The sequence below is a fragment of the Somniosus microcephalus genome, unplaced genomic scaffold, assembly GCF_052327205.1.
Source record: "Somniosus microcephalus isolate GS21.2 unplaced genomic scaffold, FLI_Smic_1.0 scaffold106, whole genome shotgun sequence".
In the NCBI taxonomy this organism is placed as follows: Eukaryota; Metazoa; Chordata; class Chondrichthyes; order Squaliformes; family Somniosidae; genus Somniosus; species Somniosus microcephalus.
The window spans coordinates 583,375-655,463 of record NW_028225293.1 but is presented as its reverse complement, the minus strand read 5'-3'; the positions used below and the strand labels follow the sequence as shown (position 1 = coordinate 655,463).

At 47.3% G+C, this 72,089-nt stretch overlaps 1 protein-coding gene and 1 pseudogene across 1 annotated transcript; one reads left to right on the top strand and one right to left on the bottom strand.

The window, feature by feature from the left end:
• Positions 1 to 18,712: 18,712 nt before the first annotated feature.
• Positions 18,713 to 31,638, bottom strand: LOC147083066 (uncharacterized; annotated as a pseudogene).
• A 5,745-nt stretch (positions 31,639 to 37,383) lies between these two features.
• On the top strand, positions 37,384 to 56,067 carry LOC147083065 (uncharacterized). The gene is made up of 2 exons (XM_085980301.1): positions 37,384 to 37,434; positions 54,878 to 56,067. Exons 1-2 carry the CDS (start codon positions 37,384 to 37,386, stop codon positions 55,820 to 55,822), a joined length of 996 nt encoding a protein of 331 aa, XP_085836427.1. The 3' UTR covers positions 55,823 to 56,067.
• The last annotated feature ends 16,022 nt before the right edge of the window (positions 56,068 to 72,089 follow it).

The window sequence follows — 72,089 nt, the reverse complement described above, 5'->3', positions numbered from 1 at the left end:
GTGGGGGAGGGGGAGCTCCATAAGGGGGCGCATTCTGTCGGGGTCGGGCCCGATGACTCCGTTCTCCACTACGCAGCCGAGAATGGCAAGGCGTTTGGTGCGAAACATACATTTCTCCTTATTGTACGTTAGGTTCAGCTGCTGGGCCGTACGGAGGAATTTTTCTAGATTAACGTCATGGTCCTGCTGGTTGTGGCCGCAGATGGTGACGTTATCCAGGTAGGGAAAGGTGGCCTGCAGCGCGTTCTGGTCAACCATCCGGTCCATCTCCCTTTGGAAGACCGAAACCCCGTTGGTGACGCCGAAGGGAACCCTAAGGAAGTGGTAGAGGCGGCCGTTCGCCTCGAAGGCAGTATACTGGCGGTCCTCATGGCGGATGGGGAGTTGGTGGTATGCTGACTTAAGGTCAATGGTGGAGAATACTCTGTATTGCGCAATCTGATTGACCATATCAGATATGCGAGGAAGGGGGTATGCGTCCAGCTGAGTGTACCGGTTCATGGTTTGGCTGTAGTCAATGACCAGGCGGCGTTTATCGGTGGTTTTAACGACTACAACCTGGGCTCGCCAGGGGCTGGTGCTCCCTTCGATAATGCCCTCCTTCAGGAGCCGCTCCACCTCAGAGATAATAAAAGCTCTGTCCCCGGCGCTGTACCGCCTGCTCTTGGTAGCGATGGGTTTACAGTCGCGGGTGAGGTTAGCGAACAAGGGAGGGGGGGAACTTAGAGTGTGGAAAGGCTGCAAGTGGTGTGCGGCGGGTGATTTAAAAGGTGTTGGTTGCAGACTGTGAGTGGGGGGAGGGGTCCACCGTATGCTAATGTGACACTTTTAAGGTGGCACTGAAAATCCAACCCTAGCAGCACGGCAGCGCAAAGACGGGGCAGGACAAGAAGTTTAAAATTTTTATATTCTGTGCCCCTAACCGAAAGGGTCACCACACAGTAGCCGCCGACATCCATTGAATGGGACTTAGACGCCATAGAAATCCGATGGCGCATTGGCAGGACCATGAGGGAGTGGCTACGTACCGTGTCGGGGTGAATAAAACTCTCTGTGCTCCCGCTGTCAAATAGGCAAGTGGTGGCGCGGCCGTTTACCGTGATGTCCATCATGGACCTGGACAGATGATGAGGCAGGGCTTGATCCAGCGTAACGGAGGCCAGTGTATGGCTTAGTGAGTCGATATGGTCGTCCGACGAGACGGTGGTCGAGTCCGGAGACAAAATGGCGGTTGAGTGCGGCGGACAAAATGGTGGCCGCCATGATTCAGGTCCCCACACGGCCGGAGGTGCACAAAATGGTGGATAAGATGGCTGCCCCCACGGTTCGCACGCGGCGCTGCTGGCGTTCGCGGGTTTCCCCCTGCAGGCATTGGCGCAATGGCCTTTCTTCCCGCAGCCAGAGCAGGTAGCGGTCTTAGCCGGGCAGCGCGCTCTAGGGTGTTTTAACTGGCCACAGAAATAGCATTTTTGGGCCTGGTTACGGGGCATCGCTGCACTTGGTACCGGGGGCGGCGGTCCCGGTTGATTTCGGGACATCGCTGCAGCAGTTGGTACCCTGGGCGGCGGTCCCATGTCCCACGGTCGCGATGGCCATGGCGCGGCGCCGTTACGTGAGTATGCTTCGAGGTTTCGGTGGGCCGCATCTAACGAGAGCGCAAGGGCTACGGCCGACTTCAGGTCAAGCTCCTTGCTTTCGAGCAGTCTCTGCCGGGAGTAGTCGGACTGGTGGCCCCTAACGAAGGCATCACAGGTAAGTCCCTCCGTGTGCCCCGCAGCCGTTACCTCCTTACAGTCGCAGTCCCTGCAGAGTGCCTGTAACGCCCATAAAAATGCCTCTACCGATTCCCCCAGTTGCTGCCTGCGGGATCCCAAGAGGTGTCTGGCGTAAATCGTGTTCACTGGGCGCGTGTATTGCCCTTTTAGTAGTTCGAGGGCCGCCGTGTATGTAGTAGCGTCCCGGATGAGTGTATATACTTGAGGGCTCACCTGGGCGGTCAAAACTTTTAGTTTGTTCTCCTCCGATGTCACGGCGGAGGCTTCTAGGAAGGATGCAAAGCAGCTCAGCCAGTGTTCGAAATTGGTCGATGAACCCGCTGCTTGAGGGTCGAGGTCCAGGCATGCTGGTCTGAGGGCTCGCAGCAACGCCTGCTGTTGTTGCTGTTCAGGTGTCGACATTTTACTTTTAGTTAATAAAATTGATACGCTTATCAATTACTCCATAAAAGGCGATGAATTAGGAAAGTAATGAAGAGGTTTTTATTAACTAAAGAACAGAGCATGCCTCTCGTGGCCAACTGGTTCCAAGAAGGAAGTGGGTTGCCGAAACACCCACCTTTATACCTGGTCAGGTGGGCGGAGCCAGCTGAGGCATGCATTGGTACACAGCGCCAACCAGAGGTAACAATATGCAATAACGATAACAGTAGGATACAATAACAGTGGTTTACCACACACAATCTCTCCTCATACGTCATTCCTGCTGTCCCAGGCATCAGTCTGGTCAATCTTCGCTGCACTCCTTCCATGGCAAGAACATCCTTCCTCAGGTAAGGTGACCGAAACTGCACACAATACTCAAGCTGCGGTCTCACCAAGGCCCTGTACAACTGTAGCAAGACATCCTTGTTCCTGTACTCGAACCCTCTTGCTACGAAGGCCAACATACCATTTGCCTTCTTAACCGCCTGCTGCACCTGCATGCTTACCTTCAGCGACTGGTACACAAGAACACCCAGGTCTCTTTGCACTTCCCCTTCTCCCAATCTATTGCCATTCAAATAATAATCTGCCTTCCTGTTGTTGCCACCAAACTGGATAACCTCACATTTATCCACATTATAGTGCATTTGCCATGTTTCTGCCCAATCACCCAATCTGTCCAAATCGTACTGGAGTTTCACGACATCCTCCTCACAGCATACCCTCCCACCCAGCTTTGTGTCGTCTGCAAATTTGGAGATATTACATCCAATTCCCTCGTCCAGATCATTAATATATATTGTGAATAGCTGGGGTCCTAGGACCGATCCTTGCGGTACCCCACTAGTCACTGCCTGCCACTCGGAAAACGACCCGTTTATTCCAACTCTTTGCTTTCTGTCTGCCAACCAGTTCTCTATCCAAGTCAATACCTTGCCCCCAATCCCATGTGCCTTAATTTTGCACGCTAATCTCTTATGTGGGACCTTATCGAAAGCCTTCTGAAAGTCCAAATACACCACATCCACTGGTTCTCCCTTATCTATTTTACCAGTTACATTCTCAAAAAATTCCAGTAGATTACTCAAGCATGATTTACCTTTTGTAAATCCATGTTGACTTTGTCCGATCCTGTCACTGCTTTCGAAGTGCTCTGCTATTATATCTTTTATAACGGAATCTAGCATTTTCCCCACTACCGATGTCAGACTTACCAGCCTATAATTCACTGCTTTTTCTCTACCACCTTTTTTGAATAGTGGGGTAACATTAGCTACCCTCCAATCCATGGGTACTGTTCCAGAATCTCTCGACTTCTGGAAGATGACCAGCAATGCATCTACTATTTCTAGGGCCACTTCCTTAAGTACCCTGGGATGTAGATTATCAGGCCCTGGGGATTTATCAGCCTTCAGTCCCATCAATTTTCCTAACACCATTTCCCTACAAATACTGATTTCTTTCAGTTCCACCCTTTCATCAGACCCTATGTTCCCCGGCATCTCTGGGAGGTTATTTGTGTCCTCCTTTGTGAAGACAGAACCAAAATATGTATTTAGTTGGTCAGCCATTTCTTTGTTCCCCATTATAAATTCCCCTGATTCTGACTGTAAGGGACCTACGCTTGACATCACCAATCTTTTTCTCTTCACATATCTATAAAAGCTTTTACAGTCAGTTTTTATGTTCCCCGCAAGCTTACTCTCATATTCTATTTCCCCCCTCTTAATTAATCCCTTTGTCCTCCTTTGCTGAATCCTAAACTGCTCCCAATCCTCAGGTTTACTGCTTTTTCTGGCCAATTTATATGTCCTCTCCTTGGATCTTATGCTATCCCCAATTTCCCTTGTTAGCCACGGTTGAGTCACCTTTTTTGTTTTATTTTTATGCCAAACTGGGATGAACAAATTCTGTAGCTCATCCATTCGGCCTTTGAATGTTTGCCATTGCCTATCCACCGTCAACCCTTTGAGTGCCATTCCCCAATCAATCCTACCCAACTCGCTCCTCAGACCATCGTAGTTTCCTTTATTTAAATTCAGGACCCTAGTCTCTGAGTCAACTACTTCATTCTCCAGGAAACCATCCCGTAAACACTCCAGGAATTCCTCCTCCACAGTATTGTTACTAATTTGGTTGGCCCAATCTATATGTAGATTAAAGTCACCCATGATAACTGCTGTGCCCTTATTGCACGCTTCTTTAATTTCCCTTTTAAAGCCATCCCCAACCTCCGTCTTACTGTTTGGAGGTCAATATACCACTCCCACTAACGTTTTTTTCCCCTTAGTATTTCTCAATTCTACCCATACAGATTCCACATCATCAGAGCTAATATCCTTCATTACAATTGTGTTAATCCCTTCTTTAACCAGTCATGCTACCCCACCTCCCTTTCCTTTTTGCCTATCTTTCCTGAATATCGAATACCCCTGGATGTTGAGCTCCCAGCCTTGGCCATCCTTGAGCCACGTTTCCGTAATCCCAATCATATCATATTCCTTTACCTCTATTTACACAGCTAATTCATCCATCTTATTACAAATGCTTCTCGCATTAAGACACAAAGCCTTCAGGCTTGTTTTTTTAACGCTCTTAGACCTATTAGAATTATTATTTACTGTGGCCACGTTTGATTTAAACCCTTGATTTCTCTGACTGCCACTTTTGTTTTTCTCCTTCCTATCTTTTGCTTTTATCCTTGTTTCCCTTTCCTCTGTCCCCCTGCTCGGGTTCCCAACCCCCTGCCATTTTAGTTTAAACCCTCCCCCACAGCACCAGCAAACACTCCCCCTAGGACATCGGTTCCAGCCCTGCCCAGGTGCAAACCATCCGGTTTGAACTGGTCCCACCTGCCCCAGAACCAGTTCCAATGTCCCAGGAACTTGAATCCCTCCCCCGGCACTATTCCTCTAGCCACGTATTCATCTGAAGTATCCTTCTATTTCTACTCTGACTAGCACGTGGCACTGGTAGCAATCCTGAGATTACTACCTTTGAGGTCCTGTTTTTTAATTTATCTCCTAACTCCCTATATTCCACTTTTAGGACCTCATCCCGCTTTTTACCTATATCGTTGGTGCCTATATGCACCATGACAACTGGCTGTTCACCCTCCCCTTCCAAGATGTTCTGCAGCCGCTCGGAGACATCCTTGACCCTTGCAACAGGGAGGCAACACACCATCCTGGAGTCTCGTTTGTGGCCGCAGAAATGCCTATCGATTCCCTTTACAATAGAATCCCCTATTACTATAGCTCTACCCTTTTTCCTCCCGTGCTGTGCAGCAGAGCCACCCCTGGTGCCAGGAAGTTGGCTGCTGCTGCCTTCCTCTGATAAGCCATCCCCCCCAACAGTACTCAATGTGGTGTATCTGTTTGAGAGGGGCATGTCCACAGGGAACCCCTGCACTACCTGCCTGTGCCTAGTACTCTGTCTGTTGGTCACCCAGTCCCTTTCTGCCTGTCCAACATTTGCCTGCGGTGTGACCAACTGATCAAACCTGCTAGTCACGACGTCCTCAGCATTGTGAATGGTCCAGTGTGCATCCAATCACCACTCCAGCGCCGCAATGCGGTCTGCCAGTAGCTGCAGCTGGATACACTTCCTGCACACATGGTTGTCAGGGACACAGGAAGTGTCCCTGAGTTCCCACATATTGCAGGAGGAGCATACCACGGCACCGGGCTGTCCTGCCATGACTTACCCTTTAGTTAATTGCAATTAAATCAAATCAATCCCACCAATTACACTGCAGTTAAATGGGATATTTAAGGGCCCTGGTTTTACAAACAGTCCCCGCTACACCACAGAGAGGTTAGAAACTATAAACCACAGAGTTAAAATTCAAAAAGAGAGAAATACTCACCAACCAATCACTTACCTGCTTTCTGGTGACGTCACACTTCGATTACTTTTTACTTCTCTCCCTCTCTGTGAGATTGGAGATTAGTAAACCTACCTGGTCTCTGGGACCTTTTATAGCCCCGCTGCTGCTGCTGAGATTCCCGCCGACGCTCTGAGGCCTACCTGGTCTGTTGGAGCCTTTTATAGCCCCGCTGCCGCCGCTGCAATTCCCGCCGACACACTGAGGCCTACCTGGTCTCTTGGAGCCTTTTATAGTCATGCTGCCGCCGCTGAGTTTCCCACCGACACTGTGAGGCCTACCTGGTCTCTGGGGGCCTTTTATAGCCCCGCTGCCGCCGCTGAGTATCCCACCAATGCTGTGAGGCCTTACCTGGTCTCCTGGAGCCTTTTATAGACCCGCTGCCGCCGCTGAGTATCCCGCCGACGCTTTGAGGCCTACCTGGTCTCTGCAGCCTTTTATAGCCCCGCTGCTGCCGCTGAAATTCCCGCCGACGCTCTGAGGCCTACTTGGTCTCTGGGGCCTTTTATAGCCCTGCTGCCACCGCTGAGATTCCCGCCGACGCTCTGAGGCCTTACCTGGTCTCTTGGAGCCTTTTATAGCCCCGCTGCTGCCGCTGAGATTCCCACTGACGCTCTGAGGCCTACTTGGTCTCTGGAGCCTTTTATAGCCCCGCTGCTGCCGCTGAAATTCCCACCGACGCTCTGAGGCCTACCTGGTCTCTTGGAGCCTTTTATAGCCCCGCTGCTGCCGCTGAAATTCCCGCCGACGCTCTGAGGCCTTACCTGGTCTCTTGGAGCCTTTTATAGCCCCGCTGCTGCCGTTGAAATTCCCGCCAACGCTCTGAGGCCTACCTGGTCTCTTGGAGCCTTTTATAGCCCCGCTGCTGCCGCTGAGATTCCCACCGACGCTCTGAGGCCCACCTGGTCTCTTGGGCCTTTTGTAGCCCCGCTGCTGCCGCTGAAATTCCCGCCGACGCTCTGAGGCCTACCTGGTCTCTGGGGCCTTTTATAGCCCCGCTGCTGCCGCTGAAATTCCTGCGTACTCCTGCTCCTATCTTCTATGTTTCTATGTGCCTTCAGTTGCCTGGGCCCTAAGCTCTGGAATTCCTTCCCTAAACCTCGCCATCTCTCTACCTCTCTCTCCTCCTTTAAGATGCTCCTTAAAACCGACCTTTGACCTTTTCTAACGCTCCTGTGAAGAGCCGTGGGACGTTTCACTACATTAAAGGTGCTTTATAAATACAAGTGGTTGTTGTTGTTTCCTGAAACTAATAACAAATTCCCCAGAGGGAAAAAAATTGTACTTTTACTCCCAAATATTAAAAAGTTTGTCCTACAGTAGCCCGGGGTTTATCTGCTTTTATTCATGAATTTAAAAAGTCTGTATTGCAATCTGAGCCCGTGGGTTGTGAGCCAAAGAGCCTTGTGTCCAATGAGGGGAATAAAGGCCCACAGCCTCCCCTGGCCCCGGGCCCTGAACAAGGGACTGGAGAAACTCGCTGCCCTGCGGATCAGACAATCTGCCGGTGCAAGTCCCGCCCCTCAGGCTCCCCGATTGGTTGGAGGACCTGCCACCGGCTCGCTCCTCCAGCCCCGCCCCGCTCGCTCCCTATTGGTCGGAAGCTCCCGTCACTCAGGCCCTGGGCCCGGATCACGTGTCTCTCACCGACTTTACAAAGAAAGCCCCACGCGGTCGCCGGGCGGAGCTGCTGGTTGGCGGGACCGGGGTCGGGAGATTAATAAACTGCGGGTAGGCCGTGCTGCAGGGTTTATAAAGTTGGAGAACAGCCTCAGGCCCGAATGAGATCCCGCGGCCCGGCCTATGTTCCACCGGGCGGCAGCTGTGAGGCTTTTTCTCGGTGACATGCCTGGGTTACGCGCCGCCATCTTGGTGGAGGAAAGACAGACCGGCTCCACCTGCAGCACGGCACATGCGTGGCCATCTTGGTACAGGAACAAAGTGGGCGGGGCTTCAGGGTCCCCGTGACCAGGAGAGACAATAATTGACTCATTGATTTTATTCTCACTCTGCAGACAGCGAGTGTAGAACTGAACCCAACCAGAGTAGAGGGAGGGGGAAAACTGGGAGTGGAGGAAAGAAATGTTGGAGATGGTGCGATGGGTTTGGATTTCAGCACAGGGAGGAGGGAGAGTGTGTGGGACGGGGATTTACAGCTTTGGGGAAACAAGAGAGGAAACAGAAGATAGGAGCAGGAGTAGGCCATTTGGCCCCTCGAGCCTGCTCCGCCATTCAATGAGATCATGGCTGAGAATGTTTTACAGAAACTAGAATTGTCTGTTCTGGATTTCTATCCTGTACTTACAGTGATGACTTTGTAAACTCCTTTTACAGGGTGTTAGAAGGGCAGGATTTGCAGACGGGAAACTCAAACCAAACATCACCTCAACATCTGACAGAGTCACTCCATTCATCAGGACCTGAATATCATCAGCCTTTGAATGTGGAAGGAGAAATGTTTGTCTGTTCTGTCTGTGGGAAAAGATTTCAAACATCAGTGTGACTGGAAAAGCACCGAGACACACACACCCGAGTGAGAGTGTTCCAGTGCACTGACTGGAAAGAGCTTTAACCAGTTACACAGCCTCAAAAAAACATCGCACCATCCACAGCGGGGAGAAACCGTACATGTGTTCTGTGTGTGGGCGAGGCTTCAACTGATTGTCCAACCTGGAGAGACACAAGGACACCCGCACCATGGAGAAACATGAGGACTGTAAATGTGGGGACTGTGGGAAAGGATTCAATTACCCATCAGATCTGGAAAAACATCGACGCAGTCACACCGGGGAGAGGCCGTTCACCTGCTCCGTGTGTGGAGAGGGATTCACTCAGAGATGCAACCTTCTCAGACACCAGCGAGTTCACACTGGGGAGAGGCCATTCACCTGCTCTGTCTGTCAGGAGCGATTCATTCAGTCATCCGACCTTCTGACACACCAGCGAGTTCACACTGGCGAGAGACCGTTCACCTGCTCCGTGTGTGGGAAAGGATTCACTCAGTCATCCAACCTTCTGAAATACCAGCGAGTTCACACTGGGGAGAAGCCGTTCACCTGCTCCGCGTGTGGGAAGGCATTCACTCATTCATCCAACATGTTGAAACACCAGCGAGTTCACAAGTGACTGCAGGGGTTGGATTCTGCTGTTAATGCTGCTGTTAATCACATCTGGGACTGAATCATGTTCATTCTGACAGTTGGGGATTGTTTCTGCTGATGTTAATAACCCTATAACTGTCTGGAGTTTAATATTCTGGATGTATAGCTGATTGACTTGTTGGGGCTGCAGTGTCCCTTTAAGAACCACAGTCTGTGATCATTCCCCTTAATTCAGGGACTCTCGTCAGAAATTTGTTTGTAATAAATTTATTAACTTTTACTTCAATCCTAAATTGATCTTTGGTACAAAATCTACAATTCACTGAAAGATTCCGCTGATTAACATCTCCAGGTAGAAAGTGCTGATTAATCCTTGCTGACAATTCTTACTGACTTGTACATTACACACAGTGGCACCTCCATTATCCACCAGAAAGAAGGGGAATGGGAATTGGTGGAGAATCCCCAAATGTTGCCCCTCCCGCCTGGCACAGCAATCCCCTCAGCACAGGAATGGAGACACGTCCAATCCAAGTAACGGGCTGAGTTTAATCTTTCTGGGTCTGTGGGGTTGGTTTATATCAGACAGGAGGAGATTGGTGTCAGTGACTGGGGCTGGTTTATATCAGACAGGAGGAGATTGGTGTCAGTGACTGTGGGGGGGTTTATATCAGACGAGGAGATTGGTGTCAGTGACTGTGGGGGGGTTTATATCAGACAGGAGGAGATTGGTGTCAGTGACTGTGGGGTTGGTTTATATCAGACAGGAGGAGATTGGTGTCAGTGACTGTGGGGTTGGTTTATATCAGACAGGAGGAGATTGGTGTCAGTGACTGTGGGGTTGGTTTATATCAGACAGGAGGAGATTGGTGTCAGTGACTGGGGTTGGTTTATATCAGACAGGAGGAGATTGGTGTCAGTGACTGTGGGGTTGGTTTATATCAGATAGGAGGAGATTGGTGTCAGTGACTGTGGGGTTGGTTTATATCAGACAGGAGGAGATTGGTGTCAGTGACTGTGGGGTTGGTTTATATCGGACAGGAGGAGATTGGTGTCACTGACTGTGGGGCTGGTTTATGTTAGATCCGTGTATCTTAATGTTGTGCCCTTCAATAATCAGACAACAGACTGCAGGGAACGATTCAACAGGTGTTTACTGAATGGGGGTTACTCTAGAACTAACTTTACAGATCACTACTCAGGGTTTATATACAGGTGTGGTCACTGCCGGTACTACAGTATACAGGAGCTGTAAAAAGTAGTTCTCCCCTTAAAGGTACATACATTACAATTCCTCCCCTTTTAGATTAACAGTAGCATAACACTCATTTAACAATTAAATATCAACTAATTACAATTAACACTTTTAACATACAACATTAGCTGAAAATAGTCGGGGAGTCTTCCTGATCCTTTCTGGATAGCGCCTTTCCCGAGTGTCTTGCTCTTGGTGCGGAGGCGATTCTGGCCCCCTGTCGTCGGTTGGTTCATCAGCTTCTGATGCTACTGTTTCTGGGATAGATGCTACCTGTACGTCGGGTTCATCACCAGGTACGTATGGGCGAGGCATGGGGTTGACTTGTTCCTGTGACTCTAGGATCTGGTCAGCATGGCGTCTCACGATGCTCTCCCCAACGTCCACTGTGTACATTAGTTGGCCCTGCCGTGTGCATATCGTTCCTGGCTGCCATTTTTCTGTTCGGTAGTCGCGGGCCAAGACTGGTTGCCCTACATTGAAGCTCCTTGTTGGCTTCTCATGGATGTGCTGGAATTGCTTACTCTCAACATCTCTTCATACGTTTGGTCTGAGCAAATCCAGGCGAGATCTTAACCTTCGGTTAAAGAACATCATGGCTGGGGCCTGGTTGGTGACTACATGTGTCGCATTCCGGTAGGCGAACAGGAAATTGTCCACCTTGTGCTGCAGCGGAATGTTGTCATTGTACATAGCCTTTATTGCCTTCTTTAAAGGTTTGTACGAACCTCTCAGCCAATCCATTTGTGGCTGGATGATACGGGGCGGATGTGTAATGACATACCCCATTCCTTTTCATAAATCTTCAAAACTCTTTGGACACAAACTGTGGTCCGTTATCAGAGCAAATCTGCTCTGGCAAGCCGTTCCTGGCAAAAATGGTCCGTAGGACTGCAATAGTTTTCTCCGTGGTGGTGGAGGACATTTTGATCACCTCAGGCCATTTCGAGTGCACATCCACGGCTATTAAAAACATTGAGTCCATGAATGGACCAGCAAAATCAATATGCACCCGTTGCCATGGAGATGAGGGCCACTCCCATGGGTGTAGAGGGGCATGTGGTGGTGCATTTTGGACCTTCTGGCATCCTGAGCAGCTCTTTGTCAGGTCCTCGATTTGCTGATCGATCCCCGGCCACCACACATAAGCCCTAGCAAGGCTATTCATTTTCACCCCTCCCAGATGACCTTCGTGAAGCTCATTGAGCACTCTCTCCCTTAACTTGGGTGGAATTACCACTCGGGATCCACACATCAAGGTCCCCTGGCATACTGACAGCTGTTCTCTTCTCGATGAGAATGCTGGCAACAGTGAGTCGCCATGTGCTGGCCATCCCTTCACCGTCAAATCATATACCCGAGACAGTGTCGGGTCATTTCGGGTCTCCAGCGTTAGTTACTGGCAAGCATTCAATTATAGTCGAATGAAATATTTCGACAGGATCCACTGCTGGTGCTTCCTCCGCAGTAGGCAGTGGCAGGCATGATAGCCCATCAGCGTTTCCATGCTGTTTCGTGCCCTTATACTCGATTTCATATTGGTGCGCCCCTAGAAAAAGGGACCATCTTTGTAGCCATTGCACAGTCATCACCGGAACGCCCTTCTTTGGATTAAAGATGGAGACAAGTGGTTGGTGGTCAGTCAGCAAGGTGAACTTCTGCCCGTGCAGATAGTGATTGAACTTTTTCACTCCCCACACTAGGCTGAGGGCCTCCCTGTCAAACTGGGCGTAGTTACGCTCGGCTGAGGTTAGTGGTCGTGACGCAAAGGCTATTGGCCTCTCTGAGCCGTCCAAGAATTTGTGCGACAGCACCGCTCCAATGCCGTAGGGTGACGCATCACATGCCAACCGAATTGGTAATGCCGGGTTGTAATGGGCCAATACCTCTTTCGATGTGATTAGTGTTTTGCTCTTCTGGAAAGCTCGTCTACATTCGTCACTCCACTTCCATGGCACCCCAGTTTGCAGTAGGGTGTTCAGTGGGTGTAGTATTGCAGACAAATTTGGCAAGAACTTATGGTAGTAGTTTACCAGCCCGAGGAACGACCTCAGTTGTGACACATTTTCCGGTGCTGGAGCCTTGACTACTGCCTCAATCTTCTCTGGGGACTTATGTAACCCCTCTTCATCGATAACGTGGCCACAATACGAGATCTGTTTTCTAAAAAACTCGCATTTGGGGCGGTTAGCTCGGAGCCCATATTCCTGCAATCTAGTGAGCACCTGCTCCAGGTTGGCAAGGTGATCACTGTCATTTTCGCCCATAACCAGGATGTCGTCCAAATAACACTGTGTCCCTGGGATCCCTTGCAGGACTTGTTCCATTGCCCTCTGCCAAATAGCCGGAGCTGATGCTACCCTGAATACCAGCCAGTTGTATTGGTAGAGACCTTTATGGGTGTTGATTGTGGGGTATTTTTTTGATGCTTCTTCTACCTCCATTTGCAGATACGCCTGGGCCAGATCAATCTTAGTGAAGCGTTTCCCTCCAAATAGCGAGGCGAAAATATCTTCAATCCGCGGAAGTGGATATTGTACGGTGTGAAGGACCAGGTTCACTGTTACCTTGAAGTCCCCACAGATGCGAACCTTCCTTGGTTCCCCAGGCGTGCTGCTCAATGACTTTTTCATCACAGGGACGATGGGTGTAGCCCACTCGCTCCAGTCTACCTTGGACAGTACACCTGAATGTTCCAGACTCTCCAGCTCTGCTTCAACGGCTGGGCGGATCGCATAAGGTACCGGTCTGGCCTTAAAAAATATTGGGCTTGCGTTTTCTTCCATTTTAATCATCGCTGTCATGCCTTTTAGTGTTCCGAGTCCTTGCTGGAACACTTCTTTTGCGTCAGTTAGGATCTTTGACAGTCGCCCAGGTGTGACGTCATCATCCTTTTTGTCAGCCACAGTCAGTGCCTGTATGGAATGCCAATCTAGCTGTATCTTCCGGATCCATTCACTTCCTAGTAGTGGTGGTCCTCCATCTGGCAATACATATAGGTCCATTTTTGGTGTCTCCTTGCCGTTATATATAACGTTCACCCTTATTTTTCCTTTGGGGTAGACTTTTTGCCCCGTGTATGTCTTCAAGACAATCTTTGTATCTCTCAAGGGTATATGTGAGAATAGCTGCTTGTAGTCCCTTCGGTTTATGACTGTTAGGGCTGATCCTGTGTCCAATTCCATTTTCACTTGGACTCCTGCTATCTTGAGCGTGACCCAGATAGTTTGGTGATCCTCCGTTTTGATCACATTATGTAGTTTCAGACAACCCAGCTCCTTGCTTCCGGAGTCTGTATCACTCTTCTGTTCATCTGAACTACTCTCCGTCACCTTATGTACCTTCTTGTACTTCTCCTGTGGAGATTTCTTGCTGCTGGTTTTCTTTCCCGACCTGCAGACTCTTGCTATGTGTCCTACTTTTCCACACTGTCTGCACACTTTGTCCTTGAACCAGCAATCATTATGGTCGTGTGTTGTTCTGCCACAGCGATAGCACTTCACTGTTCCGTATGACATTTCATTTGTGCCATATTCTTGCGGTCTCCGTTGTATCTCTGCAGCGCCCCGTGCTGCTGCTTCATGTGATACTGCCATGCTGAAAGCCTTGTCCAGCGTAAGATCCTTTTCTGATAGAAGCCGTTTCTGGGTTCCTTCACTTTGAAGCCCACACACAAACTTGTCCCTTAAAGTATCTGCTAGTCCCGTTCCAAACTGGCAGTGTTTCGATAGCTTGCGCAGTTCCGTTAAATACTCAGCATTACTTTCGTCTTTATGCTGGTTCCTTTTATGAAACTTAAATCTTTCTGCTATCAGCAGCGGTGTGAGGTTTAAGTGGTCCTGTAGGATTGACACTATGTTTTCAAAATCCTTTTCTACTGGCTTCTCTGGGGTTACTAGGTTTCGTAGTAAGCCATACGTTTTTGCACCCATTGAATTCAACAATACCAGTGCTTTAAGAACATAAGAACATAAGAAATAGGAGCAGGAGTAGGTCAATCAGCCCCTCGAGCCTGCTCCGCCATTCAATAAGATCATGGCTCATCTGATCCTAACCGCCAATCTACTATCACAGAACCATCTCCTGAATCTAACAGAATTAGACACATGAAATAGGAGCAGGATCAGGCTACATGGCCCCTGGGCCCGCTCCGCTACCCACAGGGCCATGTCCGATCCGAACCTAGACTCATGTATACTTCTATGCGTTCGACATATGTCGTCCAATCTTCGACTTCATTGTCGAACGCTGTGATACTGCCACTCTTCGGCATTTTTGGGTGTGGTTAGACTGGCTTAAAATGGCGTCTCCCGTGCTTTCCTTTCTTCCCCGCTGCGGCTTAAAATGGCGTCTCCCGCGCTTTCCTTTCTTCCCCGCTGTGGCTTAAAATGGCGTCTCCCGCGCTGCTGCCAACGCCGCTCTCGGCGGTCCTCGTATCAAATGGCGATGCCCTGTGGGTTTCGTGCACTGCTCCCGCACTGCTGCCAACGCCGCTCTCTGCGGTTCTTGTGGCAATGGCAGCGCCTCGCATTTTCCTGCACACCTCTCTCCCCCGTTGATGCTGCTTGGCCCTTGAACACCGGCTGCACTCTGCTCTCTCATCTCTCTCTCCCGTTGACGCCGCTCGGCCCTGAACACCGGCTGCGCCCTGTGCGCTCTGCCCTCTCTCTCTCCCCGTCGATGCTGCTCGGCCTTTCTCTGTGCCGCTCGGTCGGGCTCTAGCCCGTCACTGTCTGGGAAGGGTCTGCGCAGTACCTGTTGCCAGCCTGTTTCGCTGGACCACCGTGACTGGAAAGCCAAGCCTGGCTCTCGACAGCCTCCCCTGCGATGCTCAAATCTCCGCTGGATGACTGGGCGGTTGCCCATGGTCGACGCCCGTGCTTCTGGACTCAATCTTCTTCCACTGTTCTCCAGGAGCGAATCCCTGGGAGGTGATGCAGAGTTGCAGGTAGGTTCGAATCTACCTCGTCGCCAATGTTAGATCCGTGTATCTTAATGTTGTGTCCTTCAATAATCAGACAACAGACTGCAGGGAACGATTCAACAGGTGTTTACTGACTGAGGGTTACTCTAGAACTAACTCTACAGATCACTACTCAGGGTTTATATACAGGTGTGGTCACTGCCGGTACTACAGTATACAGGAGCTGTAAAAAGTAGTTCTCCCCTTAAAGGTACATACATTACAGTTTATATCAGACAGGAGGAGATTGGTGTCAGTGACTGTGGGGTTGGTTTATATCAGATAGGAGGAGATTGGTGTCCGTGACTGTGGGGTTGGTTTATATCAGACAGGAGGAGATTGGTGTCAGTGACTGGGGTTGGTTTATATCAGACAGGAGGAGATTGGTGTCATTGACTGGGGTTGGTTTATATCAGACAGGAGGAGATTGGTGTCATTGACTGGGGTTGGTTTATATGAGATAGGGGGAGATTGGTGTCCGTGACTTTGGGATTGGTGCCCTTGAGAAGGTGGTGGTGAGCCGCCTTCTTGAACTGCTGCAGTCTGTGTGGTGAAGGTACTCCCACAGTGCTGTTAGAGAGGAAGTTCCAGGATTTTGACCCAGTGACGATGAAGGAATGGCGATATATGTCCATGTCGGAATGGTGTGTGTCTTGGAGGGGAGCTTGGAGGTGGTGGTGTTCCCCTGCGCCTGCTGCCCTCGTCCCTCTAGGTGGTGGAGGTGGCGGGTTTGGGAGGTGCTGCTGAAGAAGCCTTGGCGAGTTACTGCAGCGCCTCTTGTCGATCAGAGGTTCTCAACCAGGGTCTGTGAGAAGGTTTCAAGGGGGGGCCCAGAAACACTTTCCCTCTTTCATTCTTTCTCTGACAAGCAGCCCTCACACCGGGCGCCGGCTCAGTTCCCATTGAGCAGCCGCAGGGGAAGCGATGTTGGGCACGATGGAGCAAAGGCTGCGGAAGCCGCCCCTCGCTCGCTGCCAATTGGGTTGATCCAGATTCCCAGCATCTCCATCCAGCCTGTTGCCCCCATCTCCCCCCTTCCCCCCTACAAATCCAGGCTAGGGTTTATTGGAGGTTGGGGCCATTCCCAATTCCAGGAGCCCAGCCCGCTGAACACCTTCTCCCACTGGAACAGGAGCAGTGCGCAGGCGCAGTTTGTGGGACCCGCAGCTCCAGCTGCCGCTCACCCTCACACCAGGCGGCGCCACTGAGCAGGACAGCCCACGGCCTCGGGGATTGGTCCCGTCAACCGTCAATCAAAGGCCAGCAGCCAATCCGCTTGGCCCAAGTCCCGCCTCCAACCGCCGTCCATTGTTGGGGCGAATTTCAAAGCGCCGCGAGCAGGAGCTCAAACTGTCAATCAAAGGTCAGCCCCGCCCACTGCACGCTGCTCACTCTCCGATTGGTGGCTGCTGGGGTGGGCGGGGCGATAAAGGACCAATCAGTGCACTCCCCGCCTCCGCCTGGGAGCTGGGCTTTGCTCAGGTGAGCAGATCACGTGGACTGGAAGGAAGGCGGCCACAAGGCAGCTTGTGAGGTGACTGGGCCCCTTGTATTGGAGAATCAAGGAGGAGGGAGTTTAAAACATACTATTACCGCACTTAATCGCCAAATAACTATTTATTTCAAAAAATGAAGCACAGTGATTTGAAATGGAAAGGCTTGCATTTATAGAGAGGCTTGTGTGATCTCAGGATGTCCCAAAGCGCTGTACAGCCAATGAATACTTGTGTTGTGTTACAGGGGGTCCGGGGAATTATTATAACACAGGAGGGGCCTCAGAGAACCCTGATCTGCACTGTCCCATCAAACACTCCCAGGGCAGGTACAGCACGGGTTAGATACAGAGTAAAGCTCCCTCTACACTGTCCCATCAAACACTCCCAGGGCAGGTACAGCACGGGTTAGATACAGAGTAAAGCTCCCTCTACACTGTCCCATCAAACACTCCCAGGGCAGATACAGCACAGGGTTAGATACAGAGTAAAGCTCCCTCTACACTGTCCCATCAAACACTCCCAGGGCAGATACAGCACGGGTTAGATACAGAGTAAAGCTCCCTCTACACTGTCCCATCAAACACTCCCAGGGCAGGTACAGCACGGGTTAGATACAGAGTAAAGCTCCCTCTACACTGTCCCATCAAACACTCACAGGGCAGGTACAGGGGCGTGTTAGCGATACCTTCCCTGGATACCAAGGCCAGGAGAGGCACCCTGGATGGTATGGAGAGCTGGGACTTCTCCATGACTGAAGGTATGAGAACTGAAGTAATCTAGAGTAATGATCGGGTGTTAGTTGTGGCTCAGTGGCAGCACACTCTCTCTCTCTCTCTCTCTCTCACTCTCACTCTCACTCTCACTCTCACTCTCTCTCTCATCTCTGAGTCAGGAGGTTGTGGGATCAAGTCCACCTCCAGAGACTTGAGAACACAATCTAGGCCGACACTCCAATGCAGTACTGAGGGATCGCGGCACTGTCAGAGGTGCTGTCTTTCAGACGAGACGTTCAAGCGAGGCTCCCTCTGCCCTCACAACGGGACATAAAAGATTGGATACAAAAGCAAAATACTGCGGATGCTGGAAATCTGAAAAAGAAACAGAAAATGCTGGAAATACTCAGCAGTTCAGGCAGCATCTGTGAAGAGAGAAACAGAGATAACGTTTCAGGTCGATGACCTTTCATCAGAACTGGGGTCATCGACCTGAAACGTTATCTCTGTTTCTCTCCCCACAGATGCTGCCTGACCCGCTGAGTATTTCCAGCATTTTCTGTTTTTATAAAAGATCCCATGATGTTAATCCGAAGAGCAGGGGAGTTCTCCCTGGAGTCCTGGCCAACATTTCTCCCTGAACCAACGTCACTAAAACAGATCATCTGGTCATTATCACAGAGCTGTTTGTGGGACCTTGCTGTGCGCAAATTGGCTGCTGCATTTCCTACATTACAACAGTGACTGCTCTTCAAAAGTACTTCATTGGCTGTAAAGTGCTTTGGGATGTCCTGAAGTTGTGAAAGGTGCTTTATGAATACAAGTCTTTCTTTAACAAAGGAGAAAAGGCCCAGAATGGAACAGTCAGTAACAGGACATCAATTAGTCTCCTTTTATCTTAGAGACGTCAAGGACTCAATACAAAGTGTGTTTGGAACAAAGCAGATTTATTTGACTTATTTCCAGAATATTTAACTCCAGCCCAATTAGAGGTGTTATTGACATCAGCAGAAACAAACTCCAACTGTCAGAATGAACATGGTTCAGTTCTGGATGTGTTTAACAGCAGCAATAACAGCAGAATCCAACCCCTGCAGTCACTTGTGAACTTGCTGGTGTCTCAGCAGGTTGGATCAACGAGTGAATCCTGTCCCACACACGGAGCAGGTGAACGACCTCTCCCCAGTATGAACTCGCTGGTGTCTCAGCAGGTTGGATGAGTGAGTGAATCCCTTCCCACACACGGAGCAGGTGAACGGCCTCTCCCCGGTGTGAACTCGCTCGTGAGTGAACAGGTTGGATGAGTGAGTGAATCCCTTCCCACGCACGGAGCAGGTGAATGGACTCTCCCCAGTGTGAGCTCGCTGGTGTCTCAGCAGGTGGGAGCTGTACAGAGCTCTGGTTAGAACCCATCTGGAGTATTGCGTTCAGATCTGGGCACCGCACCTCAGGAAGATGGTTGTGGCGCAGATTCACCAGAATAATATCGGTGTAAAAGGGTTACATTTCTTCAAAAAACTCAAGCTGGTTTGTTGGTCGAGGCCATCCTTTCCAGAAGCGGTGTGAGTCTCTCTAATTGCCCCTTCTCCTCTGCAGTGATCAGAAACAGCATCTCTTAGGATTCCCTTCAAGCATCTTCCCTGTGGTGGAGGTCACACTGATGGGCCTGTAGTTCCCCGGCTCTGATGGGAACTCCATGAGCTGCCTTCCAATCTCAGGGAACAATCCCTGACTCTGTTGAGCTGTTGATGATACGGGCAAGGACAGCGGTGGCAAAATACGGCCCATGGGCCAGTTCTAGCCAGCCAATAGATTCAATCCAGCCCGCCAAGGCCTGGCTTCAAGGCTGAACATACGCCGCACCCGACCCCAGCCTGACCCCAGCCCACGTAATGCCAGGAGGCGGGTCATTGTCTCCGAGGCAGCAGGGGAGTCACAACCACAAACAGAGGCAGGAAAATGGAATCTGCCATTTGCTGCATCAATGTGTCTGGCTCTGTTCCATGGAGGAGCCGCCAGATTTCCAGTTTCACCCACCCCTGCCCTCCAATCTGCAAGCTCCCTGACAGCCCTGGTTTAGCGGTTGGAGCTGGATATTGCACAGATGAGGCCCGGCCAGCAAAATGGCTGGGTCCTCTCACCAAGGACATTGGACAGGCAGCACCATTGCACCGCTCACCCGATGTCCACCCAGAGTGAAAATCAGCCCCAAGAAGTCTAAGCTCAGCAATCTCAGCAACATCAAACACATCCAAGATCCCCGATCAGCTGCAAGAGAAGGATCGACATTCCATTCTTGACCATGTGCCAGTTGCAATTGAGCCTTTCTTTGAAAATGAGCCTGACTGAATGATCTGATCTGTGGTGTTTAATGGACTTGGGAAGCCAATCCTTGTTGGAAATATGAAACTGAACCCCGTATTTATTGAAAATATCAAATCTACCTTATTCAGCTGAATGATGCATCTCAATGGCAAGAGCATTGCGATAATAAAGGTTTGCAAATCAGAGCTGAATTTGATATTTCCAAAAAAATCAACCTCAATGTTTCACAAATCCGAGATGTTCCAAGAGTTTTCAATGCGGAGGACCAGACTGGATAATGGTAAATATTTGGACATCTCCAAGCACACTGCCTGACACTGGATTGTCCTTCACATTACAAGCTGTCTTATCCTCTTCAGCCATGCACATCTTCAAATGAGAGAAAAGGTCGTCACGTGTCTGGGTTTCTTCCTGCACAATGGACCTCCAGTTTGTTCCCATTTGCTCACTGCATGTGAAGAGATCACTGCTTTGCTGTCAGATCACAGGCCAAATGTCAGAATTAAAGCAATTGTGGTGATAAGAGTAGCTGGAACATTATTAAGGATCAGAACCAAACTATTGTCAGGAGAAATTTGCTTGGGTTGTGTTTGGAAATAGCAGGGAGTGATTTTAATCTCATGCACCCGACGGGAAACTAATGCGATCAGATCGGCCGCTTGTTTTTCACCCCGCCCGATTTCACTTTCAACTGAAATCATTGGAGAGCAAAATCAGGGAAGGTGTAAAACGGGCAGGAAATTCAATCCCGTCAGGTGGGGGAGGTTCAAATTACCCCCAGTACATCTGAACTAGAAGGACAACTACTAAAAATGGCCAAAAGGACCATAAAATAATTATGGAAACAGCCTGAGCAGTTCCGCAGCAACACAAATCCCCAAATGGGAAACTTTCTGCTTTCTAAACTCGTACACTATTTATCTACAAAGTACATCTCTACTTATCATCAACAGCAAGCTGCAATATCACTTATTGGAATATGATTGTTTGACTAAGTAAGAGTTTAGCCAAAGAACTACCTGCAGTTATTTTACAAATATAGTATTTTCTTACTTTAAGCAAACCCTTTGAATTTTCTTTTGCCTTTTATTTTTTGTTGTGTGTTTTTTTCTCTTTAGGTCCCTGCACACAACCAAAGCATTCTCAGCTGAGGGAACAGGTAGGCAGCTTGCTTTGACCCTGCCATTCTACTGTGACCCATGGGGTCTCATCCTCCAAATGGACTTCCTTGTGGGGACACGCTCACTTTCTGTTGACCCCCTCTTTCTTCCCGACAGTCCAGTGGAGATTAAGGATTTGCAGTGTGAGGGAGAATGGGCATAAACCCACATCCCACCATTCTTTGGTGCCATTTGTTGAGCTGGCATGCTGTGCCCATCTCCGTTAATGACTTCTGATTTCTTCAGTTTTTTGAAGCAGAAACAGTGTCCACAAAGAGCTACTTGTACTTCAAAAGACTCGAGCCACTCGGCCAAACAGCCACGTGGACTTTCAGTCCAACATATACTCCATCGATCGATCGAGCACTCATTTCATTCATTTAGTAACGGCAGATTTTACTATCTTACACCACATTCTGTGTATTTAAGATAGTATCTGACGACTATCTGAATTTATGTTGATAAATTATTGGGAGGGTAGAAGTGGTGCGATGCTCAACATTAAGAGTCGGACTGTTTCCGATTCACCAATTGAACACTTTGCTCTCACCAACGTGCACGGTCCCTTTAAATATGCTGCGTGGTTTCTCTCCCAGCGGCAGGAGCTGGTGAGCGGCCTGCACAGAGCCTTGCCATTGCTGCGCCACCGTGCAACCGCGCACCTTAGGGGCAACATTGGTGTGCGGCCCTCAACAGCTCACCACAACTTGTTCAGTGGCCCTCCAGCCCAAATCATTGCCCACCCCTGCCCAAAACCATCTTTAACGGGATTCTGCCTCCTGACGGAGCTGGGAAAGATTTTGCCATTTTTACCACAATTGAGCACCATCTTCTTTTCCAAAGATCTCTGAGCTTCTCTATTGGCTGCTTTTGTCTCCCTCAACTGTGGGTGATATTTCTCTCTATTCTCCTGTAAACTGAATTCATCTTGCTCTGAACTGGGTTCAATGTAAGACAGTTCAGGGAGTCAGGATTCATTCACCCCTAGACCTACGCTGGCTGGCAAAACCCCAGTCATTTCCTTAGTAAGGATTCCTCTGGTTCCTCGCCATATATTTGTTAGGATACCGAAACCCAGCTTTCTTACCGTCCACTCCTGGAGGCCCCACTCCCTGAGCCTACAACCTTCAGCAGGGTCAGTGGTGGAGTTCCACAGCAGGAGTGAACCCAACTGTCAGAATGAACATGGTTCAGTCCTGGATGTGATTAACAGCAGCAATAACAGCAGAATCCAACCCCTGCAGTCACTTGTGAACTTGCTGATGTGTCAGCAGGTTGTATGACCGACTGAATCCCTTCCCAAACTCGGAACAGGTGATAGCCTCTCCCCAGTGTGAGTGCGCTGGTGTCTCAGCAGGATGGAGCTCTGAGTGAATCCCTTCCCACACACTGAGCAGGTGAATGGCCTCTCCCTAGAGTGAACTCGTTGGTATGCCAGCTGGCTGCAGTTCTGAGTGAGTCCCTTACCACACACTGAGCAGGTGAACAGCCTCTCCCCGGTGTGAACTCGCTGGTGTGTCAGTAGGTGGGATGAATTTATGAATCCCTTCCCACACACTGAGCAGGTGAATGGCCTCTCCCCAGTGTGAACTCGCTGGTGTGTCAGAAAGGTGGTTCAATTCGTGAATCCTTTTCTACAGTCAGAACAGGTGAACGGCCTCTCCCCAGAATGAATTCGCTGGTGTGTCAGCAGATCCCGTTTGCTTTTAAAGCTTTTCTCACAGTCAGAACATTTAAAAGGTCTCATGTTTGTGTGAACAAGTTGGTGTCTCAGTAGCTGGGATGACTGAGTGAGTCCCTTCCCACACACGGAGCAGCTGAACGGCCTCTCCCCAGTGTGAATTCGCTGGTGTGTCAGCAGGTCACTTGACTGAGTGAATCCATTCCCACACTCAGAGCAGGTGAATGGTCTCTTCCCGGTGTGACTGTGCCGATGGGTTTCCAGCTGATACGGGTCATCAAATCCTTTCCCACAGTCCCTACATTTCCACAGTTTCTCCTCGGTGTGACTGCGCTTGTGTTTCGCCAGGCCAGAGGATCGACTGAATCCTCGTCCACACACAGAACACATGTACGGTTTCTCCCCGCTGTGAATGGTGCTTTTTGCTTTCATGTTATGTCTGATGATATTCAGGTCCTGCTGAATTGAGTGACTCTGTCAGATCTTGATGTTTGAGTTAAATATCCTGTCTACAAATCCTCCCCTTCTAATACCCTGTAAAATGAATATAAAACAAGAAAAAGGGAGCGTGAGAGAGAACACACAAAAACACAAAGACAGGTTGTGAAATTGAGCTCAATAAATCTGGGAATTTGTTGGGCTGGTACCAGGAAAAAAGTAACGATGAAAGCTGCTGCATTGTCATTAAAATCCCAACTGGTTCACTAATGTCCCACAGGGGTATGGGGATCGGGCGGGAAAGTCAAGTTGAGGTCGAAGATCAGCCATGATCTTATTGAATGGTGGAGCAGGCTTGAGGGCCATATGGTCTACTCCTGCTCCTAATTCTTGTGTCCTTATGGAAGGGAACCGGCCACCCTACCCATCCCACGACTTCTACCGCCTAGAAGGAAAAGTGCAGCAGGTGCATGGGAACACCATCATCTGCAAGTCACACACCACCCTGACTTGGACATATATCATCATTCCTTCATTGTCACTGGGTCACAATCCTGGAACTCCGTCCCGAACAACCTTCACCACACGGACTGCAGCGGTTCAAGAAGGCGGCTCACCACCACCTGCTCATTGGGAAACTAGGGAGACCGGTGGGCGCCACGGGGACTGGAGTGCATCATCACCCCGGCCAATGTGATTTTAATTTAATTTAATAAGTTTTAAAAATTAATCCAGTGTTTTTTTAATCTTCTTTACAGTCCACTTGTTCGTCCGGGAGAGCGGGAGGCTCCGCTCGGTGATGCAGAGAGCTCTGTGGATGGAGAAGAATGTCAACCAGAGTCTGCCGGATCTGCACAAACTCTCCACTGGGAGCGCCGACCCTCATCTGTGTGAATTCCTGGCGACCCGCTATCTGGATGAACAAGTAAAGATGACCAAGAAGCTTGGAGATCACATCATTAACTTAAAGAGACTGGGACCCCTGCCTTGTGGGGAATGATGGCTTGTGACTTTGTACAAAGAGCTGAACCCGAGGTCTGTAAACGTCATTTACTGTAAAAATGCTCAAATATTAAATTTTTAAAAATAAACCCGTGGGGACGCGGGCAGCAAACGCCCAAGTGCGGCCCCATTATTAAAACAGTAAAAAAATTAATGCTGGGCCATCCAGCGACGCCCAGATCCTCAGTCCCAGTGACCGCCTCAGAAGAATAGAAGATGGCGGCGCGTAACCCGGGCCTGTAACCGAGAAAAAGCCTCACAGCTGCCGTCCGGTGGAACATAGACCGGGCTGCTGGATCTCATTCGGGCCTGAGGCCGTTCTCCAACTTTCTAAACCCTGCGGCATGGCCTACCTGCAGTTTATTAATCTCCCAACCCCGCTCCCGCCGACCAGCAGCTCCGCCCGGCGACCGCGCAGGGCTTTCTTTGTAAAGGCGGTGAGGGACACGTGACCCGGGCCCAGGGGCTGATTGACGGGAGCTTCCGACCAATAGGGAGCGAGTGGGGTGGGGCTGGAGCAACGAGCCAGCGGCGGGTCCTCCAACCAATCGGGGAGCCTGAGGGGCAGAACTTGCGCCGGCTGATTGTCAGATCCGCAGGGCAGCGAGTTTCTCCAGTCCCTTGTTCAGGGCCTGGTGCCAGGGGAGGCTGTGGGCCTTTATTCCCCTCATTGGACACAAGGCTCTTTGGCTCACAACCCACGGGCTCAGATTGCAATACAGACTTTTTAAATTCATCAATAAAAGCAGATAAACCTTGTGCTTCTGTAGAACAAACTTTCTAATATTTGGGAGTAAAAGTACAAGTTTTTTTTCCCTCTGGGGAATTTATTATTAGTTTCACAAAACAACAACAACCACTTGTATTTATAAAGCGCCTTTAATGTAGTAAAACATCCCAAGGCTCCTCACAGGATCGTTATAAAACAAAATTTGACACCGAGCCACATAAGAAGATATTAGGGCAGATGACCAAAAGCTTGGTAAAAGAAGTAGGTTTTAAGGAGCATCTTAAAGAAGGAGAGAGAGGTAGAGAGGCAGAGAGGTTTAGGGAAGGAATTCCAGAGCTTCGGGCCCAGGCAACTGAAGGCACGGTCACCAATGGTGGAGTGATTAAATTGGGGATGCTCAAGAGGCCGGAAATAGAGGAGCGCAGATATCTCGGGAGGTGTGGGGCTGAAAGAAATTACAGAAATAGGGAGGGGCGAGGCCATGGAGGGATTCACTCCACACGGCCTGACCTTTGTCATCTTGTCGATCTTACATACTGTTTATGGATAACAAGCTGGTTACAGAACAGAAAACCGAGAGTAGGGGTTGGGAGTAGCTACTCAGACTGGCAAAAGGTGGGAAGTGGTGTACCACAGGGATTGGTGCTGGGACCACTGTGGTTCATAAATGATTTGGACTCGGGAATCAGAAGTACAATTAATACTGAGGAAGACAAAATGCAAGAAGACCTTAATAAATTTCAGAATGGGTATGTAGTTGGCAAATGCATTTCACTGTAGATCAGTGTGAGGTGATGTGTTAATGAATTTTAGTATAGATCAGTGTGAGGTGGTGTGTTAATGAATTTCACTATAGATCCGTGTGAGGTGGTGTGTTAATGAATTTCACGATAGATCAGTGTGAGGTGATGTGTTAATGAATTTCACTATAGATCAGTGTGAGGTGGTGTGTTAATGAATTTCACTATAGATCAGTGTGAGGTGGTGTGTTAATGAATTTCACTGAAGGTCAGTGTGAGGTGGTGTGTTAATGAATTTCACTACATCAGTGAGAGGTGGTGTGTTAATGAATTTCACTATAGATCAGTGAGGTGATGTGTTAATGAATTTCACTATAGATCAGTGTAAGGTGGTGTGTTAATGAATTTCACTATAGATCAGTGTGAGGTGGTGTGTTAATGAATTTCACTGTAGATCAGTGTGAGGTGGCATGTTAATGAATTTCACTATAGATCAGTGTGAGGTGGCGTGTTAATGAATTTCACTATAGATCAGTGTGAGGTGGAGTGTTAATGAATTTCACTATAGATCAGTGTGAGGCGGTGTGTTAATGAATTTCACTATAGATCAGTGTGAGGTGGTGTGTTAATGAATTTCACTGTAGGTCAGTGTGAGGTGGTGTGTTAATGAATTTCAGTATAGATCAGCGTGAGGTGGTGTGTTAATGAATTTCACTGTAGATCAGTGAGGTGATGTGTTAATGAATTTCAGTATATATCAGTGTGAGGTGGTGTGTTAATGAATTTCACTATAGATCAGTGTGAGGTGGTGTGTTAATGAATTTCACTATAGATCAGTGTGAGGCGGTGTGTTAATGAATTTCACTATAGATCAGTGTGAGGTGGTGTGTTAATGAATTTCACTATAGATCAGTGTGAGGCGGTGTGTTAATGAATTTCACCATAGATCAGTGTGAGGCGGTGTGTTAATGAATTTCACCATAGATCAGTGTGAGGTGGTGTGTTAATGAATTTCACTATAGATCAGCATGAGGTGGTGTGTTGATGAATTTCACTATAGATCAGTGTGAGGCGGTGTGTTAATGAATTTCACTATAGATCAGTGTGAGGTGGTGTGTTAATGAATTTCACTATAGATCAGTGTGAGGCGGTGTGTTAATGTATTTCACTATAGATCAGTGTGTTAATGAATTTCACTATAGATCAGTGTGAAGTGGTGTGTTAATGAATTTCACTATAGATCAGTGTGAGGTGGTGTGTTAATGAATTTCACTGTAGATCAGTGTGAGGTGGTGTGCTAATGAATTTCACTATAGTTCAGTGTGAGGTGGTGTGTTAATGAATTTCACTGTAGATCAGTGTGAGGTGGTGTGTTAATGAATTTTGCTATAGATCAGTTTGTGGTGGTGTGTTAATGAATTTCACTATAGATCAGTGTGAGGTGGTGTTAATGAATTTCACTATAGATCAGTGTGAGGTGGTGTGTTAATGAATTTCACTATAGATCAGTGTGAGGTGGTGTTAATGAATTTCACTATGGATCAGTGTGAGGTGGTGTGTTAATGAATGTCACTATAGATCAGTGTGAGGTGGCGTGTTAATGAATTTCACTATAGACCAGTTTGAGGTGGTGTGTTAATGAATTTCACTACAGATCAGTGTGAGGTGGTGTGTTAATGAATGTCACTATAGATCAGTGTGAGGTGGTGTGTTAATGAATTTCACTATAGATCAGCGTGAGGTGGAGTGTTTTGGTGGGAAGAATAAGGAGGCCACTCACTATTTGGACAAGAGGGTGAAATTGGGTTGCTTTGTGCCTCCTGTGATATTCAGCGGGAGGTTAACAGCGGCAGTAACCGGTAGCGCCCCGCGGCACTGCACCACCGGCAATTACGTCATCACCATGCGCAGTGCCCCGGCTGCAACCTTGGGTTGCGCCCCCTGACCTATCGCCAGACAATATGTCCGACAGGGTCAGAGGTCATTCCTGCAGCCGCGGTGGCGCCACTTAAAGGGCAGGCGTCGGGTGGCAACGTTTTATTTTGGCCGACTGCCACCACCTGCCCACTTCCCCTTTCTTCTTCGGGGTGTCGGCTGCGATCGCTCAGCCTGTCGTTCCTCTTGATCCGACACCCCGCTCCCCGGTGGTCCAGCAGGGCCCCGGTGTGTGCAGTGCTAAGCCCCTCCCCTTTAATCAGGGAGAGAGGTCTGCTATGATGCTATGAGAGTCATAGAATATGAGGGTAAGCTTGCAGGTAATATAAAAACTGAATGTAAAAGCTTTTATAGATATGTGAAGAGGAAAAGATTGGTGAAGTCAACGTAGGTCCCTTGCAGTCAGAATCGGGGCAATTAATAATGGGGAACAAAGAAATGGCAACCAACTAAATACATATTTTGGTTCTGCCTTCACAAAGGAGGACACAAATAACCTCCCTGAAATACCGGGGAACATAGGGTCTGACGAAAGGGTGGAACTGAAAGAAATCAGTATTTGTAGGGAAATGGTGTTAGGAAAATTGATGGGACTGAAGGCCGATAAATCCCCAGGGCCTGATAATCTACATCCCAAGGTACTTAAGGAAGTGGCCCTAGAAATAGTAGATGCATTGCTGGTCATCTTCCAGAACTCAATAGACTCTGGAACTGTACCCATGGATTGGAGGGTAGCTAATGTTACCCCACTATTCAAAAAAGGTGGCAGAGAAAAAGCGGGGAATTATAGACCGGTAAGCCTGACATCGGTAGTGGGGAAAATGCTAGAGTCCATTATAAAAGATGTAATAGCAGAGCACTTGGAAAGCAGTGACAGGATTGGACAAAGTCAACATAGATTTACAAAAGGTAAATCATGCTTGACTAATCTACTGGAATTTTTTGAGGATGTAACTGGTAAAATAGATAAGGGAGAACCAGTGGATGTGGTGTATTTGGACTTTCAGAAGGCTTTCGATAAGGTCCCGCATAAGAGATTAGTGTGCAAAATTAAGGCACGTGGGATTGGGGGCAAGGTATTGACTTGGATAGAGAACTGGTTCGCGGACAGAAAGCAAAGAGTTGGAATAAACGGGTCGTTTTCCGAGTGGCAGGCAGTGACTAGTGGGGTACCGCAAGGATCGGTCCTAGGACCCCAGCTGTTCACAATATATATTAATGATCTAGACGAGGGAATTGGATGTAATATCTCCAAATTTGCAGACGACACAAAGCTGGGTGGGAGGGTATGCTGTGAGGAGGATGTCATGAAACTCCAGTACGATTTGGACAGGTTAGGTGATTGGGCAGAAACATGGCAAATGCACTATAATGTGGATAAATGTGAGGTTTTCCACTTTGGAGGCAAAAACAGGAAGGCAGATTATTATTTGAATGGCAATAGATTGGGAGAAGGGGAAGTGCAAAGAGACCTGGGTGTTCTTGTGCACCAGTCGCTGAAGGTAAACATGCAGGTGCAGCAGGCGGTTAAGAAGGCCAATGGTATGTTGGCCTTCGTAGCAAGAGGGTTCGAGTACAGGAACAAGGATGTCTTGCTACAGTTTTACAGGGCCTTGGTGAGACTGCACCTTGAGTATTGTGTGCAGTTTTGGTCACCTTATCTGAGGAAGGATGTTCTTGCCATGGAAGGAGTGCAACGAAGATTCACCAGGCTGATACCTGGGATGGCAGGAATGATGTATGAGGAGAGATTGTGTCGATTGGGCTTATACTCACTGGAGTTTAGAAGATTAAGAGGGGATCTCATCGAAACCTATAAAATTCTGTCAGGCCTGGACAGGCAAGATGCTGGAAGGATGTTCCCAATGGTCGGGGAGTCCAGAACCAGGGGTCATAGTCTAAGGATAAGGGGTAGGACATTTAGGACTGAAATGAGGAGGAATTTCTTCACCCAGAGAGTGGTGAACCTGTGGAATTCTTTGCCAGAGGGCGGTGGCGGCCAGTTCATTAAATATATTCAAGAAAGAGTTGGATATATTTCTTAAAGCTAAAGGGATCAAGGGGATATGGGGAGAAGGCAGGGACAGGGTACTGAATTTGGATGATCAGCCATGATCTCATTGAATGGCGGAGCAGGCTCAAAGGGCCGAATGGCCTACTCCTGCTCCTATCTTCTATGTTTCTATGTTTCTATGTGCCGACGGGTGTGGCGCTGTTGCACGAAGTGCCGCGGGATTCACTGGTTGCGCCCCAAGAGGGAGGGGAGTGCTTCCAGCAGCACCCCGCCTCCTGCCTGGGGCGCTACCACTGAATTTAATGCACAGGGGCGCTAACTTTTTCAGGGGGCTAAAATTAGCCCCAGTGACGTTAGCGACCCAAAGGGGGCACCACTGAATTTCTCCCTAATAATTTAAATGGGCTGGAGGAGCGGCGGGATCCAGGGATACAGATACACAAATCACTAAAAATAGCGAAACAGGTTAATAAGGCCATTAAAAAGAAAGCACTGAGTACATTCCTAAAGGAGCCTTCTGTTCCATGCCTAGGAGCTCTGAACCATGGCAGAGAGCGGCTGGGATACGTTTCTCACACGCCTCGAGATTAACCCGCACGGCAACTTTGCTGTCAGTGAAGAGAGACAAGAAAGACCAAAGTGCCGTTTGCCCCTCTCAGTGTGGCCCTGAAGGACTGTGTCCAGGCTGGAGTTGTTCCCGCTGTACGATCCTCCCCCAGATTGTCCTTTCTGAGCTCCAGCCAGGTGATGCTAAACACTCAGGTGGGAAAGACAAAAATCTACAGCAATGTGTTTAAAGCAAAGCTGGGTTATTTGACATCTATCCAGAATATTAAACTCCAGCCCAGTTACAGGAGTTATTAACATCAGCAGAAACAAACCCCAACTGTCAGAATGAACATGGTTTCAGTCCTGGATGTGATTAACAGCAGCAATAACAGCAGAATCCAACCCCTGCAGTCACTTGTGAACTCACTGGTGTCTCAGCAGGTTGGATGACTGAGTGAATCCCTCCCCACACATGGAGCAGGTGAACGGCCTCTCCCCAGTGTGAGTGCGCTGGTGTACAGTGAGGTCAGATGATCGCCTGAACCCAGTCCCACAGTGAGAGCACCTGAAAGGTCTCTCATCAGTGTGAGCTCGCTGGTGTCTCAGCAGGTGGGATGAGCGAGTGAATCCCTTCCCACACATGGAGCAGGTGAACGGCCTCTCCCCAGTGTGAGTGCGCTGGTGTACAGTGAGGTCAGATGATCGCCTGAACCCAGTCCCACAGTGAGAGCACCTGAAAGGTCTCTCATCAGTGTGAGCTCGCTGGTGTCTCAGCAGGTGGGATGAGCGAGTGAATCCCTTCCCACACACGGAGCAGGTGAACAGCCTCTCCCCAGTGTGAGTGCGCAAGTGTATAGTGAGGTCAGGTGACTGCCTAAACCCAGTCCCACAGTGAGAGCACCTGAAAGGTCTCTCATCAGTGTGAGCTCGCTGGTGTCTCAGCAGGTGGGATGAGCGAGTGAATCCCTTCCCACACACGGAGCAGGTGAACAGCCTCTCCCCAGTGTGAGTGCGCAAGTGTATAGTGAGGTCAGGTGACTGCCTAAACCCAGTCCCGCAGTGAGAGCACCTGAACGGTCTCTCGTCAGTGTGAACACATTGATGGCATGTCAGTTCCCTGGAACTTTTAAAGCACTTCCCACAGTCCGAGCAGTTAAAAGGTCTCTCATCAGTGTGAACTCGCTGGTGATTCAGCAGGTTGGATGACTCAGTGAATCCCTTCCCACACTCAGAGCAGGTGAACGGCCTCTCCCCAGTGTGAACTCGCTGGTGTGTCAGCAGGGTGGATGACTGAGTGAATCCCTTCCCACACTCAGAGCAGGTGAACGGCCTCTCCCCGGTGTGAATGCGCTTGTGTCTCGATAGGCCAGAGGGTTGGCTGAAGCCTCGTCCACACACAGAACACGTGTACGGTTTCTCCCCGCTGTGAACGGCGCTTTTTGCTTCCATGTTCAGAGGCCGATGATATTCAGATCCGATGAGTCGAGTGACTCTGTCAGATCTTGAAGTGATGTTTGGTTTGAGCTTACCATCTGCAAATCCTCCCCTTCCAGTGCCCTGTAAAATTAATTTAAAACAGGGAGCGTGAGAGACAACCCACAAGAAAACAAAGGCAGGTTGTGAAATTGAGCTCAATGAATCTGGTCAATTGTGGGGCCGGAACTAGAAAGAAGTGATCATGAAAGCTGCCGGATTGACATGAAAACCCAACTGGTTCACTGATGTCCTTCAGGGAAGGGGATCCGTCACCTGGTCTGGGCCTACACAAGACTCTGGCCTCCATGGGAGGAGAGAGAGAGAGGTGGGTGTGGGAGGGGGAGAAGGAAAGGAACTTTATACATCTGCAACTGGACCAGAACTTTGACAGAACCTCCAAAACCTGCAACCTCCACCACCTAGAAGGACAAGGGCAGCTGTTGTATGGGAGCACCATGACCTCCAAGTTCCCCTCCAAGTCACAATAATCCTGACACACACACACACGATATTCATCGTTGCTGGGTCATAATCCTGGAACTCCTTACCGAACAACATTGTGGGAATACCTTCACCACACGGACTGCAGTAGTTCATGAAGGAGACTCACCACCCCCTTCTCAACGGGAAACTGGGGATTGGCAATATTTGCTGCTCTTGCTAGCGACGCCCACATCCCAAGAATGAATTAAAACAAATCTGTAGATGTAAACTGGATTAAAAGCCTGTACAGAAATACTTGTTCCTAAGAGAATACTCTTTTACATTGTACGGACAGTGTCTGTGCAACAACCTAATCTCCCTTAGAATCCCCCTCCCTTGACAGTCTCACATTGGAAATTGTTGGGTCCTCCTGGGCTCAGAAGTGCTGGCGGTTCAACCCAGCAGCTTCTCCTCCATCTCCACTCCAGCTCAAACTGAAACATACAAACATAGAAACATAGGAGATAGGAGCAGGAGTAGGCCATTCGGCCCCTCTAGCCTGCTCCGCCATTCAATGCGATCATGGCTGATTATCCAAATTCAGTACCCAGTCACTGCTTTCTCCCCATACCCCTTGATCCCTTTAGCTTTAAGAAATATATCCAACTCCTTCTTGAATATAGTTAATGTCTTGGCCTCTACTGCCTGCTGTGGTAGAGAATTCCACAGGTTCACCACTCTCTGGGTGAAGAAATTCCTCCTCATTTCAGTCCTAAATGGCCTACCCCGTATCCTTAGACTGTGACCCCTGGTTCTGGAATCCCCGACCATCGGGAACATCCTTCCTACATCTAGTCTGTCCAGTCCTGTCAGAATTTTATAAGTTTCAATGAGATCCCCTCTCATTCTTCGAAACTCACTGGAGTTTAGAAGATTGAGAGGGGATCTCATCGAAACCTATAAAATTCTGTCAGGCCTGGACAGAGTAGATGCAGGAAGGATGTTTCTGATGGCCGGGGAGTCCAGAACCAGGGGTCATAGTCTAAGGATAAGGGGTAAGCCATTTAGGACTGAAATGAGGAGGAATTTCTTCACCCAGAGGGTGGTGAACCTGTGGAATTCTCTGCCACAGAGGGCGGTGGAGGCCAGTTCATTAAGTATATTCAAGAAAGAGTTGGATATATTTCTTAAGGCTAAAGAGATCAAGGGATATGGGGAGAAGGCAGGGACAGGGTACTGAATTTGGATGATCAGCCATGATCTCAATGAATGGCGGAGCAGGCTCGAAGGGCCGAATGGCCTACTCCTGCTCCTATCTTCTATGTTTCTTAGAGAGGGTGCAGAAAAAATTTACGAGAATGATTCCAGGGACGAGGGACTTCAGTTACATTGATAGACTGGAGAAGCTGGGGTTGTTCTCCTTGGAGCAGAGAAGATTGAGAGGAGATTTGATAGAGGTGTTCAAAATCAAGAGGGGACTGGACAGAGTAGATAGAGAGAAACTCTTCCAATTGGCAGAGGGGTCAAGAACCAGAGGACACAGATTTAAGGTGATTGACAAAAGAACCAAAGGCGACATGAGGGAAAACCTTTTTACGCAGCGAGTGGTTAGGATCTGGAATACACTGCCTGAAAGGGTGGTGGAGGCAGATTCAATCACCACTTTCAAAAGGGAATTGGATAAGTACCTGAAAGAGAAATATTGCAGGACTTCAGATTCCTGGGGCAGGAGCGACCAGTTCTGGGGCAGGAGGGAACTGTCCAAGGTGGACAGGTTGCACCTCAACAGAGCTGGAACCAATGTCCTCATGGGACGGTTAACTAGTGCTGTGGGGGAGGGTGTAAATTAATTTGACAGGGGGATGGGCACCAGGATGAAACATTAGAGAGGAGAAACAAGGTGAAGAGAGGACTGGGAGAGACAAGTAGCACTAGAGGGACAGAATTGCTGGTCATCTTCCAAAATTCGATAGACTTTGGAACAGTTCCCATGGATTGCAGGGTAGCTAATGTTACCCCACTATTCAAAAAAGATGGTAGAGAGAAAACGGGAAATTATAGACCGGTAAGCCTGATATCGGTTGTGGGGAAAATGCTGGAGTCCATTATAAAAGATGTAATAGCAGAGCACTTGGAAAACAGCGACAGGATCGGACAAAGTCAACATGGATTTACAAAAGGTAAATCGTGCTTGACTAATCAACTGGAATTTTTTGAGGATGTAACTGGTAGAATAGATAAGGGAGAACCAGTGGATGTGGTGTATTTGCACTTTCAGAAGGCTTTCGATAAGGTCCCGCATTAGAGATTAGCGTGTAAAGTTAAGGCACATGGGATTGAGGGCAAGGTACTGACTTGGATAAAGAACTGGTTGGCAGACAAGAAGCAAAGAGTTGGAATAAACGGCTCTTTTTCCGAGTGGCAGGCAGTGACTAGTGGGGTACCGCAGGGATCGGTCCTAGGACCCCAGCTATTCACAATATATATAAATGATCTAGACGAGGGAACTAGATGTAATATCTCCAAGTTTGCAGATGACACAAAGCTGGGTGGGCGTGTGTGCTGTGAGGAGGATGCCGAGAAACTCCAGTATGATTTGGACAGGTTGGGTGATTGGGCAGAAGCATGTGGATAAATGTGAGGTTGTCCACTTTGGTGGCAAAAACAGGAAGGCAGATTATTATCTAAATGGCAATAGATTGGGAGAAGGGGAAGTGCAGCGAGACCTGGGTGTCCTTGTGCACCAGTCGCTGAAGGTAAGCATGCAGGTGCAGCAGGCGGTTAAGAAGGCAAATGATATGTTGGCCTTCGTAGCGAGAGGCTTTGAGTACAGGAACAAGGATGTCTTGCTGCAGTTGTACAGGCCTTGGTGAGACCACACCTTGAGTATTGTGTGCAGTTTTGGTTGCCTTATCTGAGGAAGGATGTTCTTGCCATGGAGGGAGTGCAGCGAAGATTCACCAGACTGATACCTGGGATGGCAGGAATGATGTATGAGGAGAGGTTGGGTCGATTGGGCTTGTACTCGCTAGAGTTTAGAAGAATGAGAGGGGATCTCATTGAAACTTATAAAATTCTGACAGGACTGGACAGACTAGATGCAGGAAGAATGTTCCCGATGGCAGGGGAGTCCAGAACCAGGGGTCACAGTCTAAGGATAAAGGGTAGGCCATTTAGGACAGAAATGAGGTGGAATTTCTTCACCCTGAGAGTGGGGAACCTGTGGAACTCTCTAACACAGAAGGCGGTGGAGGCCAATTCATTAAATATATTCAAGAAGGAGTTGGATATATTTCTTAAGGCTAAAGGGATCAAGGGATATGGGGAGAAAGCAGGGACCAGGTACTGAATTTGGATGATCAGCAGTGATCGCATTGAATGGCGGAGCAGGCTCGAGGGGCCGAATGGCCGACTCCTGCTCCTATTTCTTATGTTCTTATAAATACAAGTCTTTCTTACTTATTGTGTCCAATTCTGGGCACCGCACTTTAGGAAGGATGTGAAGGCCTTAGAGAGGCTGCAGAAAAGATTTACGAGAATGATTCCAGGGATGAGGGACTTCAGTTACATGGAGAAGCTGGGGTTGTTCTCCTTGGAGCAGAGAAGATTGAGAGGAGATTTGATAGAGGTGTTCAAAATCAAGAGGGGTCTGGAATGGCCTACTCGTGCTCCTACATAGATACATAGATACATAGAAGATAGGAGCAGGAGTAGGCCATTCGGCCCTTCGTGCCTGCTCCGCCATTTAATGAGATCATGGCTGATCCTTTAATTCAGTATCCCGTCCCCGCCTTCTCTCCGTAACCCTTAACCCCTTTTGCCCGTAGAAATATATCTAATTCCCTCTTAAATATATTTAATGAGTTGGCGTACACTGCCCTCTGTGGCAATGAGTTCCACAGGTTCACCACTCTCTGAGTGAAGAAATTCCCCCTCATCTCTGTCCTAAATGGTTTAGCCCTTATCCTTAAATTATGTCCTCTAGTTCTGTTCTCACCCGCCAAGGGAAACATTCCTTCTGCATCCAGTCTGTCTAGACCTGTCAGAATTTTATACACTTCTATGAGGTCCCCTCTCAATCTTCTAAACTCCAGTGTGTACATCCCTAAACTACATAGTCTCTCCTCATAGGTCATTCCCGCCATTCCTGGTATCAGCCTGGTGAATCGCCGCTGCACCCCCTCCATGGCAAGAACATCCTTCCTCAGATGAGGCGACCAAAACTGTACACAGTACTCGAGGTGTGGTCTCACCAGTGCCCTGTACAGCTGCAGCAAGGTATCCCTGTTCCTGTATTCTAACCCTTTTGCTATGAAGGCCAGCATACCGTTTGCCTTCTTGACCGCCTGTTGCACCTGCATGCTCGCCTTCAGTGACTGGTGTACAAGAACACCCAGGTCTCTCTGTACTTCCCCCTCTCCCAATCTATTGCCATTTAAATAATAATTTGCCCTCCCGTTCCTGCACCCAAGGTGGATAACTTCGCACTTGTCCACATTATAGTGCATCTGCCATTTATCCGCCCAATCGCCCAGTCTGTCCAAATCGCTCTGGAGCTTCCTGGTCTCTTCCTCTGAGCCCACCCCACCTCCTAGTTTAGTGTCGTCTGCAAATTTGGAAATGCTGCATCCGACTCCCTGATCCAGGTCATTAATGTAAATTGTGAACAGCTGGGGGCCCAGGACAGATCCCTGTGGTACCCCACTTGTTACTGCCTGCCATTCAGAAAATGAGCCGTTTATTCCAACTCTCTGTTTTCTATCTGACAGCCAGTTCCCTATCCACGCCAAAACTTTCCCCTTTATCCCATGAGCCTCAATTTTCCATGCTAATCTTTTATGTGGGACCTTATCGAAGGCCTTTTGGAAGTCCAGGTACACCACATCTACTGGCTCTCCCCCATCTATTCTACCAGTTACTCCCTCAAAAAATTCCAATAGATTAGTCAAGCACGATTTACCCTTTGTAAATCCATGTTGACTCTGTCCTATCCTGTCCCCATTTGCTAAGTGCTCCGCTATTTCATCCTTAATGATGGACTCCAGCATTTTGCCCACAACTGATGTAAGGCTTACAGGTCTGTAATTACCTGCTTTTTCCCTACCCCCCTTTTTGAATAGTGGGGTATCTTCCTATCTTCTATGTTTCTATGAACCCCAGGACCAGGCCCCTATGGGGAATAGGTATGCAGATCAAGGCGCAAAACTAGCTGCGGAAGAAATGCAACCAGAGTACGCATTCAAAAATGAAATAAATATGGTCATGATCATCAGTGGGGTACAGGAAGTAAATATAATGGAGCTGCAAGAAAATACTAGTGAAAAGCACAAGGAGAAATGGAGACAAGCTGGCGCGCAATTACAAGATGGAATTTGGAAATGGGGCCCCCGTAATCAGGTGGTGGCACCGGAATGTTGTAGACAACAACTGAAGGCGCTATACCATGGTGTAACACATACAAATTGACTTTACCGGCCCCTTAGTGCAGGACCGGGGGAAGAAATATTGCCTGGTAATAATTGACCAATTTACCAGGTGGGTGGAAGCCTTTGCCAACAAAGACTGCTCTGCAAAAACAGTTGCACTAATATTGGCTACCGAGGTTATACCCCGTTGGGGAGTGCCTCTGCAATTTGACTCAGACAACGGCACTCATTTCACCAGCAAAATAATGAAAGAAATCTGTACGCTGCTACATGTGACACAAAAATACCACATACCATATCACCCCCAGAGCTCGGGGATGGTAGAAAGAATGAATAGGACACTGAAAAACGCGCCGACAAAAGCCATCCAAGAAACAGGGAGGGGATGGTCGGAATTATTACCCAGCATACTAATGAGGCTGCGAGCCACCCCAGGACGAACGACCGGACTGACCCCCTATGAATTAATGACAGGACAAGCTATGAGACTACCAGAGGATTTGGCTGGAGGGGTGGGAGAACCAGGACCAGTACAAAATAGATTAAGGCGATACTTAGTACAACTAAATCAGGAGGTACAAGTACTAAATAAAGAAGTAAGGAACCAACAACAGATTAAAGATCTAGAAAGGCAGAATGCTGGACTTAAACCAGACGAGTTGCACAGAATAGGTCAACAAGTAATGACGCAAGTTATCGGAAGAAAGGGAATGGGGCCCGTTGGATGGGGCCATGTACTGTATTAATGACAAGTGATACGTGTGTTTGTCTACAGGAACCGATGGGTATGCGATGGAAGCAATGGACCCAGGTGAAACCATTTAACACTAAAGACCCCCATTCTACCCTCTCCTCTAGGGGAAAGAGCTCGGAACACGACCAGACCTCTGTTTAAATTACAGATAAACATGGATCCAGTCGACCCTTTATATCAGAGGGTCCGTCTCGGGGGGAAGAAGCTCTCCCGGTTTACCCTTACACCCGAGAACTCATTTTTAATGTGGAAGCAAGTCATCCTCGGTTCCGAGGGACTTCCTAAGAAGAAGAAGACATAATTGGAGTAAGACTTCTTTACTACTGTATTCAAATCCTCTTGTAATGAAGGCCAGCATACCATTTCCCTTCTTAACTGCCTTTCACGACCACCGGATGTCCCAAAGCGCTTTACAGCCAGTGAAGTATTTTTGAAGTGTAGTCACTGTTGTAATGTGGGAAACGCGGCAGCCAATTTGCACACAGCAATCTCCCACAAACAGCAATATGATAATGACCAGATAATCTGTTTTTTCATCATGATGATTGAGGGATAAATATTGGGCTCAAAACACCGGGGATAACTTCTTCAAAATAGCACCACGGGATCTTTTACATCCACCTGAAGGAGCAGACAGGGGCCTCGGTTTAACGTCTCATCCGTAGGACGGCATCTCCGAAAATGCGGCTCTCCCTCAGTACTGCCCCTCCGACAGTGCGGCGCTCCCTCAGCGCTGCCCCTCTGACAGTGCGGCGCTCCCTCAGCGCTGCCCCTCTGACAGTGCGGCGCTCCCTCTGTACTGACCCTCCGACAGTGCGGCGCTCGCTCAGTGCTGCCCCTCCGACAGTGCGACGCTCGCTCAGTGCTGCCCCTCCGACAGTGCGACGCTCCCTTAGTACTGCCCCTCCGACAGTGCGGCGCTCCCTCAGTACTGCCCCTCCGACAGTGCGGCGCTCCCTCAGTACTGCCCCCCCTCAGTACTGCCCCTCCGACAGTGCGGCGCTCCCTCAGTACCGCACTGGAGTGTCAGCCTCGTTTTATATGCTCAAGTCCCTGGAGCGGGATTTGAACCCACAACCTTCTGACTCTGCTATCCACTGAGCCACAGCTGACTCCAGTCTTTTACACAGTTTCATCATAACTTCCGTGCTTTTGCACTCTATGCCTCTCCTAAAGCAGGGGAGTTATGATGAATTGTTAAACAGTTTTTTTTGCAGAGTGACCAAGGCTGTCTGTAGGAAACAATTTTGCATTTGAAAGAAGCTTGTATTGTGAAGCTTGTGCCCCTTTGCCAGGCCCGCTGCCTGCGGCCCCTCTCCCAGATTCCAGCCCCAGCTCTGTGCTGACTGAGCTGCTCTCACCTGGGGACAGCGCGTCACAATTGGCCCCAGCGCACCTGAGCTGGAGAGGAGGTCCCGCCCCCTTGCCGTGCCACCATTGGTTGGAGGACCAAGCCGCCCAGCTCAGTCCTCCCACCTCAGCCCTCGTCCTATTGGTCAGCACTCCCATCAGTCAGAATCACATTGCTCCGGCTCACTCCGCCCCCCCGCGCGGGTCAATCCGCTCCGTTCGGCGTCCGCGGAGGTCCACCCGCCCGACTCTCAGGTTTGGTTTTTCTCGTATTTTACTTTATAATCTCGCTCTCCGCTCCCCCCTCACCTCGATTTAAATCGATTCCCCAACACTGTACTTTACCCCGGCCGCTGATTCCGCCTCTTCCCCGGGCCCGGCCTTCCTTCTTCTCCCCGGAGGCCCCTCGCAGGCGCACTGGCAGCCTCGTTTTGTGGTGGGGCCGAATGAGCATGCGCGGCCCCGCCTCTCCACATTTAAAGGGACACCCACACCCTCCACATTTAAACGGACACCCACCCCCTCCACATTTAAAGGGACACCCACCCCCTCCACATTTAAAGGGACACCAACCCCCTCCACATTTAAAGGGACACCCAGCCCTTCCACATTTAAAGGGACACCCACCGCCTCCACATTTAAAGGGACATCCACCCCCTCCACATTTAAAGCGACACCCACCTCCTCCACATTTAAAGGAACTCCCTCCCCATCTCTCATGTCCTCTACTGTGGAGGAGGAATTCCTGGAGAGTTTACGGGATGGTTTCCTGGACCAATATGTCGAAGAACCAATCAGAGATCAGGCCATCTTAGACTGGGTATTATGTAACGAGAAAGGATTAATTAGCAATCTTGTTGTACGAGGCCCCTTGGGTCGGAGTGATCATAATATTATCGAATTTTTCATTAAGATGGAGAATGAAGTTGTTGACTCAGAGACTAGGGTCCTAAATTTAAATAAAGGAAACTACAATGGTCTGAGGAGCAAGTTGGGTAGGATTGATTGGGGAACGTCACTCAAAGGGTTGATGGTGGATAGGCAATGGCAAACATTCAAAGACCGCATGGATGAACTACAGAATTTGTTCATCCCAGTTTGGCAAAAAATAAAACAAAAAAGGTGACTCAACCGTGGCTAACAAGGGAAATTAGGGATAGCATAAGATCCAAGGAGAGCACATATAAATTGGCCAGAAAAAGCAGTAAACCTGAGAATTGGGAGCAGTTTAGGATTCAACAAAGGAGGACAAAGGGATTAATTAAGAAGGGGAAAATAGAATGAGAGTCAGCTTCAGGGAACATAAAAACTGACTGTAAAAGCTTTTATAGATATGTGAAGAGAAAAAGAACATAAACTAGTATGGCAGGGGGCTAGAAACCTATGTAGTGAAATAGAGGAAAGTGAAAGGCAGACAGAAATAAATGGTAAAAGGGTGAGGAACAAAAAACAAAGGGCCAAACTAATTCATAAAAAATGTGAGCATAAAAAAAGCCTGAGGGTTTTATACCTTAATGCGAGAAGCATCAGGAACAAGGTAGATGAATTAGCTGTGGAAATAGAGGTTAATAATTATGATCTAATTGGGATTACGGAAACATGGTTGCAGGGTGAGCAGGGCTGGGAGCTTAACATACAGGGGTATTCAGTATTTAGGAAGGATCGACAAAAAAGAAAGGGAGGAGGGGTAGCATTGCTAGTAAAAGAGGGGATAAATGCAATTGAAAAGAAGGATATTAACTCAGTTAATACAGAATCTATATGGGTGGAGCTAAGAAATAGCGAGGGGCGAAAAACATTAATAGGAGTGGTATATAGGCCTCCAAATAGTAAAATAGAGGTTAGGGAGGGCATCACGAGGGAAATTAGAGAAGCGTGCAATAAGAGCACAGCTGTCATCATAGGTGACTTTAACTTACATATAGATTGGACTAGCCTAATCAGTAAAAATAATGAGGAGGAGGAATTCCTTGAGTGTTTAAGGGATGGTTATCTGGATCAATATGTCGAGGAACCAACTCGGGAACAGGCTATATTGGACTGGGTACTGTGCAATGAGAAGGGACTAATCAGTAATCTTGTTGTACGGGGACCCTTGGGTCAGAGCGATCATAACATGATCGATTTCTCACTCGAAATGGAGAGCGAAGAAATTGACTCAGAGACTAAGGTCCTGAATTTAAACAAGGGGAATTATGATGCCATGAGACGGGAACTGAGTAGGTCTGATTGGACAACGTTCCTGGGAGGACTGGAGGTAGATAAACAATGGCAAACATTTAAAGATAGAATGACAAAATTGCAAAAATTGTTTATACCAATCTGGCATAAAAGGAAATCTAAAAAGGTGACTCAACCGTGGATAACAGGGGAAATTAGAGACAGCATAAAATCCAAAGATAGGGCGTATAAAATAGCCAAAAAAAGCGCCAGAGCGGAAGATTGGGAACAGTTTAAGATAGAGCAAAGGAGGGCAAAGGGCATAATCAAGAGGGGCAAAATAGCTTACGAAAACAAGCTGGCGGAAAATATAAAAACTAACTCCAAAAGCTTTTATAAATATATCAAAAGGAAAAGACTGGTGAAAACCAAAGTTGGTCCATTGCAGTCAGATACGGGGGAATATATAATGGGAAATAAGGAAATGGCAGATCAACTAAATGCATACTTTGGGTCAGTCTTTACGAAGGAAGACACAAAAAACCTCCCTGGGATATCGGGAAAAATAGGGGCATTGGCAAAGGAGGAACTGACGCAAATCAATATCTCTAAGGATATGGTGTTAAGGAAGCTAAAGGGATTGAAGGTGGACAAATCCCCAGGGCCTGATAACATGCATCCTAGGGTACTGAAGGAGGTGGCCCTAGAGATAGCGGATGCACTAAGGATGATTTTTCAGAATTCATTAGACTCGGGAACAGTGCCGATGGATTGGAGGGTAGCTAACGTTACCCCACTATTCAAAAAGGGGGGTAGGGAAAAAGCAGGTAATTACAGACCTGTAAGCCTTACATCAGTTGTGGGCAAAATGCTGGAGTCCATCATTAAGGATGAAATAGCGGAGCACTTAGCAAATGGGGACAGGATAGGACAGAGTCAACATGGATTTACAAAGGGTAAATCGTGCTTGACTAATCTATTGGAATTTTTTGAGGGAGTAACTGGTAGAATAGATGGGGGAGAGCCAGTAGATGTGGTGTACCTGGACTTCCAAAAGGCCTTCGATAAGGTCCCACATAAAAGATTAGCATGGAAAATTGAGGCTCATGGGATAAAGGGGAAAGTTTTGGCGTGGATAGGGAACTGGCTGTCAGATAGAAAACAGAGAGTTGGAATAAACGGCTCATTTTCTGAATGGCAGGCAGTAACAAGTGGGGTACCACAGGGATCTGTCCTGGGCCCCCAGCTGTTCACAATTTACATTAATGACCTGGATCAGGGAGTCGGATGCAGCATTTCCAAATTTGCAGACGACACTAAACTAGGAGGGGGGGTGGGCTCAGAGGAAGAGACCAGGAAGCTCCAGAGCGATTTGGACAGACTGGGCGATTGGGCGGATAAATGGCAGATGCACTATAATGTGGACAAGTGCGAAGTTATCCACCTTGGGTGCAGGAACGAGAGGGCAAATTATTATTTAAATGGCAATAGATTGGGAGAGGGGGAAGTACAGAGAGACCTGGGTGTTCTTGTACACCAGTCACTGAAGGCGAGCATGCAGGTGCAACAGGCGGTCAAGAAGGCAAACGGTATGCTGGCCTTCATAGCAAAAGGGTTAGAATACAGGAACAGGGATACCTTGCTGCAGCTGTACAGGGCACTGGTGAGACCACACCTCGAGTACTGTGTACAGTTTTGGTCGCCTCATCTGAGGAAGGATGTTCTTGCCATGGAGGGGGTGCAGCGGCGATTCACCAGGCTGATACCAGGAATGGCGGGAATGACCTATGAGGAGAGACTATGTAGTTTAGGGATGTACACACTGGAGTTTAGAAGATTGAGAGGGGACCTCATAGAAGTGTATAAAATTCTGACAGGTCTAGACAGACTGGATGCAGAAGGAATGTTTCCCTTGGCGGGTGAGAACAGAACTAGAGGACATAATTTAAGGATAAGGGCTAAACCATTTAGGACAGAGATGAGGGGGAATTTCTTCACTCAGAGAGTGGTGAACCTGTGGAACTCATTGCCACAGAGGGCAGTGTACGCCAGCTCATTAAATATATTTAAGAGGGAATTAGATATATTTCTACGGGCAAAAGGGGTTAAGGGTTACGGAGAGAAGGCGGGGACGGGATACTGAATTAAAGGATCAGCCATGATCTCATCGAATGGCGGAGCAGGCACGAAGGGCCGAATGGCCTACTCCTGCTCCTATCTTCTATGTATCTATGTATAAGAACATAAGAAGTAGGAGCAGAGGTAGGCCATACGGCCCCTCGGGCCTGCTCCGCCATTCAATAGGATCATGGTTGATCCGAACCTAGACTCACGTCCACTTCCCTGCCCGCTCCCCGTAACCCCTAATTCCCTTATCAGTGAGGAAACTGTCTATCTGTGTTTTAAATTTATTTAATGTCGCAGCTTCCACAGCTCTCTGAGGTAGCAAATTCCATAGATTCACTACCCTCTGAGTGAAGAAGTTTCTCCTCATCTCAGTTTTGAAACGGCAGCCCCTTATTCTAAGATTATGCCCCCTAGTTCCAGTCTCACCCATCAGTGGAAACATCCTCACCGCATCCACCCGATCAAGCCCCCTCACAATCTTATATGTTTCGATAAGATTGCCTCTCATTCTTCTGAATTCCAATGAGTAGAGGCCCAACCTACTCAACCTTTCCTCATAAGTCAACCCCCTCATCTCCGGAATCAACCGAGTGAACCTTCTCTGAACTGCCTCGAGCAAGTATATCTTTTCTTAAATATGGAAACCAAAACTGTATGCAATATTCCAGGTGTGGCCTCACCAGTACCCTGTATAACTGAAGCAAGACTTCCCTGTTTTTATACTCCATCCCCCTTGCAATAAAAGCCAAGATTCCATTGGCCTTCCTGATCACCTGCTGTACCTGCATACTAACCTTCTGTGTTTCATGCACCAGGACCCCTAGATCCCTTTGTTCTGTAGCACTTTGCAGTTTCTCTCCATTTAGATAATAACTTGCTCTTTGATTTTTTCTGCCAAAGTGCATAACCTCACACTTTCCAACATTATATTCCATCTGCCAAATTTCTGCCGACTCACTTAGGCTGTCTATGTCCTTTTGCAGGTTTTTTATGTCCTCCTCACTCACTGCTTTCCCTCCCATCTTTGTATCGTCGGCAAACTTGGATATGTTGCACTTGGTCCCCTCCTCCAAATCGTTAATATAGATTGTAAAGAGTTGGGGTCCCAGCACTGACCCCTGCGGAACACCACTAGTTACTGATTGCCAACACGAGAATGAAGCATTTATCCCAACTCCCTGTTTTCTGTTAGATAGCCAATCTTCCACCCATGCCAGTATATTACCCCCAATCCCGTGATTTTTTATCTTGTGCAGTAATCTTTTGTGTGGCACCTTGTCAAATGCCTTTTGGAAGTCCAAATACACCACATCCACTGGTTCCCCTTTATCCACCCTGTTTGTTACATCCTCAAAGAATTCGAGCAAATTTGTCAAACATGACTTCCCCTTTATAAAACCATGCTGACTCTGTCCGATTAAATTATGCTTATCCAAATGTCCTGTTACTGCTTCCTTAATAATGGACTCCAACATTTTACCAACCACAGATGTTAGCTAACTGGTCAATAGTTTCCAGCCTTTTGTCTACCTCCCTTTTTAAATAAGGGCGTTACATTAGCAGTTTTCCAATCTGCTGGGACCTTGCCTGAATCCAGGGAGTTTTGGAAAATTACCTCCAATGCATCCGCAATCCTCACCGCTACCTCTCTCAAGACCCTAGGATGTAAGCCATCAGGTCCAGGGGATTTATCCACCTTTAGTCCCATTATCTTACCGAGTACCATCTCCTTAGTGATTTTAATTGTGTTTAGCTCCTCCCCCCCCCCATAGCCCCCTGTTTGTCCAGTGTTGGGATATTTTTAGTGTCCTCTACTGTAAAGACTGATACAAAATATTTGTTCAGCGTTTTTGCCATCTCCATGTTCCCCACTACTAATTTCCCGGTCTCATCCTCTAAGGGACCAACATTCACTTTAGCCACCCTTTTTCTTTTTATATAACTGTAGAAACTCTTGCTATCTGTTTTTCTATTTTTTGCTAGCTTACTTTCATAATCTATCTTCCCTTTCTTAATTAATCTTTTAGTTATTCTTTGCTGGCTTTTAAATGCTTCCCAATCTTCTATCCTCCCACTAGATTTGGCTGATTTATATGCCCTTGTTTTCAGTCGGATACTATCCTTTATTACTTTACTTCGCCACGGATGGCTGTCTTTTCTTTTAATCCCCTTTTTCCTCAGTGGAATATATTTTTCTTGAAAGTTGTGAAATATCTCCTTGAATGTACACCACTGCTCATGTACCGTCTTACACCTTAATCTATTTTCCCAGTCCACTTTAGTCAACTCTGCTCTCATACCTTCATAGTCTCCTTTATTTAAGCTTATTAGTACGCTAGTTTGAGATCCAACTCTCTCACCCTCCAACTGAATTTGGAATTCAACCATGTTATGGTCACTCATTCCAAGAGGATCCTTTACTAGGCCATTTTTTATTAATCCTGTCTCATTACACAGGACCAGATCTAAGATTGCCTGCCCCCTGGTTGGTTCAGTAACATACTGCTCAAGGAACCCATCCGTAATGCACTCTATGAACTCTTCCTCAAGGATGCCCTGCCCAATTTGATTTGTCCAGTCAATATGAAAGTTAAAATCTCCCATGATTATAGCTGTTTCCTTATTACAAGCCCCAACTATTTCCTGATTTATACTCCGACCAATAGAGTTGCAACTGTTAGGAGGTCGATAGACTACGCCCAATAGTGACTTTTTCCCCTTATTATTCCTCATTTCCACCCAAACCATTTCACTATCCTGATCCTTGGACCCAATATCATTTCTCACTATTGCAGTGATTCCATCCTTTATTAACACAGCCACCCCACCTCCTTTTCCTTCCTGTCTGTCCTTCCTAATAGTCAAATACCACTGGATGTTTAGTTCCCAGTCATGGTCACCCTGCAGCCATGTCTCCGTAATGGCCACCAGATCATACCCATGTGTAATTATTTCTACCGTCAACTCGTCTATTTTGTTACGAATGCTGCGTGCATTCAGATAAAGAACTTTTAAATATGTTTTGTGACAATTTATTCCTGCTTTTACCCCCTTTACTACTTTACCTTTATCTTTCTATATTCTGTCCCTTCCTGACACACTCTGGTTTTTAATTCTCCCACTGCCACCTTGCTCTATTGCCTTCTCTGCTGACATTTTTATTTTTCGCTCTCTTGAAACCTCCCCCCCACTAATTAGTTTAAAGCCCTCTCTACAGCCCTAGTTATTTGATTCGCCAGGATTCTAGTCCCAGCACTGGCCAAGTGAAGTCCATCCCAACGCAACAGCTCTCTCCTGTCCCAGTACTGGTGCCAGTGTCCTCAGAAGCAAAACCCATTTCTCCCACACCAGTCTTTGAGCCACGCATTTAACTCTCTTATTTTATTTACCCTAGCCAAATTTGCTCGTGAGGGCAGGTACAGCACAGGTTAAATACAGAGTAAAGCTCCCTCTACACTGTCCCATCAGTGATGTTCCCCAGGGGTCGGTATTAGGACCAATGTTCCCTCTTTTTTTGAGGTGCGTGGCCCCTTTAACGGGCTGCACGGCCCATTCAAATTTCCGCGCATGCGCGTTTATTCCATTTATAGGGCGGTGAGCCGGCTGCGCGGGACCTCCAGACCGCTGCGTGGCCGCGCAACTTAACGTGAACATTGATTCGGACCACTGCTTTTTTTGATATATATCAATGACCTGGACTTGGGGATCCAGGGCAAAATTTCAAAATTTACAGATGACACAAAACTCGGAAATGCAGCAAACAATGAGGATAGTAACAGACTTCAGGAGGATGTAGCCAGACTGGTGAAATGGGCAGAAACGTGGCAGATTAAATTTAATGTAGAGAAGTGTGAAGTGATTCATTTTGGTAGGAAGAATGAGGAGAGGCAATATAAACTAAATGGTCCAGTTTTAAAGAGGGTGCAGGAACAGAGAGGCCTCGGGGTGTATGTACACAAATCTTAGAAGGTGGCAGGACAAGTTGAGAAGGCTGTTAAAAAAGCATACAGGATCCTTGACTTTATTAATAGAGGAATAGAGTACAAAAGCAAGCAGGTTATGCTAAGCCTTTATAAAACACTGGCTCGGCTTCCGCTGGGCACCACACTTTAGGAAGGATGTCAAGGCCTTAGAGAGGGTGCAGAAGAAATTTACTAGAATGGGACCAGGGATGAGGGACTTGAGTTACGTGGAGAGACGGGAGAAGCTGGGGTTGTTCTCCTTAAGCAAAGAAGATTAAGAGGAGATTTGATAGAGTTGTTCAAAATCAGGATGGATTTTGAGAGAGTAAATAAGGAGAAACCGTTTCCAATGGCTGAAGGGACAGAAACCAGATTTAAGGCGATTGGTAAAAGAACCAGAGGTGACATGAGGAAACAGATTTTTACACCAAGTTGTTGTGATCTGGAATGCGCTGCCTGAAAGGGCGGTGGAAGCAGATTCGATATTATAATTCAAAAGAGATTGAGATAAATACTTGAAGGGAAAACATTTACAGGGCTTTGGGGAAAGAGCAGGGGGAGTGGGATTAATTGGATCGCTCTTTCAAAGAGCCGGCACAGGCACGATGGGCCGAATGGCCTCCTTCTGTGCTGTATCATTCTATGATGCTATTCTACACAGACACACACACATACAGTCAGACAGACAAACAGACACAGATACTCACTACAGTCACACCCTCACATTTTTCCTGCATGAACTTTTATTATTAATTTCAAAGACTTTACGAAAAGGGCGGGAGTGGTGGGCGGAGGGCTCTTAAAGGGACAGGGACTCTTCTTTTCAATGTGATTTTCATTAAAGGGACCGAGTCACTGCTTGCCTGTGGAGGACCAATTTTAAAAGGACAGCGTCTCGAAATCGGGTGCTGTCTGCGTGTGAACCACCTCCTCCCAATTTCCTGCCAAGCGATCCCTGCGGGCACCACTCCACTCCAGGAGTGGCTCCTAGAATCATACAGCACAGAAGGAGGCCATTCAGCCCATCGTGCCTGTGCCGGCTCTTTGAACGAGCTCTCCATTTAGTCCCACTCCCCTGCTCTTTCCCCATAGCCCTGAAAATTTTTCCCCTTCAAGTATTTATCCAATTCCCCAGTGAACGTTATTATTGACTCTGCTTCCACCGCCCTTTCAGGCAGCGCATTCCAGATCACAACAACTCGCTGCGTCAATAAAATTCTCCTCACCTCGCCTCTGGGTCTTTTGTCAATGACCTTATATCTGTGTCCTCTGGTTACCGACCCTCCTGCCACTGGAAACAGTTTCTGCTTATAAGCTACAGCTATACAAAGCCCTGGTTAGACCCCAGAGAGTCATAACGGCACAACAGGAGGCCATTCGGCCCATCGAGACCATGCCGGCTCTCTGTAGAGCAATCCAGTCAGTCCCATTCCCCCGCTCTATCCCCGTAGCCCTGCAAGTTTATTTCCCCCAAGTGCCTATCCAGCCTCCCCTTGAAAACATTGAGTGTCTCCGCTTCCACCACTTCCATCGGCAGCGAGTTCCAGGTCATCATCACTCGCTGCGTAAAAAAGTTTTTCCTCACATCCCCCCTGTATCTCTTCCCCAAAACCTTAAATCTGTGTCCCCTAGTCCTTGTACCATCAACTAGTGGGAACAGCCTTTCCCCGTCTAGCCTATCCAAACCCGTCATAATCTTGTACACCTCGATCAAATCACCCCTCAACCTCCTTTGCTCTAATGAAAACAAATCCAGCTTCTCCAACCTGTCCTTGTAGCTAAGATCCCCCATCCCCAGAACCATTCTGGTAAATCTCCTCTGCACCCTCTCAAGGGCCTTCACATCCTTCCTAAAGTGTGGTGACCAGAACTGGACGCAATACTCCAGTTGTGGCCTAACCAGCGCTTTATAAAGGTTCAGCATAACTTCTCTACTTTTGTACTCAATACCTCTATTTATGAAGCCCAAGATCCCATATGCTTTGTTAACCACTCTCTCAATATGTCCCGCCACCTTCAGGGACCTACGCACATTAACTCCCAGGAACTCCCTGGAGCACCGTGTACAGTTCTGGGCACCGCACCTCAGAAAGGATACACTGACCTTGGAAGGAGTGCAGCACAGATTCACCAGAATGTTACCCGGGCTCCAAGGGTTAGATTATGAGGAGAGATTACATAAACTAGGCTTGTGTTCCCTGGAATCTAGAAGGTTAAGGAGTGATTGAGGATTTTCGGATTTTGAAAGGAATTGGTAGAGTAGATAGAGATAAACTTTTTCTGCCGGTGGGGGAGTTGAGGACAAGGGGACATCACCTTAAAATCAGAGCCAGGCCATTCAGGAGAGAAGTTGGGAAACACTTCTTCACACAAAGGGTGGTAGAAGTGTGGAACCCTCTCCCACAGAAAGCAGTCGATGCCAGCTCAATTAATCATTTTAAATCTCAGAGCGATAGATTTTTGCTAGACAAGGGTGCAAAGGGATATGGAGCCAAGGCAGGTGGGTGGAGTTAAGACACAGATCGGCCATGATCTCATTGAATGGTGGAACAGGCTGGAGGGGCTGAATGGCCTCCTCCTGTTCCCATGCTCCTATTTACTCTATCAAAACCCTTCCTGTTTTGAACACCTCTATTAAATCTCCGCTGCACCTTCTCTGCTCCAAGGAGAACAATCCCAGCTTCTCCAGTCTCTCCACGTAACTGAAATCCTCTGTGTATTTGTCGTGGGGCAGCAGGCTATAGCAAACAGCTTTCTTAAGAACATAAGAAATAGGAGCAGGAGCAGGCCATTCGGCCCTTCGAGCCTGCTCCGCCATTCAATAAGATCATGGCTGATCTTCTTCCTCATCCCCACCTTCCCGCCCGATCCCCATATCCCTTGATTCCCCATGAGTCCAAAAATCTATCGATCTCAGCCTTGATTATACTCAATGACTGAGCCTCCACAGCCCTCTGGGGCAGAGAATTCCAAAGATTCACCACCCTCTGAGTGAAGAAATTTCTTCTCACCTCAGTCCTAAATGGCCGACCCCTTATTCTGAGACTGTGACCCCTGGTTCTAGACTCCCCAGCCAGGGGAAACAGTCACCCAGCATCTACCCTGTCAAGCCCTGTAAGAATTTTAGATGTTTCAATGACATCACTTCTCATTCTTCAAAATTCATGGAAATATAGGCCCAGTCTCCTCAATCTCTCCTCATAGGACAATCCCCCCATCCCAGGAATCAGTCTGGTGAACCTTCGTTGCACTCCCTCTAAGGCAAGTATATCCTTCCTTAGGTAAGGAGACCAAAACTGTACACAATACTCCAGGTGTGGTCTCACCAAGGCCCTATATAATTGCGGTAAGACTTTACTCTTATACTCCAATCCTTTTGTAATAAAGACTAACATACCATTTGCTTTCCTAATTGCTTGCTGCACCTGTGTGTTAAGATGAGAAATGATAAAGGCAAGAAGTCACTTGTGGGAGTGGTGTACAGGCCCCCTGACAGTAACCACACGGTAGGATGGAGTATAAAGGAAGAAATAATGGGAGCTTGTCAGAAAGGTATGGCAATAATCATGGGGGATTTTAATCTACATATAGACTGGAAAAATCAGATGGGCAAAGGGGGCCTAGATGAGGAGTTCATAGAATGTTTTTGGGATAGTTTCTTATAACAGCACGTTCTGGAGCCAACCAGACCTGGTATTGTGCAATGAGATAGGATTAATTAATGACCTCATAGTGAAGGCGCCCCTAGGTAGCAGCGATCATAATATGATTGAATTTTACATTCAGTTTGAGGGACAGACGAGTGGGTCCAAGACTAGTATTTTAAACTTAAATAAGGGCAATTATGAGGGCATGAAAGCAGAGCTAGCAAAAGTGAACAGGCAAATTAGGTTAAGGGAGAGGTCAATAGAGTTGCAGTGGCAGACATTTAAGGGGATATTTCAGAATACACAGAATAGATACATTCCAAAGAGAAAGAAAAATTCCAAGGGGAGGACCCACCATCCGTGGTTAACTAAAAAAGTTAAAGATAGTATCAGACTTAAAGAAAAAGCATACAATTGTGCAAAGATGGCTGGGAGGTCAGAAGATTGGACAGAATATAAAAAACAGCAAAGAATGACTAAAAGATTAATAAGGAGAGAAAAATGAGAGTACCAGAGAAAGCTAGCTAGAAATATAAAAACTGATAGTAAGAGTTTCTATAGATATTTTAAAAAGAAAAGAGTTAACAAAGTGAGCATTGGTCCTATAGAAAGTGAGTCTGGGGAATTAATAATGGAAAATAAGGAGATGGCAGTTGAATTGAACAGGTATTTTGCATCGGTCTTCACTATAGAGGATTCAAGTAACATCCCAGAAATAGCTGTAAATCAGGAAATGGAAGGGAGGGAGGAACTCAAGAAAATTACAATCACCAGGGAAGTGGTGCTGAGCAAATTGTTGGAGCTGTGGGCTGACAAGTCCCCGGGTCCTGATGGACTTCATCCTAGGGTCTTAAAAGAAGTGGCTAGTGAGATAGTTGATGCATTGGTTTTAATTTTCCAAAATTCCCCAGATTCGGGGAAGGTTCCATTAGATTGGAAAATAGCGAATGTAACTCCTTTATTCAAAAAGGGAGGGAGACAGAAAGCAGGAAACTACAGGCCAGTTAGCTTAACATCTGTCATAGGGAAGATGATAGAAGCTATTATTAAAAACGTTATAGCAGGGCACTTGGAAAAGTTCAAGGTAATCAGGCAGTCAACATGGTTTTGTGAAAGGGAAATCATGTTTAACCAATTTATTGGCGTTCTTTGAGGAAGTAACATATGCTGTGGATAAAGGGGAACTGGTGGATGTACTGTACTTAGATTTCCAGAAGGCATTTGATAAGGTGCCACATCAAAGGTTATTGCGGAAAATAAAAGCTCATGGTGGAGGGAGTAACATGTTGGCATGGCTAGAAGATTGGCTAGCTGATAGGAAACAGAGAGTAGGCATAAATGGGTCATTTTCTGGTTGGCAAGATGTAACGAGTGGTGTGCCACAGGGATCAGTGCTGGGACCTCAACTTTTTACAATTTATATAAATGACTTGGATGAAGGGACCGAAGGCATGGTTGCTAAATTAGCTGATGACACAAAGATAGGTAGGAAAGTAAATTGTGAAGAGGACATAATGAGGCTACAAAGGGATATAGATAAGTTAAGTGAGTGAGCAAAGATCTGGCAAATGGAGCATAATGTGGGAAAATGTGAAGTTGTCCATTTTGGCAGGAAGAATAAAAAAGAAGCATATTATCTAAATGGTGAGAGATTGTAGAGCTCTGAGATGCAGAGGGATCTGGGTGTCCTAATGCATGAATCACAAGAGGTTAGTATTCAGGTACAACAAGTAGTCAGGAAAGCTAATAGAATGTTGTTGTTTATTGCGAGGGAAACTGAATACAAAAGTAGGGAGGTTATGCTTCAGTTATACAGGGCATTGGTGAGACCACATCTGGAGCACTGTGTACAGTATTGGTCTCCTTATTTAAGGAAGGATGTAAATGCGTTGGAAGCAGTTCAGAGAAGGTTTACTAGACTAATACCTGGAATGGGTGGGTTGTCTTATGAGGAAAGGTTGGACAGGCTAGGCTTGTATCTGCTGGAGTTTAGAAGAGTAAGAGGTGACTTGATTGAAACATATAAGATCCTGAGGGGTCTGGACAGGGTGGATGTGGAGAGGATGTTTCCTCTTGTGGGAGAATCTAGAACTAGGGGTCACTGTTTAAAATTAAGGGGCCGCCCATTTAAGACAGAGATGAGGAGAATTTTTTTCTTACAGACGGTCGTGAGTATTTCGAACTCTCTTCCTCAGAGGGCGGTGGAAGCAGAGTCTTTGAATATTTTTAAGGCAGAGGTAGATAGATTCTTGATAAGCAAAGGGGTGAAAGGTTATCGGGGTAGGTGGGAATGTGGAGTAATCAGATCAGCCATGATCTTATTGAGTGGTGGAGCAGGCTCGAGGGGCCGAATGGCCTACTCCTGCTCCTAATTTGTATGTTCATATGTAACCTGTGCAGCAGCTGGGACCTGAAAATCAGCTTCACTGCCCCTGGGCTGGGAAAGGGGGACATGAGGCAACATTCTCCCTCTTACCCCTTTCTACACTTCTTTTACAGGGTTTCAGAAGTGGAGCATTTACAGACAGGAAGCTCAGACCGAACATCACGTCAAGAACAGACAGAGTCGCTTGATTCATCAGGACCTGATTCAGTCGCTCCTCCAATCTGCTGGCACACCAGCGAGTTCACACTGATGAGAGACCTTTTAAATGTTCTGAGTGTGGGAAGAGCTTCAAAATATACAAGTACCTGAAGCAACAACAGTGGCTACACACTGGGGAGAGCCCGTTCACTGGCCCCGTGTTCCAGAAGAGATTCACTCAGTCATCCGCTCCGATGATACACCAGCAAGATCACACTTGGGAGAGACCTTTAACCTGCTCTGTGTGTGGGAAGGGATTTATTGCACCCTCCATGCTGCTGAGACACCAGCTTGTCCACACCAATGAGAGACCGTTGACCTGCTCTGTGTTTTTGAAGCGATTCTCTCATTCTGCCACCCTCCTGAGACACCAGCTTGTTCACATTAAATGTTCTGACTGTGGGAAGAGACTTAAAACGTCCCAGGATCTGAAGAGACACCAGCTGGAGAGAGCAGGAGAGATTCTGTTCACCTGCTCCGTATGTGGGAAGAGATTCACTCGGTCATCCCACCTCCTGACACACCAGCGAGTTCACACTGATGAGAGACTATTTAAATGTTCTGCCTGTGGGAAGAGCTTTCAAACCTCTGGGGATCTGAAGCAACATCAGTGAGTTCACTCCGATCAGAGACCATTTACATGTTCTGTCTGTGGGAAGAGCTTTAAAAGCTCTGGGAATCTGAACAGACACCAGCCAGTTCACACTGGGAAGAGGCCATTCACCTGCTCCGTGTGTGGGAAGGGATTCACTCAGTCATCCAACCTGTTGAAACACCAGCAAGTTCACACTGATCAGAAACCATTTAAATGTTCTGACTGTGGGAAGAGCTTTAAAACCTCTGGGGATCTGAAGCAACATCAGCGAGTTCACTCCGATCAGAGACCATTTACATGTTCTGTCTGTGGGAAGAGCTTTAAAAGCTCTGGGAATCTGAACAGACACCAGCCAGTTCACACTGGGAAGAGGCCATTCACCTGCTCCATGTGTGGGAAGGGATTCACTCAGTCATCCAACCTGCTGAAACACCAGCAAGTTCACACTGATCAGAGACAATTTAAATGTTCTGACTGTGGGAAGAGCTTTAAAACCTCTGGGGATCTGAAGGGACACCAGTTGGTTCACACTGATGAGAGACCATTTAAATGCTCTGACTGTGGGAAGAGCTTTAAAACCTCTGGCGATCTGAAGAAACACCAGCGATTTCACACTGGTGAGAGGGCGCTCACCTGCTCCGTTTGTGGGAAGGGATTCACTCAGTCATCCAACCTGCTGACACACCAACGAGTTCACACTGATGAGAGACCATTTAAATGTTCTGACTGTGGGAAGAGCTTTAAAACCTCTGGGAATCTGAAGGTACACCAGTTGGTTCACACTGGGGAGTGGCAGTTCACCTGCTCCGTGTGTGGGAAGGGGTTCACTCGGTCATCCCACCTGCTGACACACCAGCTTGTTCACACTGATGAGAGACCATTTAAATGCCCTGACTGTGCTAAGAGCTTTAAAAGCTCCGGGGAGCTGAAGAGACACCAACGAGTTCACACCGGGGAGAGGCCGTTCACCTGCTCCGTGTGTGGGAAGGGATTCACTCGGTCATCCCACCTACTGACACACCAGCTTGTTCACATTGATGAGAGACCATTTAAATGCTCTGACTGTGCTAAGAGCTTTAAAAGCTCCAGGGAGCTGAAGCGACACCAGCGAGTTCACACTGTTCTGTAGCACAGGGCCCTGGAGAAAGCTGGGGTGACATGAACATGGAATGGATGAATGTTTTATAAATTCTTGGACTGCTGTTTAATCTTTCAATCTGTTGTGCCGATGATTCCCTTCGATTGATTGTTGATGGTGTTACATAGAATGTACAGCACAGAAACAGGCCATTCGGCCCAACTGGTCCATGCCGGTGTTTATGCCCCACACCCACTCTACTTCAATTAACCCGATCAACATCTCCTCCCATTCCTTTCTCCCTTGTGTGGCTTCCCCATAAATCCATCTGTGCTGTTCACCTCAACTACTCCCTGTGGTAGCGAGTTCCCCATTCTCACCATTCTCTGGGTAAAGACACTTCTCCTGAATTCATTACTCGATTTATTAGTGACTATTTTAAGTTTGTCGCCTCATAAATATGATGAGACTCTGTTAAGCTGACCAGTATGTTGTTGTACTTTATCTTTTTCTGATGAATTAAACATTGCTGAACCCTTGTATGTGTGTTATGGGATGAAGTTTTTTTTTAATTCGTTCATGGGATGTGGGCGTCGCTGGCAAGGCCAGCATTTATTGCCCATGCCTAATTGCCCTTGAGAAGGTGGTGGTGAGCCACCTTCTTGAACCGCTGCTGTCCGTGTGGTGAAGGTACTCCCACAGCGCTGTTAGGGAGGGAGTTCCAGGACTTTGACCCAGCGCCGATGAAGGAATGGCAATATACTTCCAAGTTAGAATGGTGTTTGACTTGGAGTTGGTGGTCATAGAGTCATAGTGTTATACAGCACAGAAAGAGGCCCTTCGGCCCATCGTGTCTACACCGGCCATCAAGCCCTGTCTATTCTAATCCCATTTTCCAGCACTTTGTCCGTAGCCTTGTATGCTATGGCGGTTCAAGTGCTCATCTAAATGCTTCTTGAATGTTGTGAGGGCTCCTGCCTCTACCACCCTTTCAGGCAGTGAGTTCCAGATTCCAACCACCCTCTGGGGGGAAAAAAGTTTTTCCTCAAATCCCCTCTAAACCTCCTGCCCCTTACCTTGAAACTAATGGTTATTGACCCCTCTACTAAGAGGAAAGTTCCTTTCTATCTACCCTATCTATGCCCCTCAAAATTTTGTACACCTCAATCAGGTCACCCCTCAGCCTTCTCTGCTCTAAGGAAAACAACCCCAGCCTGTCCAGTCTCTCTTCATAGCTGAAGTGCTCCAGCCCAGGTAACATCCTGGTGAATCTCCTCTGCACCCTCTCCAATGCAATCACATACTTCCTATAGTGTGGCGAGCAGAACTGCACACAGTATTCCAGCTGTGGCCTAACTAGCGTTTTGTACAGCTCCATCATCACCTCCCTGCTCTTATATTCTATGCCTCGGCTAATGAAGGCAAGTATCCCATCAGCCTTTTTAACCACCTTTTCTGCCTGTCCTGCTGCCTTCAGGGATATATGTATTCTATCAGGTGTTCCCATGCGCTTGCTGTCCTTGTTCTTCCAGGTAGAAGAGGTTGTCGGTTTGGGAGGTGCTGCCGAAGAAGCCTTGGCGAGTTGCTGCTGTACATCTTGTAGATGGTACACACTGCAGCCACGGTATGCCAGTGGTGGAGGGAGTGAATGTTTAAGGTGGTGGATGGGATGCCAATCAAGCAGGCTGCTTTGTCTTGGGTGGTGTTGAGCTTCTTGAGTGTTGTTGGAGCTGCACTCATCCAGACAAGTGGAGAGTATTCCATCACACTCCTGACTTGTGCCTTGCAGAGGGTGGAAAGGCTTTGGGGAGTCAGGAGGTGAGACACTCGCCACAGAATACCTAGCCTGTGACCTGCTCTTGTAACCACAGTATTTATGTGACTGGTCCAGTTAAGTTTCTGGTCAATGGTGACCCCAGGATGTTGATGGTGGGGTATTCGGTGATGGGAATGCCGTTGAATGTCAAGGGGCGGTGATTAGACACTCGCTTGTTGGAGATAGTCATTGCCTGGCCCTTGTGTGGTGCGAATGTTACCTGCCACTTATCAGCCCAAGCCTGAATGTTGTCCAGGTCTTGTTGCATGCAGGCATGGACGGTTTCATTATCTGAGGAGTTGCAAATGGAACTGAATACTGTGCAGTCACAAGCGAACATTCCTACTTCTGACCTTATGTTGGAGGGAAGGTCATTGATGAAGCAGTTGAAGAGGGTTGGGCCGAGGACACTGCCCTGAGGAACTCCTGCAGCGATGTCCTGGGGCTGTGATGATTGACATCCAACCACCAAGATCATCTTCCTTTGTGCTCAGTCTGACTCCAGCCAGTGGAGAGTTTCCCCCTGATTCATTAGCATTGAGGTAATAGTGAGAGTAATAGAAATATAGAAACATAGAAGATAGGAGCAGGAGTAGGTCATTCGGCCCCTCGAGCCTGCTCTGACATTTAATGAGATCATGGCTGATCATCCGAATTCAGTACCCCGTCCCTGCCTTCTCCCCATATCCCTTGATCACTTTAGCCTTAAGAAATATATCTAACTCCTTCTTGAATATATTTAATGAATTGGCCTCCACTGCCTTCTGTAGTAGAGAATTCCACAGGTTCACCACTCTCTGGGTGAAGAAATTCCTCCTCATCTCCGTCCTAAATGGCTTACACCTAATCCGTAGACTGTGACCCCTGGTTCTGGACTCGCTGGCCATCGGGAACATCCTTCCTGCATCGAGTCTGTCTAGTCCTGTTAGAATTTTATAAGTTTCAATGAGATCCCCTCTCATTCTTCTAAACTCCAGCGAGTACAAGTCCAATCGACCCAATCTCTCCCCATACTTCATTCCTGCCATCCCAGGTATCAGTCTGGTGAATCTTCGCTGCACTCCCTCCATGGCAAGAACATCCTTCCTCAGATAAGGTGACCAAAACTGCACACAATACTCAAGATGTGGTCTCACCAAGGCCCTGTACAACTGCAGCAAGACATCCTTGTTCCTGTACTCGAACCCTCTCGCTACGAAGGCCAACATACCATTTGCCTTCTTAATCGCCTGCTGCACCTGCATGCTTACTTTCAGCGACTGGTGCACAAGGACGCCCATGTCTCATTGCACTTCCCCTTCTCCCAATCTATTGCCATTCAGATAATCTGCCTTCCTGTTTTTGCCACCAAAGTGGATAACCTCGCATTTATCCACATTATACTGCATCTGCCATGCATCTGCCCAATCACCCAACCTGTCCAAATCATGCTGGAGTTTCTCAGCATCCTCCTCATAGTACACACGCCCACCCAGCTTTGTGTCGTCTGCAAACTTGGAGATATTACATCTAGTTCCCTCATCTAGATCATTAATATATATTGTGAATAGCTGGGGTCCAAGGACCGATCCCTGCGGTACCCCACTAGTCAATGCCTGCCACTCGGAAAAAGATCCGTTTATTCCAACTCTCCCCATATCCCTTGATCCCTTTAATCCCATGGTAGTTTTCGAAGGGCCAATGAATTTTGTCCCGGATTATTGTCTCTAAAAATTTCCCCACCACCGACGTTAGGCTGACTGGCCTGTAGTTGCCGGGTTTATCCCTCTCCCCTATTTTAAACAGGGGTGTAACATTTGCAATCCTCCTGTCCTCTGGCACCACCCCCATGTCCAAGGAGGATTGGAAGATTGTGGCCGGAGCCTCCGCAATTTTCACCCCTACTTCCCTCAGTAACCGAGGACAAATCCCATCTGGACCGGGCGACTTTTCTACTTTGAGGACTGCCAACCTTTGAAGTCCCTCCTCTTTATCTATTTGTATCCTGTCCAGTATCGCTCCGGCCTCCTCCTTTACTGCTACATTGGCAGCATCCTCTTCTCCAGTGAAGACAGATGCAAAGTTCTTATTTAGTCCCTCAGCCCAGCCCTCTGCCTCCACAAGACAATCTCCCTTTAGGTCCCCAATCAGCCCCTCCCTTCCTTTGACTGCTCTTTTACTATTTAAGTGTTTATAAAAGACTTTTGGGTTCCCTTTTATGTTCGCTGCTAATCTGTTCTCATACTCTCTCTTTGCCCCTCTTATTCCATTGTTTAGATCTCCTCTGTACTTTCTATATTCAGCATGATTCCCCACTGTATTATCAACCTTACATTTGTCATAAACCTTCTCTTTCTCTCTCAATTTAACCTCTATCTTTAGTCATCCAGGGAGCTCTAGCTTTGGATGCCCTTCCTTTCCCCCTCATAGGAATGTGTCTGCTCTGTACCCGAACCAGCTCCTCTTTGAAGGCCTCCCATTGGTCATTTACTGTTTTGCCTCCCAATTTTTGACTCCAATCCACCTGGGCCAGATCCCTTTTCCTCTCACTGCAGTTAGCCCTCCTCCAGTTAATTATTTTTACGCTTGATTGTTCCTTGTCCTTTTCTATAACTATTCTAAACCTGATGATATTATGATCACTGTTCCCCCAAATACTCTCCCACTGAAACACGCTCCATGTGCCCCACTTCATTCCCCAGAACTAGATCCAGCTGTGCTTCCTTCCTCCTTTTTTCAGGGATTCCTCCCCAATTTGCCCTTTACACTGTTACTATCTATATTCAGATAATTGAAGTCCCCCATTATCACTACTCTGTAATTCTTGCATCTTTCTGTAATTTGCCTGCAAATCTGCTCCTCTATCTCCTCCCCACTATTTGGTGGCCTGTAGTAAACACCCAGCAGTGTAATCGCTCCTCTATTGTTCCTGAATTCAAACCTGCCTTTGCTCCCTCGACTACACCACCCTCTCCAGTGCTGTAACATAGAAACATAGAAGATAGGAGCAGGAGTAGGCCATTCGGCCCTTCGAGCCTGCTCCGCCATTTAATGCGATCATGGCTGATCATCCAAACTCAGTACCCTGTCCCTGCCTTCTCCCCATATCCCTTGATCCCTTTAGCCTCAAGAAATATATCCAACTCTTTCTTGAATATATTTAATGAATTGGCCTCCACCGCCCTCTGTGGCAGAGAATTCCACAGGTTCACCACTCTCTGGGTGAAGAAATTCCTCCTCATTTCAGTCCTAAATGGCTTACCCCTTATCCTTAGACTATGACCCCTGGTCCTGGACTCCCCGGCCATCAGAAACAGCCTTTCTGCATCTAGTCTGTCCAGACCTGACAGAATTTTATAGGTTTCGATGAGAGCCTCTCTCAATCTTCTAAACTCCAGTGAGTATAAGCCCAATCGACACAATCTCTCCTCGTACATCATTCCTGCCATCCCAGGTATCAGCCTGGTGAATCTTCGCTGCACTCCCTCCATGGCAAGAACGTCCTTCCTCAGGTAAGGTGACCAAAACTGCACACAATACTCAAGGTGCAGTCTCACCAAGGCCCTGTACAACTGCAGCAAGACATCCTTGTTCCTGTACTCAAACCCTCTCGCTACGAAGGCCAACATACCATTTGCCTTCTTAACCACCTGCTGCACCTGCATGCTTACCTTCAGCGACTGGTGCACAAGAACACCCAGATCTCTCTGCACTTCCCCTTCTCCCAATCTGTTGCCATTCAAATAATAATCTGCCTTCCTGTTTTTGCCACCAAAGTGGATAACCTCACATTTATCCACATTATAGTGCATTTGCCATGTTTCTGCCCAATCACCCAACCTGTCCAAATCGTACTGGAGTTTCTTGACATCCTCCTCACAGCATACCCTCCCACCCAGCTTTGTGTCATCTGCAAATTTGGAGATATTACATCCAATTCCCTCGTCCAGATAATTAATATCTATTGTGAACAGCTGGGGTCCTAGGACCGATCCTTGCGGTACCCCACTAGTCACTGCCTGCCACTCGGAAAATGACCCGTTTATTCCAACTCTTTGCTTTCTGTCCACCAACCAGTTCTCTATCCAATTCAATACCATGCCCCCAATCCCATGTGCCTTAATTGTGCACGCTAACCTCTTATGCGGGACCTTATCGAAATCCTTCTGAAAGTCCAAATACACCACATCCACTGGTTCTCCCCCATCCACCCTACCAGTTACATCCTCAAAAAATTCCAGTAGATTAGTCAAGCATGATTTACCTTTTGTAAATCCATGTTGACTTTGTCCGATCCTGTCACTGTTTTCCAAGTGCTCTGCTATTACATCTTTTATAATGGACTCTAGCATTTTCCCCACGACCGATGTCAGGAATACCGGTCTATAATTCCCCGCTTTTTCTCTGCACCTTTTTTTGAATAGTGGGGTAACATTAGCTCCCCTCCAATCGATGGGTACTGTTCCAGAGTCTATCGAGTTCTGGAAGATGACCAGCAATGCATCTACTATTTCCAGGGCCACTTCCTTAAGTACCCTGGGATGTAGATTATCAGGCCCTGGGGATTTATCGGCCTTCAGTCCCATCAATTTCCCTAACACCATTTCCCTACAAATACTGATTTCTTTCAGTTCCACCCTTTCATCAGACCCTATGTTCCGCGGCATTTCTGGGTGATTATTTGTGTCCTCCTTTGTGAAGACAGAGCCAAAATATGTATTTAGTTGGTCAGCCATTTCTTTGCTCCCCATTATATATTCCCCCGATTCTGACTGCAAGGGACCTATGCTTGACTTCACCAATCTTTTTCTCTTTACATATCTATAAAAGCTTTTACAGTCAGTTTTTATGTTCCCTGCAAGCTTACTCCCATATTCTATTTTCCCTTTCTTAATTAATCCCTTTGTCCTCCTTTGTTGAATCCTAAACAGCTCCCAATCCTCAGGATTATTGCTTTTTCTGGCCAATTTGTATGTCCTCTCCTTGGATCTTATGCTATCCCTAATTTCCCTTGTTAGCCACGGTTGAGTCACCTTTTTTGTTTTATTTTTATGCCAAACTGGGATGAACAACTTCTGTAGTTCATCCATTCGGTCTTTGAATGTTTGCCATTGCCTATCCACCGTCGCCCCTTTGAGTGCCATTCCCCAATCAATCCTACCCAACTCGCTCCTCAGACCATCGTAGTTTCCTTTATTTAAATTGAGGACCCTAGCTTCTGAGTCAATTACTTCATTCTCCATCTTAATGAAGAATTCGATCATATTATGATCGCTCCGACCCAAGGGGCCTCGTACAACAAGATTGCTAATTAATCCTTTCTCGTTGCATAATACCCAGTCTAAGATGGCCTGATCTCTGGTTGGTTACTCAACATATTGGTCCAGGAAACCATCCTGTAAACACTCCAGGAATTCCTCCTCCACAGTATTGTTACTAATTTGGTTAGCCCAATCTATATGTAGATTAAAGTCACCCATGATGACTGCTGTGCCCTTATTGCACGCTTCTTTAATTTCCCTTTTAATGCTATCCCCAACCTCCGCCTTACTGTTTGGAGGTCTATATACCACTCCCACTAATGTTTTTTTCCCCTTAGTATTTCTCAATTCTACCCATACAGATTCCACCTCATCAGAGCTAATATCCTTCATTACAATTGTGTTAATCCCTTCTTTAACCAGTAATGCTACCCCTCCTCCCTTTCCTTTTTGCCTATCTTTCCTGAATATCGAATACCCCTGGATGTTGAGTTCCCAGTCTTGGCCGTCCTTGAGCCACGTTTCCGTTTATTTGATCAATACTGCCACCCCTTCTCTTTTTCGTTCTCTATCTTTCCTGAATACCTTGTAGCCAGGAATATTAAGATCCCAATCCTCCCCTTCTTTGAGTCAGGTGTCTGTTATTGCCCCTATATCATAGTCCCATGTGGCAACTTGTGCCTGCAATAAACCCAGGGGTCGGTTCTAGGACCACTGCTTTTCTTGATCTATATTAAAGACTTGGATGTGGGTGTACAAGGCACAATTTCAAAATTTGCAGATGACAGAAAACTTGGAAGTAAAGTGAACAGTGAGGAAGATAGTGATAGACTTCAAGGAGGACATAGACAGGCTGGTGGAATGGGCGGATACGTGACAGATTAAATTTAATGCAGAAAAATGTGAAGTGATACATTTTGGTAGAAAGAATGAGGAGAGGAAATCTAAACTAAAGGGTACAATCCTAAAGTGGGTGCATAGAGGGACCTGGGGGTATATGTGCACAAATCATTGAAGGTGGCAGGGCAGGTTGAGAAAGCAGTTAAAAAAACTGATGGAAACCTGGGCTTCATGAATAGAGGTATAGAGTACAAAAGTGTTGAAATTATGATGAAACTTTATAAAAGACTGGTTCGGCCTCAACTGGAGTATTGTGTCCAATCCTGGGCACCGCACTTTAGGAAGGATGTGAAGGCCTTAGAGAGGGTGCAGAAAAGATTTACGAGAATGGTTCCAGGGATGAGGGACTTCAGTTATGTTGATAGACTGGAGAAGCTGGGGTTGTTCTCCTTGGAGCAGAGAAGATTGAGAGGAGATTTGATAGAGGTGTTCAAAATCAAGAGGGGTCTGGACAGAGTAGATAGAGAGAAACTCTTCCAATTGGCAGAGGGGTCGAGAACCAGAGGACACAGATTTAAGGTGATTGACAAAAGAACCACAGGCGACATGAGGAAAAACTTTTTGACGCAGCGAGTGGTTAGGATCTGGAATGCACTGCCTGAAAGGGTGGTGGAGGCAGATTCAATCACCGCTTTCAAAAGGGAATTAGATAAGTACCTGAAAGAGAAATATTGCAGGACTTCAGATTCCTGGGGCAGGAGGGACCAGTTCTGGGGCAGGAGGGACCGGTCCAAGGTGAACGGGTTGCACCTCAACAGAGCTGGGACCAATGTCCTCATGGGATGGTTAACTAGTGCTGTGGGGGAGGGGTTAAATTAATTTGACAGGGGGATGGGCACCAGGATGAAACATTAGAGAGGAGAAACAAGGTGAAGAGAGGATTGGGAGAGACAAGTAGCACTAGAGGGACAGAATTGCTGGTCATTTTCCAAAATTCGATAGACTCTGGAACAGTTCCCATGGATTGGAGGGTAGCTAATGTTACCCCACTATTCAAAAAAGGTGGTAGGGAGAAAACGGGGAATTATAGACCGGTAAGCCTGACATCGGTAGTGGGGAAAATGCTAGAGTCCATTATAAAAGATGTAATAGCAGAGCACTTGGAAAACAGTGACAGGATCAGACAAAGTCAACATGGATTTACAAAAGGTAAATCGTGCTTGACTAATCTACTGGAATTTTTTGAGGATGTAACTGGTAGAATAGATAAGGGAGAACCAGTGGATGTGGTGTATTTGGACTTTTAGAAGGCTTTCGATAAGGTGCCGCATAAGAGAACAGCATGTAAAGTTAAGGCACATGGGATTGGGGGCAAGGTACTGACTTGGATAAAGAACTGGTTGGCAGACAGGAAACAAAGAGTTGGAATAAACGGCTCTTTTTCCGAGTGGCAGGCAGTGACTAGTGGGGTACTGCAGGGATCGGTCCTAGGACCCCAGCTATTCACAATATATATAAATTATCTAGACGAGGGAACGAGATGTAATATCTCCAAGTTTGCAGATGACACAAAGCTGGGTGGGCGTGTGTGCTGTGAGGAGGATGCCGAGAAACTCCAGTATGATTTGGACAGGTTGGGTGATTGGGCAGAAGCATGGCAGATGCAGTATAATGTGGATAAATGCGAGGTTATCCACTTTGGTGGCAAAAACAGGAAGGCAGATTATTATCTGAACGGCAATAGATTGGGAGAAGGGGAAGTGCAACGAGACCTGGGTGTCCTTGTGCACCAGTCACTGAAGGTAAGCATGCAGGTGCAGCAGGCGGCTAAGAAGGCAAATGGTATGTTGGCCTTCATAGCAAGAGGGTTCGAGCACAAGTACAAGGATGTCTTGCTGCAGTTGTACAGGGCCTTGGTGAGACCACACCTTGAGTATTGTGTGCAGTTTTGGTCACCTTATCTGAGGAAGGATGTTCTTGCCATGGAGGGAGTGCAGCGAAGATTCACCAGGCTGACACCTGGGATGGCAGGAATGACGTATGAGGAGAGATTGGGTCGATTAGGCTTATATTTGCTAGAGTTTAGAAGGATGAGAGGTGATCTCATTGAAACTTATAAAGTTCTAACAGGACTAGACAGACTAGATGCAGGAAGGATGTTCCCGATGGCGGGGGAGTCCAGAACCAGGGGTCACAGTCTAAGGATAAGGGGTAAGCCATTTAGGACTGAGATGAGGAGGAATTTCTTCACCCAGAGAGTGGTGAACCTGTGGAATTCCCTACCAGAGAAGGCAGTGGAGGCCAATTCATTAAATGTATTCAAGAAGGAGTTAGATATATATCTTAAGGCTAAAGAGATCAAGGGATATGGGGAGAAGGCAGGGACAGGGTACTGAATTTGGATGATCAACCATGATCTCATTAAATGGCAGAGCAGGCTCGAGGGGCTGAATGCACCTATCTTCTATGTTTCTATGTTCAGCCTCAGACAAATGTTAGGGAGAGGGATGGAGTCAGTGGCTAGGGAACGGAGTTTGTGGGGTGTCTGTCCCTTTAACTACAATTCATAGAATTATAAAAATTTACAGCACAGAAGGAGGCCATTCGGCCCATCTTGTCCGTGCCGGCTGACGAAGTGCTATCCACCCTAATCTCACTTTCCAGCACTTGGTCCGTAGCATTGTAGGTTACGGCACTTCAAGTGCATATCTAAGTACTTTTTAAATGTGATGAGGGTTTCTGCCTCTACGACCCTGTCAGGCAGTGAGTTCCAGACCCCCACCACACTCTGGGTGGAAACATTTCTCCTCAAATCCCCTCTAAACCTCCAACCAATTACCAAGTCCTGTTAGAATTTTATAAGTTTCAATGAGATCCCCTCTCATTCTTCTAAACTCCAGCAAGTACAAGCCCAATCGACCCAATCTCTCCTCATACATCATTCCTGCCATCCCAGGTATCAGCCTGGTGAATCTTTGCTGCACTCCTTCCATGGCAAGAATATCCTTCCTCAGATAAGGCGACCAAAACTGCACACAATGCTCAAGATGTGGTCTCACCAAGGCCCTGTACAACTGCAGCAAGACATTCTTGTTACTGTACTCGAACCCTCTCGCTACGAAGGCCAACATACCATTTGCCTTCTTAACTGCCTGCTGCACCTGCATGCTTACCTTCAGCGACTGGTGCACAAGGACACCCAGGTCTCGTTGCACTTCCCCTTCTCCCAATCTATTGCCATTCAGATAATAATCTGCCTTCCTGTTTTTGACACCAAAGTGGATAACCTCGCATTTATCCACGTTATATTACATCTGCTATGCTTCTGCCCAATCACCCAACCTGTCCAAATCATACTGGAGTTTCTCGACATCCTCCTCACAGCACACACGCCTACCCAGCTTTGTGTCGTCTGCAAACTTGGAGATATTACATCTAGTTCCCTCGTCCAGATCATTAATATATATTGTGAATAGCTGGGGCCCAAGGACCGATCCCTGCGGTACCCCACTACTCACTGCCTGCCACTCGGAAAAAGACCCGTTTCTTCCAACTCTTGGCTTTCTGTCTGCCAACCAGTTCTCTATCCAAGTCAATACCTTGCCCCCAATCCCATGTGCCCTAATTTTACACGCTGTCGAACGCCTTTTGGAAATCCATGTACACCACGTTAACCGCATTGGCCTCATCAACCCTCTCTGTTACCTCATCAAAAACCTCAATCAGAATCAGAGCAGCCGGGCCCGGCGGACATGCGGCCAGAGCCCCGGCAGCAGGAAACCCAAGGTGCAGTGCCTCCCCCATCCGAGCCGCCGCTTCCCGGTTTCTTCAGTCGGTTCCACAGAGTCCGACTCGGGACGAAGGACAGGAGCCAGGCTCCCAGAATGGCCCGCGGCCCCGGGGAGCATGCGCACTCTCAGCGGGGAAATCAGCGCGTTGGATAGAGCGATTTCTGGGGCGCGGGGAATTGTGGGTGCTGCGGCTGCCATTAGTCAGCAGCTGTCGGGAAGAGTTTTATTGCAGGTGTCGGAAGTCGGTCCCTGGCCGCCTGTGTAGGTATTTTTGTTGCAGCAGTTTGAGCTGGAGTGGAGATGGAGGAGAAGCTGCTGGGTTTTTGATAGAATCTGGAACAGTACCCATGGATTGGAGGGTAGCTAATGTGGCATTTGAGTTGAGTGTGGTAAGTGGGAGAAAAAGTCATTTAAGTGTATTTTGTGAATTTTAGTGTGTTGAAAAGTTAATTATTTGAAGTGAGTTTAATTTTTTAAGTGTAAATTAAACTGCTGGGGAGTTTAAACCGGAAGTAGAATCTGGGTATAAAAGGGGCGGGACTAGTGCGGTGCATTGAGTGGAGCGAGAGTTTGTAAGTGGGAGAGTTCGGATAAGTGGGAGGTGAGGGTGTGTTTTTTGCTCTGTTTTGTTCCCCACTCCCAGGCTTAGACAGCACTGTGGAAGTGGAGCAGCGAGACGAGTCAACCAAACAGGCCCCACAGACAGTATTCAAAGAGGAGGTTGGTGATCAGCTGGTTGGTAGGTTTTCTTCCTTCTCTTTTATACCTTTAAGTTGGTAAGTCCTATTTAATAGTGGTGTGATATTATCATCTATATCCAGGCAGGGTCTTCATAACTAATAATAAGAAATTTAATTAATTATATAGAATGGAGCAGGTGATGTGTTACTGTTGCGAGATGTGGGAGCCGGTGGATCCCATTGAGGCTCACGGTGATTACATCTGCGACAAGTGTTTGCTGCTAGAGGAACTCTGGCTCCGTATTGAGGTGCTTGAGACCAAGCTTCAGACACTGCGACACATCAGGGAGGGGGAGAAGTTCCTGGACTCTCTGTTTCAGGAGGTAGTCACACCCATGAAATTAATTAATTCAGATATAGTCTGTGGTCAGGGACAGGACGGTGTGACTATGAGTGAGGCAGGTACAGGGATCCAGGAGGTAGTGTTGAAGGAGCCGCAGCCCTTGCTCTTGTCAAACAGTTTTGAGATTCTTTCTCCCTGTGAGGGTGGGAGCGGGGACTGCAGGGAGGATGAGCAACCTGGCCACAGCACCGTGAAACAGGGGGCCATTCAAGTGGGGGGAGTAAAAAGAAATGTTGTAGTGGTAGGGGATAGTATCATTAGGGGGATAGATAGGGTTCTCTGCAGTCAAGAGCGGGTGTCCCGAAGGCTGTGTTGTCTGCCCGGTGCCAGGGTTAAGGACATTTCTTCTGGGCTGCAAAGAAACTTGGAGTGGGGGGGGGGAGGATACAGTTGTCGTGGTCCATGTTGGTACAAATGACGTAGATAGGACAAGGAAGAAGGTTCTGTTAAAGGAGTATGAGCAGCTAAGGGTCAAATTAAAAAACAGAACCTCAAGGGTAATAATCTCTGGGTTATTACCTGAGCCACGAGCGAATTTGGCTAGGATAAATAAAATTAGAGAGTTAAATGCGTGGCTCCAAGACTGGTGTGGGAAAAATGAGTTTTGCTTCTTGGGACACTGGCACCAGTACTGGGACAGGAGGGAGCTGTTCCGTTGGGACGGACTTCACTTGGCCAGTGCTGGGACTAGAGTCCTGGTGAATCATGTAACTAGATCTGTAGAGAGGGCTTTAAACTAATTAGTCGGGGGTGAGGTTTCTAGAGAGCAAATAATAAAAATGACTAAGGGGAAGGTCATAGACTTAGGTAGCAGTGGGGGAATTAAAAAACAGCGTGTCAGGAAGGGACAGAAGGTATGGAGTAAAAGGTAAAGTAGTAAAAGGGGAAAAAGCAGGAACTAAGTGCCACAAAACATATTTGAAAGTTCTTTATCTGAATGCACGTAGCATTCGTAACAAAATGGATGAGTTAACGGCACAAATAACTACATATGGGTATGATCTTGTGGCCATTACAGAAACATGGCTGCAGGGTGACCATGACTGGGAATTAAATATACCAGGTTATTTAACAATCAGGAAGGACAGGCAGGAAGGAAGGGGAGGTGGGGTGGCTATGTTAATAAGGGAAGGAATCACTGTAATACAGAGAAATTATATTGGGTCAAAGGATCAGGATAGTGAAACAGTTTGGGTGGAGATACGGAATAATAAGGGGAAAAAACCACTAGTGGGCGTAGTCTATAGGCCTCCGAACAGTTGCAACTTTGTGGGATGGAGTATTAATCAGGAAATAGTTGAGGCTTGTAATAAGGGAACAGCTATAATTATGGGGGATTTTAACTATCATATTAACTGGACAAATCAAATTGGGCAGGGCAGCCTTGAGGATGAGTTCATTGAGTGTATTAGGGATGGGTTTCTTGAGCAGTATGTAACTGAACCGACCAGGGGGCAAGCAACCTTAGATTTGGTCCTGTGTAATGAGACAGGATTAATTAAAAATGTCCTAGTAAAGGATCCCCTTGGAATGAGTGACCATAACATGGTTGAATTCCATATTCAATTAGAGGGCGAGATGGTTGATCTCAAATAAGCGTGCTGAGCTTGAATAAAGGAGACTATGAAGGTATGAGAGCAGAATTGATTAGAGTGGACTGGGAAAATAGATTAAAGGGTGAGATGGTACATGATCAGTGGTGTACATTTAAGGAGTTATTTTACAACTTCCAAAAAATATATATTCCACTGAGGAAAAAAGGGTGTAAAAGAAAAGATAGCCATCCGTGGTTAAGTAAAGTAATTAAGGATAGTATCCGACTAAAAACAAGGGCATATAAGGTAGCCAAATCTAGTGGGAGGATAGAAGATTGGGAAGTCTTTAAAAGACAGCAAAAAATAACTAAAAGATTGATTAAGAAAGGGAAGAAAGATTATGAAAGTAAATTAGCAAAAAATATAAAAACAGATAGCAAAAGTTTCTATAGTTATATAAAAAGAAAAATGGTGGCTAAAGTAAATGTTGGTCCCTTAGAGGATGAGACCGGGAAATTAATGGTGGGAGAGATGGAGGTGCCAAAAATGCTGAACAATTATTTTGTATCAGTCTTTACAGTAGAAGACACTAAGAATATCCCAACACTGGACAAACAGGGGGCTCTAGCGGGGGAGGAGCTAATTACGATTAAAATCACTAAGGAAGTGGTACTTGGTAAAATAATGGGACTCAAGGCGGATAAATCCCCTGGACCTGATGGCTTACATCCTAGGGTCTTGAGGGAAGTGGCGGTAGGAATTGTGGATGCATTGGTAATAATTTTCCAAAACTCCCTGGACTCAGCAAAGGTCCCGGCAGATTGGAAAACTGCTAATGTAACACCCTTATTTAAAAAGGGTAGTAGGCAGAAGGCTGGAAACTATAGACCTGTTAGCCTAACATCTGTGGTTGGTAAAATTTTAGAGTCCATTATTAAGGAGACAGTAACAGGATGGGACATTTGGATAAACATAATTTAATAGGACAAAGTCAGCATGGTTTTATGAAGGGGAAGTCATGTTTGACAAATTTGCTTGAGTTCTTTGAGGAAGTAACATAAAGGGGAACCAGTGGACGTAGTGTATTTAGACTTCCAAAAGGCATTTGACAAGGTGCCACACAAGAGATTATTGCTCAAGATAAAAAATCATGGGATTGGGGGTAATATTCTGGCATGGGTGGAAGATTGGCTATCTAACAGAAAGCAGAGAGTTGGGATAAATGGTTTGTTCTCAGACTGGCAATCAGTAACTAGTGGTGTTCCGCAGGGGTCAGTGCTGGGTCCCCAACTCTTTACAATCTATATTAATGATTTGGAGGAGGGGACCGAGTGTAACATATCAAAGTTTGCAGATGATACAAAGATGGGAAGGAAAGTAGTGAGTGAGGAGGACATATAAAACCTGCAAAGGGACATAGACAGGCTAAGTAAGTGGGCAAAGATTTGGCAGATGGAATACAATACTGGAAAGTGTGAGGTTATGCACTTTGGCAGAAAAAATCATAGAGCAAGTTATTATCTTAATGGCAAGAAACTGGAAAGTACTGTAATACAAAGGGATCTGGGGGTCCTGGTGCACGAAACTTAAAAAGTTAGTATGCAGGTGCAGCAAGTGATCAAGAAGGCCAATGGAATGTTGGCTTTTATTGCTAGGGGGATAGAATATAAAAACAGGGAGGTATTGCTGCAGTTGTACAAGGTATTGGTGAGACCGCACCTGGAATACTGCATACAGTTTTGGTGTCCATACTTAAGAAGACATACTTGCTCTCGAGTCAGTACAAAGAAGGTTCACTCGGTTAATCCCGGGGATGAGGGGGTGGACATATGAGGAGAGGTTGAGTAGATTGGGACTCTACTCATTGGAGTTCAGAAGAATGAGAGGCGATCTTATTGAAACATATAAGATTGTGAAGGGGCTTGATTGGGTGGATGCGGTGAGGATGTTCCCAATGATGGGTGAAACTAGAACTAGGGGGCATAACCTTAGAATAAGGGGCTGCTCTTTCAA

Excerpts from the sequence above, each read along its gene's own strand:
- LOC147083065 (XM_085980301.1), top strand. The coding sequence starts at position 37,384 with ATGGAGCTGCAAGAAAATACTAGTGAAAAGCACAAGGAGAAATGGAGA. Across the intron at positions 37,435-54,877 it reads ACAAGGAGAAATGGAGACAA|CAAGTTCACACTGATCAGAA; the intron begins GCTGGCGCGCAA and ends TTGAAACACCAG.